The sequence below is a fragment of the Zea mays genome, chromosome 1, assembly GCF_902167145.1.
Source record: "Zea mays cultivar B73 chromosome 1, Zm-B73-REFERENCE-NAM-5.0, whole genome shotgun sequence".
Taxonomy (NCBI): Eukaryota; Viridiplantae; Streptophyta; class Magnoliopsida; order Poales; family Poaceae; genus Zea; species Zea mays.
The window spans coordinates 151,988,035-152,059,207 of record NC_050096.1 but is presented as its reverse complement, the minus strand read 5'-3'; the positions used below and the strand labels follow the sequence as shown (position 1 = coordinate 152,059,207).

At 53.3% G+C, this 71,173-nt stretch overlaps 2 protein-coding genes across 3 annotated transcripts; one reads left to right on the top strand and one right to left on the bottom strand.

The window, feature by feature from the left end:
• Positions 1-41,343: 41,343 nt before the first annotated feature.
• On the bottom strand, positions 41,344-44,677 carry LOC100284947 (uncharacterized). Of its 2 annotated transcripts, none has more exons than NM_001413235.1 (9): positions 44,381-44,677; positions 44,076-44,237; positions 43,877-43,982; positions 43,575-43,776; positions 43,394-43,475; positions 43,199-43,281; positions 42,972-43,104; positions 42,678-42,848; positions 41,344-42,276 (listed from the first exon to the last, which is right to left on the bottom strand). In NM_001413235.1, the coding sequence occupies exons 1-9, from the start codon at positions 44,567-44,569 to the stop codon at positions 42,262-42,264; spliced, it is 1,143 nt and encodes a 380-aa protein (NP_001400164.1). In that variant the 5' UTR covers positions 44,570-44,677; the 3' UTR covers positions 41,344-42,261. The 2 variants fall into 2 exon arrangements, with proteins under 2 accessions (NP_001400164.1, NP_001151314.2); NM_001157842.2 differs by having other exon boundaries at positions 42,683-42,848.
• A 120-nt stretch (positions 44,678-44,797) lies between these two features.
• LOC100280179 (PsbP domain-containing protein 1 chloroplastic) lies at positions 44,798-47,619 on the top strand. The gene is made up of 5 exons (NM_001153111.3): positions 44,798-45,087; positions 45,626-45,680; positions 45,781-45,831; positions 46,587-47,008; positions 47,104-47,619. The coding sequence occupies exons 1-5, from the start codon at positions 44,827-44,829 to the stop codon at positions 47,320-47,322; spliced, it is 1,008 nt and encodes a 335-aa protein (NP_001146583.1). The 5' UTR covers positions 44,798-44,826; the 3' UTR covers positions 47,323-47,619.
• Positions 47,620-71,173: the final 23,554 nt, after the last annotated feature.

The window sequence follows — 71,173 nt, the reverse complement described above, 5'->3', positions numbered from 1 at the left end:
ATAACTTATACACTAGAGCAAACTAGTCAGTCCAATTATTTGTGTTGGGCAATTCAACCACCAAAATCAATTAGGAAATAGGTGTAAGCCTAATTCCCTTTCAATGTTGAATACTTCACCAAGTGGATCGAGGCAAGAGTAGTTTCCATCATAACAACAAAAATGGCACAAAAGTTTTCTGGCAGAACATTGTCTCTCGTTTTAGGGTACCTTCCAAGTTGACAGTGGACAATGGGAAATAGTTTGACAACCAAGACTTCTAGGACTTTTGTGCCTCCATAGGGACAAAGGCAGTATTCGCATCTATCTACCACCCACAGTCCAACGGAGTCGTAGAGCGCGCAAACGGAAAAATCTTCACCAAAATTAAAAAAGCTCCTCGAGGATGGAAGCGTAAATGAGCATATCAACTACCTGGAGTGCTTTGGGACTAAATACAATCGAATCCCATACAACATGCTTTACACCATTTAGACTAATGTACGGAGTCGAAGCAATGACTCCGCAAGAACTCAAATACGAATCACCTCGATCAGACCCTAGCACAGTCCCATACGTCGATGAGCTGGCAACAAAAGACCCGCTTGATGGAGACAAAGTTCAAGCCCTCAACACCCTAAACAAATACCAAGCAGCAACAAAAAGCTGGAGGGACAAAGTTGTCGTCTTCAAAGAATTCCCAGAAGAGATCTCGTCCTTATAAGAACATCACAAACGGAGTCAAAGGGCACACTCGAACCAAAATGGGAAGGCCCATTCTTAGTTAAGAAGAAGACATCCCAAACTCATACATGCTATCAAGCAAGACAGGTGTGGACCTTGAACATTCATGGAATGTAGACAACCTATGGAAATATTATTTATAAGATGTCTAGTAGGGTCTTCGCGCCCTTGTAGGCTTCCACTCTTTTCCTCGCAATGGGGGTGAGGTTTTTAACGAGGCGGAACCATGTAATAATAAAAATAGGAAATCCCCCTATCAGCAGAACATCAAGAAATGTCGAAAAGGTCCTCGTAATAGCCTTCGATATTCGACATCAAATGGTCACCATGACGATACAAAACAAACCATCGTTGACGACAGGCCGTATCTGAGTAAAAGTCGCCTAAGGGTGTAGTCGGATAAGCACGATAAATGTGCAAAGTCAACCTGTATCTGAGCAAAAGTCGCCTAAGGGTGCAGCCGGATAAGCACGATAAATTTGGAAGTCAAACCGTATCTGAGCAAAAGTCGCCTAAGTGTGCAGTTGGACAAGCACGGTAAATGTGCGGAGTTAGACCGTATCCGAGCAAGAGTCGACAAAGGGTTCAGCCGGATAAGGACGATAAATGTGCAAAGGAAAGATGTATCTGAGCAAAAGTCACCAACGGTGCAATCGAATCAGTAGCACAAAAATACGAAGACAACATCTTGAGCCATACCTTCACATTCTTCATCGATCGCCAAAGGGGGCGAGGGCAGCGTTTCATGTAATTTATTGTCGATCGGCGACATGCAAAAAAAGCAAGTGAAGCTCGTTACAACAAAACCACCCACAAGCGGCCCAAACGCATATAAGAAACACGAGTTTATACCTCAGCTATCCCGACACTCCCTTTTCGAAAGCAGACCAAACTCCTTATAATCAAACAAGAGCATTTCAAGTTCTTCACCAAAAAACAAACGCCTAATATCGTCTTCCCGAAGACACGCCTCATCGGTCTGGTTCATCAGGAATTCCTGAACGGCTGACTTCAATCCCACCAGTGCATTGCTCTTCGATGGACTTCTTGTTGCTATCATTGATAAAGCTACCCCGAACCAGGCCTCAGATGCTTTCGAGTAGCTTTTTGTTTCCTTTTCCCACGCCCGAGCGGCACTACATCTTTGAGATAAGGGGAGCCGACGACACTTCGTCTTAAAGCGCAAAAAATCCAAATCGTCTTTGAGATTCGAAGACTCCTTAGAGCCAAAAATCTTGCACAAATGCTTAGAGTCCACCAAAGGACTATGAGTCTGTGACAACCAAGAGGAGAAACAAAGACAACATCTTCACTTTTTGAAGTATCAGAAATAACAATAACCTCCTACAGGCCCAGACTTTAGAACATGTGCAAGCACCTAGGAAGTTTGTCAGTCTCATTCCCTTCACCCTCACAGCAAAAGTCCTCAAAAGAACCCCCAGCCCCAAGTTTCCTAAACTTGCTCCATATTCTTCGAGGTGTCGTCCTGACGCGAGGGCTCATGCGCCTTCAAGCTTGACGCCTGCGCAACAGCAGGTCGAACCCCGTGTCCGAGTCATTGGAGTCACTAGCCTCTGCCACCAAACGCGTCTGTCAAACAAACACAAACTCATCCTACACAAATCTATCCCCAAAAGCAAATCAATGAAAAGCATGAATCAATTTTAATCACCTGTTCGATGTCCCGACCGGACCTCTCCTTCACCATGGATACACCGTGCGGCCCCCACATCCAGTCAAACAATACATCAGTAGTTAACTCCACTGTGCGATTACCCCCAACATTGTATACAATATGATCGAAGTCCTTGTTAATATATCCAAGCGGCTCAAAGTGTCGGCAGCCCTCGCGCGCAAGAGCGTTTAGGGTGCCTTCATGGGTAACCATTGTAGAATACCCCATCAGGCCCTAACCACGATGGTAAGACTACCAAGTTCCTCTTTGATCCAGCCAACGAATCGCTTGCCAACGTCAGCTCCCTCCTCATCAAGCGAAGCTGTGCATGCTCCAAATTCACGATAGGCATCTGCTCACCTTACCGCGTACTTTAGCATCACCCTCCGTTGACTTTGTTTTCAAATCATCTAGTTCAGAAGACAACTTGGCTGACTCCTTGTGGGCAGCATCAGCTTCTGCTCGGCAGTACGATGCAGTTGCCTTCGCTTTGTCAACTTTACCCTCAAGTTGCGCCACCTTTTCAGCAAGTTTATGACTCTTGGCTTCAGACTTCAGTCGTGCATTTCTCCCATTCCCACTCAGTGTTTTTCTGTTCGAAGCCTTTCCACCTTCTGTTGCGGCCCTTTCACCTCATTTTTCAGTGATGTCTTGGAGGCCACGTAGCCCTCGACGCAACATAGTCAGCAAAAGCTAGGGGTTGCACAAGCCAATGACACAAAAATATAACAATATATCAGTCATGGTTTATGCAAGCCGATGACACAAAAGACTAAACCTCACATAGCGAAGCTGCTCCCCCATAGCCTTCGCCACCCCAGCAACCACTAGTGTGTCGTCCATAGCCCTTTGCAGTGTCGCGACTCGCGACAGCCGCGCCAGCGACCGCACTCGATGTAGCACACCTCGGGTCCTCTCCAGTCTCAATAACCGAGCAAAACTTCACCCACGGATGCTCTGTTGCCACGACAACTACTTTGAGGGGCTCGCTGTGTGGTTTTGCCACCAAGCTCATCCCTCCATCTGTGCACAAAAAAAGAGCGCAAAGTTAGAACCAAAACACAATAATAATTTGCCCGTCAACAAAGAAAAAAAAATAAAAAAAATACCAGCGCCAGCTAGCCTGACAGACGAAGGCTCATCGCTAACCAAGACCTTGACCATATAGTCATAAACCGACACGTCATCTACCCCTACGGCAGACACCGCCCCGACTTTGACCTCTAGTAGCACCTTATCAACCACCACCCCTTCAGTAGGCAGTGTCCTGGATGGAGGTGTTGGGGCGAAGGCGAAGACGCCATCCTTCGCTCGATGCCTTCGCCAGACTCGCTGCATCAACGGAGACAAGACGACTGGCAGACTCTACCCTTCGTCCCACGCGTCGTAGGACGAAGGCCTATGACGAGGTTGTCCCATCCCGTGACCTCGTCCAACATGGAGGCCCACGCGTGATCCGGCCCATTGTGGCAGGCCCTGCGTGGCCGCTACGCATTACGGGCCTAATTTGTAAAGGCTTCCCTGTAATTACAGTCTGTAACCCTGCTTTATGGGAATATTCTGGGGATAACCTGGGTGCCTGAGGGCACATGCGTCCTTAACTCAAGATGTTGGGCACTTAGGCACCTATAAATACCCCCGCACAGTGCCCTTGAAAGGCTAGATTAACAGAGCTATTGTCATCTCGAGTTAAAACCTTGTTTGCGTTGCTTTCACTCCCCCGTTGGATCAATTTGCCCAGGAGAGCAAGTTCCAACATTTGGCGCCCACCGTTCGTGCTACGAAAAAACCACCCGCGATGGCACCCAAGAGAGCTAGCTCGAAGGCTGACGAGGTTGCGAAGGCAGCACTACTGGCTGAGAAAAAGGGCAAGGCCCTTGTTGACACCACCCACCAAGAGGCCTGCGAAGACGACGCACTCAGCAAGAGGCAGCGCAACGAACAACCCACTCCCGAAGGCAGTCTCCGCACCTGCAGCTCTGGAGGACAACCGCAACTTCCCCTAGGCTTCGCTCCACCGGAGGGCGCGGACGCCACCGAGGACGGCGAAGTCATCGGCGTTTCAGCAGAAGAGCAGCTACAGCTGCGCGCCTTGCGCATCAAGAACCGCAACCTCCAGAAGCAAAAGGAGATCCTCGAGGCCAAGCGCCAACGTGTGTCTGCACAAGCCAAGGTGCGACAGATGATACGCGACGAAGAGCAGAAGGCTCAGGAGCTCGAACAAGAGATCGCGCTCATGCAGCGCGAAGGCCAACTCGGCCTGCAACACGGCCCACCCCTCCAACAGTGTGCACAAGTCGATAACCTGTACATCCCTCAGCGCGGCCACGCCATCCCACACGCCGCGGCATTCCAAGGTGTCAACTAACTTGACGAACGAAGTCCCTTGGCACCACACCTGCAAGTGTCACCATGGCCCGCCAACTTCAGGGCAGGGACCTATCCCAAGTACAACGGCAGCACTGACCCAGCACAGTATATCATGAGTTATCAGGTCGTCGTTGCCTCATCCGGAGGGGACGACGCCACGATGGCCAAGTCATTCATCATCGCCCTCGAAGGCCCAGCCCTCACCTGGTACACCAGGTTGCCCCCATTGTCCATCGACTCCTGGAGAAGTCTCTGGGACAAATTCTTGCTCAACTTCCAAGGGTACCGCCCAGACACCGACGCCTTGGCTGAACTTTCACTCTGCAAGCAGCTGGAAAGAGAGACTCTGCGGGAGTACTACCGCAAGTTTCTGACCCTCAAGTCACAACTGCCTTTGGTTGATGACCAAATCGCCATCCACTACGCCATCAGTGGCCTTCGGGCCGACGTCCTTTACAGCCACTGCATCAGGGATCCGCCCAAGAACCTCCAGGAGTTGTATCAGCTATTTGAAAAATACGCCAGATCCAAAGAGCTCCACCAGCGCAAAGTCGAGTCTCAGAGGAAACCCAAAGACACTCCACAGTCCAGCTACACGTGGACGAGGCCCTCGCAGGCAGACTCCGGTCGGGACGGCCGCAATCAGCAGCAGGTGCACAACATCGCCAACCAGCACCCCGCTGGCGAGGCCCCTCGCCGCCAGGAGTATCCCCCCCAGGGCCACGAAAACGGAACTCGTGGTCGGGGCCAGGGACGTGCGCAATAGCCGCGCAGATTTTACTGCCTGTTCCACGGCGAAGACTGCGTCCACCCTACAAGAGACTGCCCAAAAACGAAGGCCACCAGAGACAGGATGGCACGGGCGCAACCAGCCGACAACCCTAGAGTTGTCGCTCACACATATCAGCAACCCCTCAGCCATACAACCACGGCCCCGCTCCGCATCCACCGCACCACGCATACCAACACCACCAGGAGGTACAAATCGTACCTCCCCCACCCCACCTCCACACCAGCAACAGCAAAACATCCACCACCCCAACCACCCCCAAGCCCCAAAGCAAGAAGACTTCGCCGATCAGCCGTATCGCGGAGTCATTCATATGATCACTGGGGGGTCCAGTGCCGACTTCGACACAAAGCGGCAGAAGAGGGACCATTACCGTAGCATCAACCACGTCGCCGTCACCGGTCCAGTCGTGCAGACAAAGTGGTCCCATGTGCCATTGACCTTCGACGCCCGAGACGTCGATCTGCGTAGCGCACCACACATCGACGCCATGGTTATCAACTGCAGCGTGGCGGGCTGGGACCTGCACAAAGTCTTAGTCGACAATGGCAGCCAGGCGGATATCATTTTCCTCCACGCCTTCGACCGCATGGGCATAAGCCACAGCCTGCTCAAGCCTTCAGACAACCCACTGTATGGCTTCGGCGGCAAGGGCACCTTTCCTGTCGGCAAAATAGAGTTACCCCTCTCCTTCGGTGTAGCACCCAATGCACGAAGTGAGCAAGTCACATTCGAAATCGTCGACATGGTGTACCCGTACAATGCCATAATGGGTCGCGGCTCCATCAACAAGTTTGAGGCAGCCATTCATGGACTATACCTGTGCATGAAGATCCCAGGTCCGCAAGGCGCCATCACAGTCTACGGTAACCAGCAGGCTGCGAGTAACATAGAAAGAGACTTCGTTCCCGGACAAAGGAACGTACACTGCCTCACGGCCCAGCGCGAGGTCCCCGAGTCTGCCAGCCCAACAGCCAAAGAACATGACAAGGCACAGCTGCAGAGCAACGACGGGACCAAGACTGTTCCCCTCGACCAGGCAACGCCCAAACAAACAGTCACCATCAGCGAAGACCTCACTTCGCATGACGAGGAGAGACTCCTCTGCTGTCTGTCCAAGAATAAAGACGTCTTCGCCTGGTCTGCCCTCGACCTGGTCGGATTCAGTCGCTCCATCATCGAGCACAGTTTGGGAATCGACCCTTCGGTGAGGCCGAAGAAACAGCGGCTGCGCAAGATGTCTGATGAGAAGACAGAAGCCGCCAAGGCCGAGGTGCATCGCCTGCTTGAGGCCAAATTTATCGAGCCAATTGCCTACCCTACATGGCTCGCCAACGTAGTGATGGTACAGAAGAAGAGCGACAGATGGCGAATGTGCATCAATTTCACCAGTCTTAACAAGGCCTGCCCCAAGGACAACTTCCCGCTGCCTCGGATCGACAAAATCGTCGATAGTGCGGCCGGGTGTGAAGTCATGTCACTCCTTGATTGCTTCTCTGGCTACCATCAAATATATATGAAGGAGGAAGACAAGGCAAGCACCAGTTTCATAACACCCTTCGGCACGTATTGCTTCATCAGAATGCCGGAGGGACTTAAGAATGTCGGGTCCACTTTCTCTCGGCTCACCAAAACGGTGCTCGAGAGCCAAGTCGGCAGAAACATATTCACGTATGTGGATGACATCGTCGTCGCCAGCAGAAGCAAGGAAGACCATCTGGCTAACCTCGCCGAAACATTTGCGAACATGCGGGACGCACGACTTCGCCTAAACCCCGAAAAGTGCGTCTTCGGCGTTCGCCAGGGGAAAATATTGGGCTACCTGGTGTCGCACCGCGGGATTGAAGCCAATCCAACCAAAATCCAGGCCATCATCAACATGACGCCCCTGCAGTCAGCCAGAGACGTCCAACGACTGACAGGCAGATTGGCCGCCCTCAACAGATTCATCTCCAAATCCGCAGAGCGAAGCCTCCCTTTCCTCAAAACACTCTGCGGCGCAAAAGACTTCGCATGGGGACCAGAGCAGGCGGCGGCCTTCGCTTCATTGAAGCAGTACCTATCAGAATTGGCGATTCTTACAAGCCTCGACCCCTCGCTACCCCTGTTGCTCTACGTCGCAGCTTCGCCACATGCGGTCAGCGCAGCACTGGTTCAAGAGCAGACTAGAGAGGGCACGATCAGGCAATGTCCAGTTTATTACGTCTCCAAAGTGCTCACAACATCAAAATGCAATATGATGGAACTAGAAAAGATCGCCTATGCAGTTGTTATGGCCTCACGCAAATTGCGCCATTATTTCGAGGCATTCAAGGTCCGGGTCACCTCAGATAGGGGACTCAGCGAATTGTTTAGAAACCCGGAGGCATCAGTCCGGATTGCCAAATGGGCAGCCAAACTCTCTGGCTACCACATCACATTTGAACCCAGGACATCCATCAAGTCACAAGTCCTGGCAGACTTCGTCGTCAACTGGACTGGGCCAATAACACAGCCGGACCCGTCCGCGGAGAAGGTGTGGACAATCCATTGCGACGGCGCATGGTGCCATGCGGGGGCAGGCACCGCTGCGGTCATTACTTCACCCACAGGGGTCAAGCACAGATACGCAGCACGCCTCAGCTTTGCTTTGGAGTCTGACAGATGCACTAACAATATAGCAGAATACGAAGCTGTCATCCTCGGCCTTCGCAAGCTAAGGGCACTTGGTGTCACCACCTGCATCATCAGAACAGACTCCAAGGTAGTCGCCGGCCAAGTCGAGAAAGACTACGCAGCGAAGGATCCCACACTTATGCAGTACCTCGCGGCTATCCGCAGTCTCGAGAGACAATTCAAAGGTTTTACATTGCAACATGTGGACCGAGCCAAGAATGAGGAGGCCGATGCATTGGCCAAGGCAGCCGCTAGAGGCGAGGCCCTGCCCTCCAACGTATTCTACCATGTGATCGGCACGCCAGCCGTCTGCAGCCCAGAGGGGCTCCAAATAACCAATGACAGCGAGGGCCACCGCATAGTCAACCTCATCATGACCGAAGACTGGCGGGCACCAATAACCCTGTTCCTGCAGGGGTACTATCATCCAACCGACATCAATGAGGCCAAGCGCCTCAAACATCGAAGCCGAGACTTCGCACTAATCGAAGGCCAACTTTACAAGAAGGGGGTCAGTCAACCCATGCTTAAATGTGTCACCGAGACCGAAGGCGTCCAAATTCTGCGCGAAGTCCATAGCGGGACTTGCGGCTCTCACGCAGGGCCTAGGGCCCTACCCGCAAAGGTGATCCGTCAAGGTTTCTACTGGCCCGCCATGATCTGCGCCGCAAATCGGGTCACAAAGTCCTGCGAAGCCTGCCAAAAATTTTCTCCACGCTCGGGAAGCCCTTCACAATTCACGAAGCAAATCGCCCACACGTGGTCTCTTCAGCGCTAGGGCCTGGACATTGTTGGGCCCCTGCCCACGGCCCAGGGGAACCTCAAGTTCACCTTCGTCGCTGTCGAGTATTTTACCAAATGGATCGAGGCGAGGGCTGTATCCACGATAACATCGAAGGCTGCCCAGAAATTCTTCTGGCAAAACATTGTTTGCCGCTTCGGAGTCCTGTCCGAACTCACAGTGGACAATGGCAAGCAATTTGACAGCCAAGACTTCAAGGATTTCTGCTTCTCCATCGGCACCAAGCTTGCCTTCGCCTCAGTCTACCACCCGCAATCCAATGGAGTTGTGGAACGTGCCAACGGTAAAATTTTTACAGCCGTCAAGAAAATGCTTCTCGATGACAAAAAAGGCAAGTGGGCCGACCTGTTACCTGAAGCGGTATGGGCACTGAACACGACTGAGTGCAGGGCGACTGGGTTCACCCCTTTTTGCCTTCTATATGGATTGGAGGCCATGACCCCACAAGAAATAAAATATGGGTCACCACGGACAGTCACGTCAGCCGTCCTCGACGTAGACGAGCCTACTTCGAAGGACCTCATCGACGGTGACCGCGTCTTCGCCCTACAGGCTCTAAACAAATACCAAGCCCAAACAACAGCATGGTGCGACCAAACAGTCATCTCGAGGGAATTCAGCGAAGGAGACCTCGTACTCGTCCGGACAGCTCGGACAGAGTCACGTGGCAAGCTAGAACCAAAGTGGGATGGCCCTTTCATCGTCAAGACGAAGGCGTCCCCCAGCGCGTACAGGCTCACAACGCCAACCGGCGAAGACTTAGAGCATTCTTGGAACATTGACAATCTTCGCAAAATTTTTGTTTGACTCCTTAGGGCCAGCTCGCCCTTGTAATTCACAAAACAGTTTTATTCCGGCACGCACTCTTTTCCTCCCAGGGGGTGAGGTTTTAACGAGGCGGAGCCATGTAATATACACGTGAAAAATCCCCCGCAAAAAATACGTCGAAAAAGACCGCATCAACGGTCTTCGGCATTCGACCAATACAAAAGTCACCACGAGGGGCTGCGCTGGCTACCCTCGCGTGCGACACTCCGCGCAAAAGTCGCCTAAGGGTGCAGCCGGACTAGCACAACAAGTGCGTAGAATCGAAGTCTTCATCAAAAGACTATCCGCGCAAAAGTCGCCTAAGGGTGCAGCCGGACTAGCACAACAAGTGCGTAGAATCGAAGTCTTCATCAAAAGACTATCCGCGCAAAAGTCGCCTAAGGGTGCAGCCGGACTAGCACAACAAGTGCGTAGAATCGAAGTCTTCATCAAAAGACTATCCGCGCAAAAGTCGCCTAAGGGTGCAGCCGGACCAGCACAACAAGTGTGTAGAATCAAAGTCTTCATCAAAAGACTATGCGCGCAAAAGTCGCCTAAGGGTGCAGCCGGACTAGCACAACAAGTGCATAAAACCGAAGTCTTCCTCAAAAGATTCCGTGCAAAAGTCGCCTAAAGGTGCAGCCGAACTAGCACAACGAGTGCACAAAATCGAAGGCACATTACATCCGTGCAAAAGTCTTCATCGAGAAACTGTCCGCGCAAAGACCGACTACATGCGCAGCCGGACCGACATAATAAACGTGCTAGACCAAGTGCGCAACGCCCCTATGGACATAGCCGGATGCGCGAAACCACACAGCCTCATCATACAAACTATAGTTACATACGTACAGCGAGGGCATCACACCTTACATTGGTTCAACCTTCGGAATGATACCCATCTCCCTATAGTTAAATAGCATTATCCTCAGCTCCTCACCCTAAAAAGACTTCGCAACTCCCCCTCACCTACACTCGCCCCAACCGGCGAGGACAACAATTCCCGCTTGCCAGCCCTGCCCACACGAAGCCGACCACCATCCACCTCACTCACTCTACGCTTCGCCACCACCCTTCGCCGCCTACGCCCAGCACTCGGACCAGGCAAAACTTCAGCATCCGTAACACACGGAGAAGCCTCCGCCGCAGCCACATCCAAGGCCGCAAAGTAATCCAAGTCCTCATCCAAAGACTCTTCCGTCCACACAACCGAACTCCCAGAGTCATCAAACTCAGAAAACTTAGACGTAGACTCATCCGATTCATTTCCAGCGACCACGGTCGAAGCCGCCACAAAATTAGCAGTAGCGGTTGCGTGCGCAGGCCCAGAATCCTGAACCTGCGCAGCAACCAAGGTTCAGTAACATAGACAAAATTCACTAACTACCCCACACCCACTAAGCCACCTGCGAAGACCCAGCCGCCGCCATGGGATCCTCTGCTGCCAGCTCCATCGCCGCCTTCGGGGGATCCTCCACCATCGGCACAGGGGCTGGCGACGAGCCTCCACCAGACACAGTAGACGCAGGGGAGCGAGGGAGCCTTCACCGGTTTCCGGGGGCGGTGCCGGGTCGACCTCAGCCTCGGGCACCACCGGGTCGACCTTCGCTTCAGGCTGCGCGCTGTTCAGATGTCCGAAGTCCTCCACGTCCTCGGCACGCGGCATCTACAGCAATAGCACACTGACTCAACAAACCCACGTGTACCCACATTCAACGACACGAAACAAAAGACAAACGTTACCTGTTCCCTCGCCCGGTCAGACCGCTCCCTAACCGCCTCCCGACCGTGGGGGCCCCACATCCGATCGAAGAGGGCCCCCACGGAATCCTTCACCACAGGGTCTTCGACCTTAAAAATTTCGCGCCCAAAGTCTTCATCGGATCGGTCGAAGCCCTCATAGTGACTGCACCCCTCGCGGGACAGCGCATTCATGGCCCCTTCGCAGGTGACGAGAGAGGCAAAGGACATGAAGCCCTCCACGATGGTCGGGAGTGCCAGCAATTCCTCTTGCAGCCACTCGAGGAAGCGAAGGCCCGCCTCTCGGTCGGGCACCTCGAAGTCAGCAGTCCGCACACCTAGCTCGCGGTATGAGTCCACGAGCTGTTTGCGCGTCTGCTCAACTTCCGAGCGCAAAGAGGCCTCGGCCCTCTCCATGCGGTCGTGCAGAGCGTTGAACCGCACCTCCCATTCCTCGGCGCGTTGGCTGGCGAGACTCCCCTCCACCCGCGCCAATTTGGCCTCTGCCTGCGCAGCCTGCGCCTCGGCGATGGCCTGGTTGGCCTCCCTCCTTTCCTCCACCAGCTGGCGCCGGAGGTTCGTCCTCTCGCCCTCCAGGGCGGCCACCTTCTCCGCCAGCCTGCGACTCTTGCTCTCCGCAGCCGACTTCTCCCGGACGGCGTCTGCGTGCTGCGCCCAAAGTCTCTCGACTTCGACAGACACATCTGCAGTAAGGGCACCCGACGCCACACGGTCGGCGAAGTCGGCCGCCTAACAGACACACATGAGACCATAATCCCCATGAAATCGGCAAACACCGAAGTCCAGCTCAACTTACTTGACTCAGCTGCTGCGACAACTGCTGCGACGCCTCCCTCACCCGGCGGGACATGGTGCCCGCTTCGTCCTTGCGGTAGTGGCCGCCGCAATCTCGCAGTCAGCACTGAAAGCGCCACCCTTCACCCCAAGCACAGTGGTTGATGCCGTGGTTGCCACCGCAGGCGGGACAACAACCAGTTGCCCCTCGCCCGACCCTGCAACGTATCACCAGTCAAAAAAATGCTTACCAACGAGATAGTCGTCCACGCTAATATTCGTGCCGAAGTCGGCAACGCGTTTCCCCGGCGAAGGCAGCTCCCAGACCTTCGCAACTCCGTCCGGGGCATACTTGGTCCCGCCGGCGCCGACTGCCTTCGTGCTCTCCGACACCTTGCTGGATCCAGGCGCGGCCGGCTTCACAGCCAGCATCGACTGGCCGCCACCGGGGATGGCAGCCTTCGCACTCCCCCGCGATTTCTTTGCTTCACGCCTAGCATCGGGAAGCCTGATGACCGCCCGGCGCTTCTGCGCAGCGTCCTGGTGATCCTTGTTCATCACTGCCGACACAACAGCAGCAATATTCCGTCCGTAAGGAAACACTCTCAAGTCACGAGTCATGCGAGACGTAAAGAAGTCTTCGCCAGCCACGCGGGGGATAGGAACGTTCTTGGGCCATCGACCCCCGGTAACCTCCAGCATCCGCGTCGAAGACTCCCGGAGCTCGGGCGAAGACATCCTTCCCCCGGGGGCCGCGCATGTCCCCATCAACTCCATAACAAAACTATCGGAGACCCCCAGTTCTCCCACCTCAGTACCTAGCTTCCTCTTCTTAGTGGCTGGGGCGGCCTCCGGCGCGGGGTCGTCTTTAGTCACAGCCGCTGGTTTTTTCCTGCGGCGGTCGACAACGTCTTCCCCGGGATAACCGCCATACGGCAAACAATTCAACTCGAAGACCCTATTCAGGCGGTCGTTGGAACCACGTATATCCCAGCTCCGCTGGGCCTCTGTCTTCGGCACGTAGTGCCCAACAATTCGCACCGCCCCATCCTCCGCCTCACGCACAACCGCGGCAGGATCCCGCCCTCGCACATCCAAAGCAAAAAGCGGACTTCGCACTTTCCGCCCACCTAGGGAGGGCATCTCGCGAGGGCATACTTCGCACAGCGCCCATCCATGCGCCAAGGGCCACACCCCATACCCTATGAATTCCTCAACTAGATCACGCCCACTACTCGTACGGGCAGCGATCCGAAGGGCCTTTTCATTCTCATCATCCTCCACCACTTCAAATGGCGGGTACGCCACATAATAATGAGAGCACATAATGGCAGCAGGGAGCCCTGGGTGATCTTCGACTTCAGCCTCTGAAACATAGAACTAGTAGTCCCACCAGTTGCCCCGCTTATTTCGGGCACAGGGTGTGGGGGACGGATATCTCCCGGGTCCACTGGAAGGGTAAAAGACCTCACGAAAGGCCCAAGAGCCCAATAAATCGTGAGGTCACTCCTTCATGGGCCTGGGGAGAAATGACCAGTGAAGCAGATCGACATAAGGCCGGGTGGGCACAAACCCGGACGGCCCCACGGCATGGAGCAAGCGACCGCAACAGAAGATCCGACTTTCCCGCGCTGGAGCCCCGTACGACGGAACCAGGTGAGGATAAGTCGGCAGAATCATAGGAAGATAGACAAAAAATGGTTCACTATCTTTTAGGTGCATATCCACATGTATTGCCTCACGGTCGAATATATAAGGCCTAGGGGCACCCCTTTAGAACGATCGACCCCATTACTATTCAACCATCCACCCCAACTCTCTACGCTTTAGAGAGCTACCTTGTAACCCATACACAAAGCATACTCGCCAGGACGTAGGGTGTTACGCATTTCAAAGCGGCCCGAACCTGTAAACATTGTCCATTGTTCCTCGTGCATCTGGCACGAACCATTTAGCTACAGTCGGCGACACCGTCCTACTCCTAAAACACCTTGAGGGGCAACCCCGGGTGTGCGGTCGGACCCAAAACACCGACAGCTGGCGCGCCAGGTAGGGGGTGTGTCGCCGATCTAAGCTAGCTCAATGGCCGTCACCTTCCACCGCAAGATCACCCTCCGTCCCGGATCCGTGTTCTGCTTTGGAACGATCTCATCCATAGCAGATGAAGAGGGAACTCTACACCGCATCGCCGATCCGCAAAAGAAGAAGTCCACTCCAACGCGCTCCGAGAATTTTGGGGTGAGGAAGGAAAAAGCGCAACCTCCAGCGCTCCGAAAAAAGATCGCCTCCGGCAAGCCAGGGGCCGAGAGTCCGCTGACCCGGAGAACTCCACTGTCTACTTCCTCGATGAAAGAATGGACACAAGTCGCAAGGAAGAAAGAGACCAGGAGGAAGCAAGTTGTTCTTTCCGTTCCTCCGCCCTCAAAGGAGAACGGTAAGAAGATCGCCACGACCGCCGCACCATTCTACCCCGACGTCCTCTTCATCGGGAGAGTGGAGTCGCCCCCCGTCTCCGACGACGAGCCGACCGCGCCCGGAGAAGAACCACCTCAGCGGGAATCCCACCGGCGGAGAAACCGGCGCCGAAATATTCGTCGACATCACGAGGCCGGAGAACGGGATCCGGAGCAACCTATTTCGCGTGATGAGGTCTCGGAGATAGGAGAAACTCCAGAGGAACGCGTCTTCAGAGAACGAAGGAATTCCCGCCGACGTGATCGCCGACGAGCTCAGGAACAAGCCGAGCAAGACGCGAGACAGCGCCGAGAAAATCCACTCTTCGGGCGCAACCTGAATCCCGACTTCGCCCGAGCCATGAACACGCCGAGTGAAGTCGGAGGGGTACTAGCTCGGATAGCCGATGGACTCCCTCGGACTCCCGACGCCGAGGGCTATCGACGACTGTTCACCCAGGCAGCCAACCATCTTCTACCGCTCGCTCACTCGCCGAACGATCTATGACACACCATCAACAGTCGCCGGGACGCGCGAAGCTCCATCAACGCTTTGCATGAACGACGACATGAGAACGAGATCCGCCGCCGGGAAGAGTACGACAGGGATCATGGCATCCCAGCTCGGAGTCAGGCAACCAGAACCGAGTCAGCAACGGCCTCGACTGGCGGTACTACCCGGGGACGGTCGAGGAATCACAAAAACCACTCCCCTCCTCGGGACAGACATCATCCCCGACGACAGGAGGACACGTGTGGAGTGACAGCCCTTACTCCACGCCTTAGGGCCATTCAGTGGCCCCCTAACTTCAAGGTATCCAATGTCGACAAATACGAACCTAAGCAGGATCCAGGAGGCTGGCTGGCCGTCTACACCACTGCCGCCCGAGCCGCCGGAGCATCCGAGGACGTGATGACTGCGTACTTACCCATTGTCCTCGGGCAAGACGCACTACAATGGCTGCGACATCTACCTCGACACTGCATCGACGACTGGAGCGACTTCAGTCGATGCTTCACCGCCAACTTTCAGTCCCTCTCCGACAAACCAGCGCAACCATGGGACCTCAAATCCATCAAGCGCCGGGGGGACGAAACTCTCCGGTCGTACCTCAAAAGGTTCCAGACCATGAGAAATTGTATCCCCGAGGTCACGGAGGCAGCCGTGATCGAAGACTTCTACAGAGGATCCAATGACTCGGCCTTCGTCCGAGCCATACTGCAGAAAGCGCCGACTACCACCGAGCAGCTGTTCCGGGAAGCCGACCTCTACATCACCGCCGACGAACGAGCTCAGGACCTCATCGGGGGAGCGAAGCCCGCACCGGCAGCGCCACGACGCGACGCGAACCAGCAACCCGACAAACGCTGGGAGAAAAGACCTCGCGAAGAGGTGCACGCCGCTGGACCACCTGCCTCTCGTGCCCGGGGAGGACCTCGCGGAGGCGAGCGCACGCTGGACGACATCCTCGACACCCAGTGCCCGTACCACAAGGACATGCGCCACACCCTGCGGAACTGCAGGGACTTCAAGCACTCCATCGGACATGGCCGACCCTTCCAACCTCTACCTCCTCCTCCGCCGCGGGGAGAACCAGAAGAACCACGACAACCCCAGCAGCAGCAGGAGGGGGAAGGAGGAGCCTTCCCACGCGTTGACAGGGAGGTCAACGTCATCTTCGGCGGACACGGATCGCAGGAGAACAGAAGACAACAAAAGCTCAACGATCGCCAGATATTGGTGGCGACCACCGGTCCTCCCGCTCCGTACCGGTGGTCGGAGCACCCGATCACCTTCACTCGGGCAGATCAATGGCTCAACTTCGACCACCCAGGCAAGTACCCGCTCCTCGTCGATCCGGTGATCCGAGAGAGCAGGGTGAAGAAGGTGTTAGTGGACGGGGGAAGCAGCATCAACGTCACCTTCCCCCGGACACTCCAAGGCTTGGGAGTTCACCTCAAAGAACTCCGCGAGTCAGACACTCCTTTCTTCGGCATCGTGCCGACCGAAGGGGAATACCCACTGGGCCACATCTACATGCCCGTCACCTTCGGAACTCCGGAGAATTACAGAACCGAGTTCCTGAGGTTCGAAGTGGCAAACTTCGACTGCGGGTACAACGCCATCATCGGGAGGCCAGGATTGGCAAAATTCATGGCCATCCCGCATTACACGTACATGATACTGAAGATGCCAGGACCACAAGGAATCATAACTATGCGCGCTGACTTCCAAGGCACCGCAGAATGTTTCCGAGTAGCCATCCAAGCGGCCCTGACCACCAAACCGTCGGCGACTTCTTCAGCGCAGGCGAACTCTAAGCCTGAGGAAGACCTTACAGCACCGGCGAACGAAGCTCAAGCCGTGACCTCTATGCGGCCGATCGAAGAAACTAAAAGGATCAACCTAGGGTTTGCTAATGAACGCAAGACTGCCATCATCAGCTCCAGCCTGGACGATAAATAGGAAGGCGCGCTCGTCCGGTTTCTGCAAGACAACCGAGACGTATTCGCATGGCAACCTGCGGATATGCCGGGAGTCCCGAGAGAACTGGTCGAGCACAAACTGAAGGTCTACCCCCAGGCAAGGCCGATCCGGCAAAAACTACGTCGCTTCACGCCCGACAAAAGAGAGGCCATTCGCGCTGAGTTGGCTCACTTGGTCGCGGCTGGGTTTATTAGAGAGGTGTTACATCCCGAGTGGTTAGCCAACCCTGTTCTTGTACTCAAAAAGAATAAAGTGGATTGGCACATGTGCGTCGACTATACAGATCTCAACAAACATTGTCCAAAGGATCCCTTTGGGCTCCCTAGGATAGATCAGGTGGTAGACTCCACCGCTGGATGTTCTGTGTTGTCTTTTCTGGACTGCTATTCCGGATATCATCAAATCAGTTTGGCAAAGGAAGACGAGGAAAAAACAGCGTTCATCACTCCATTCGGTGCTTTCTGCTATACCTCCATGCCGTTTGGCCTCAAAAACGTTGGAGCGACTTATCAGAGGGCCATTCAAACATGCTTAGCCGATCACTGGGGCAAGCGAGTGGAAGCCTACGTGGATGACGTGGTAATCAAAACAGAGAACTCGGAAAACTTCATCGAAGACTTACAGCTAGTTTTCAACAGTCTACGGCGATATCGATGGAAACTTAATCCCGAAAAATGTGTCTTTGGGGTACCAGCAGGGAAGCTACTCGGATTTATTGTCAGCCACCGGGGAATTGAAGCTAATCCGGATAAGATTGAAGCTATCATGAAAATGGAAGCTCCACGATCACAAAAGAAGGTCCAGCGACTTACCGGATGTATGGCAGCCCTGAGCAGATTTATATCCAGGCTGGGAGAAAAAGGTTTACCATTTTACAAGCTACTCAAGAAAGTGGACAAGTTTCAGTGGACTTCAGAAGCACAGGAAGCCCTAGATGCACTGAAGAAATTCTTGACAACCCCACCAGTACTGAAACCACCACGGCGAGCCACATCAACTCAACGAGCTGAAGATCTGCTGCTGTATATCTCTTGCACGACTCATGTGGTAAGCACCGCGTTGGTAGTCGAGCGAGCAGAAGAAGGACATGCCTACCCAGTGTAACATCCTGTTTATTTCATCAGTGAAGTTCTGGGTCCCTCGAAGAAAAAGTATCCTCAAGTTCAGAAGCTATTATACGCAGTACTTCTAACTGCCCGCAAGCTACGTCACTACTTTGATGACCACAAAGTCATAGTAGTCACTGGTTTTCCGATAGGGGACATCCTTCACAACAAGGAAGCCATTGGCCGAATAGCCAAGTGGGCCTGCGAACTGGGATCTCATGACATCGAATTTCGACCTCGCACTGCCATTAAAACCCAAGCATTGGTTGACTTCGTATCAGAATGGACTGAACAACAAGTACCAGAAAACCCAGAAACTGCAGAAGTATGGTGGATGTATTTTGATGGCTCGCTGAAGCTGCAGGGAGCAGGCGCGGGAATTCTCTTCATCGCACCTGGAGGCGAGCACCTCAAATATGCCCTCCAGTTGTTATTTCCAGCCTCTAACAATGCATCCGAGTATGAAGCTCTGATCCATGGACTAAACATCGCTATATCATTAGGCATCAAGAGACTAATGGTATACGAAAATTCTTTGGTAGTCATAAGCCAGATAAACAAAGAATGGGACTGTTCGAATGATTCAATGGGAAAATATTGCACTGCCGTCCGAAAACTGGAAGATAAATTTGAAGGCCTAGAATTTCATCATGTAGAAAGAGATCGAAACACGGCAGCCGATGTATTGTCCAAGCTAGGATCCAGTCGAACTCAGGTCCCACCTGGAATCTTTGTACAAGAAATACCACAGCCAAGCATCTCAATGGATCAGGCAGAAGAGTGTAATATCGTGAATCAACCAGAGTCAAGCTCTGATGACTGGAGAAGGCCGATCATCAGATATATAAAGAATGAAGAGGAGCCAGACGATAAAAGTGCAGCCGAGCGCATCGCCAGACAATCGGCTCACTACACACTCATTGGGGAGACACTATACAGAAGGGGCGCATCAGGCATCTTCATGAAATGCATTCTATCGTCTACTGGGAAGCAACTTCTGGATGAGGTTCATGCTGGACAATGTGGAATACACGCAGCGTCCAAGACGCTAGTCGGGAAGGTCTTCAGGTCGGGATTCTATTGGCCAACAGCGAAAAGTGATGCCGCCGAGTTAGTTCGGAGGTGCGAAGCTTGCCAATACTTGTCAAAGCAACAACAACTACCAGCACAGCAACTGCAGACCATACCGGTGACTTGGCCCTTCGCATGCTGGGGATTAGATATGATTGGACCTTTCAAGAAAGCTCAAGGAGGATACACTCACGTGTTGGTAGCAATCGACAAATTCACTAAATGGATAGAGTTCAAACCCATTGCTTCTTTAACCTCAGCTAAAGCCGTGGAATTCATACAAGACATAATATTCAGGTTTGGAATACCGAACAGTATCATAACCGACTTGGGGTCCAACTTCACAAGTTCAGAGTTCTTCGATTTCTGCGAGCAAAAAAGCATTCAGGTCAAGTATGCTTCGGTAGCACACCCGAGAGCCAACGGGCAGGTTGAACGAGCTAACGGGATGATATTGGAGGCATTTAGAAAAAAAGTCTTCGATAAAAATGAGAAGTTCGCAGGAAAGTGGATAAGGGAATTGCCCTACGTCGTTTGGAGCCTAAGAACCCAACCTAGTCGAGCCCTGCATGGAAACACTCCTTTCTTCATGGTCTATGGGTCAGAAGCAGTACTGCCTGCCGATCTCAAGTTTGGGGCACCAAGGCTGATCTTTGAAAGCATAGCAGAGGCCGAAGCAACTAGGCTGGAAGATGTTGATGTACTCGAAGAAGAGCGGCTGAACGCAGTAATTCAATCGGCTCGGTACCAGCAGACTCTGAGACGCTATCACGACAAGGCCGTGCGACAACGATCCTTTTCAGCAGGAGATCTTGTCCTCCGCCGAATTCTAACGGGGGAGGGACGACACAAGTTATCACCCTTCTGGGAAGGACCATTCATAGTAGCAGAAGTCACCCGGCCGGGATCATATCGTCTCACTCAAACGGACGGCACAGAAATTGGGAATTCCTGGAATATAGAACACCTCAGGAAATTTTATCCCTAGCTGTATTTCAAAAGCTATCGGAACGACGATGTACTCTGTAAAATGGGAAATATGTCATCAATAAAAAAGGCTTCGAGAATACTCAGTTTGTTCATGATTGACTTGCATTCTTACTTAACTCGGGGTGACCACTATGCCCTGCCAACGGAGCAATCGGCTTAAGTCGGCAATGACTTAAGGCGGTGCAACATGCTCGCGCTTACTTAACTCGAGGTGACCACTATGCCCTGCCAACGGAGCAATCGGCTTAAGTCGGCAACGACTTAAGGCGGTGCAACATGCTCGCGCTTACTTAACTCGGGGTGACCACTATACCCTGCTAACGGAGCAATCGGCTTAAGTCGGCAACGACTTAAGGCGGTGCAACATGCTCACGCTTACTTAACTCGGGGTGATCACTATGCCCTGCCAACGGAGCAATCGGCTTAAGTCGGCAACAACTTAAGGCGGTGCAACATGCTCGCGCTTACTTAACTCGGGGTGACCACTATGCCCTGCCAACGGAGCAATCGGCTTAAGTCGGCAACGACTTAAGGCGGTGCAACACGCTCGCGTTTACTTAACTCGGGGTGACCACTATGCCCTACTAACAAAAGCGATCGATTCAAGTCAGCAACGACTTAAGACGATTTCGCATGCTTACGAATACTCATATAGGGGTGACTTCTACATCCCGTAAACAAGTTCCAAAACCATCACATAGCACTTTACTACTGCAAATTTATGTACTGTCGAATTCTAAAACAATAGGAGAGTAACAATATCATTCAAATGCTGAACTGGTGTCCTCTAACAAATATTCGATCATGCTAACCGCGCGCTCAAAGCACGCAAAATATTTCTCTATTTCGCAATATCTTTCTCAGGAGCAACCGACGAAGAAGGGCTACTTGAGGAATCAGGAGCAGCGTTCACGTCAGCCCTTATGTCTTCAGGAACAACCACGCTGGGTCTCCTCATCAAGATTCGCCCCGCACGAATGGCTTTATCCATGGCTCTGTCGCGCTGAGCTCTCAGAGTAATGGAAGTTTCTTCAAGAACTTTGGCAGCCAATTGAGCGGTCTCTAGCTCCTGGGCGATGGATTTCTTGGAAGCACGGAGTTCTTTGATAGCAGCATCCTTAGCCGATATCAACTGCCTGAGACGGATCACATCATCTGTGGATTCCTGCAGCTTACAACGATGATTGTCTAACTCCTCCATGGTAAAGCGACGGCTTCTCTCCAGGATGGTCAACGAGTTGCTAGAATCACGATACAGTCTGTCAAGATTGTCGCGAGAAGCGACAAGGGCACTTTTTTCTTCCTGCAAACAAGAATCAACTCCTTCAAACATCAAGCGAGCAATAAGAACACAGCAATACAAGGCACAGTTTCATAAGTCACCTTTTTAGAATCAAGCTGAGCGCGAAGAGTAGAGTTCAGCGTTTTAGCGTCATTTAGAGCAGCAGAGACCTGGGCCAGTTCAGTCTGGCATTGAGAATACTTTTCCTCAAAATCAGAACACCGCTGGACCAATTCAGCCTGACCTTGAGAATGTTTTTCTTCAAGAATGGAAATCTGCCGAACCATATCTAGCAAGAGACAATCAAGCAAAAAGAGTCAAAATGTAAAGCAGTTCAATAAGGTAGACAAAGAGAAGCAAAAGAGTACTAACCAGCATTCGTCGCCTCCAAATCAGAGACACGATGTTGGAGCAACACCGGATTCCAACGTGCCAGAGATAAAGCTCCTTCTAGAACAGAAGCACCTTGCAACCTCAGTTGACTAGCCATTTCGTCCACCAATGCCTGATATGGAGAACATATGAGCGTGTTGACAGCAGTTTGTATGGTGTAAAAGTCAGGCCAGAATATACCACAGTACCTGGAGATTGGAGAAGAACGAAGGGACTCCCAAATCGTGAGAGATCAATTGACGACCTGGCATAAGGTCGCCACCCGAAGCATCTTGCAATGAACCAGCAGGGACCAACTCGGTACCATCAACAGAGCCCAAAACTTTGTCAGCGGGAACGCTAGCCTCTAAAGCGACTCCCTGGCCCAAAGCTTGGGCTACCACCATGCAACCGGAGCGCGGAGAAGATCCTGCGTGAACGTCCATGGAAGTACAAGAGGGAGACCCCGCTCGGACACCCTCAGGGGCTGGGCTATAGTTTGCGCTACCCACTTGAGCCGGATCATCTCCGGCAGTACCCTCGGGGGCTGGGCAGTGGCTTGCGTTTCCCACCCGAGCCGAGTCATCCCCGGCAACATCCTCGGGGGCTGGGCAAGTGTCAACACCATCCTTGAGGACCAAGTTCTCTGCAGTAGCCACCTCTAAGGCTGAGGGTCCCTCAATTACTTCCATGGGAGCAAGACGATCCAAGTCAGTTTCCCGACCCTCAAGACCGCGCTCTAAGGTCGACGAGGCGCGGGACGCTGCCCGGGATGATCCCAACCCGGCGTCGAGCACATCAACACAAACCTCCATCACACCATCATCCGCTGGCTCTGACAGCAGGTCTTCTGGAACCATATCTTCAAGAGTCTGATCAAAGTTTGCCAGGGACAACTCTTGTAGACCAATGAGGGCAGACAGAGCAGGAGAAGGAACTCCACTACTTTCCCCACTTGCGACATACTGTCGACTGTTCTTCCGAGTCAAAGGGACCTCATCTTCTTCCTCCCCGTCGTTTTCATCAGCAACACAGACAACACACCCATTGGGGTCAGCAGCAGATGGAGCACACCCTTTGGGGTCAGCAGCAGGTGGAGCACCCCCATTGGGGTCAGCAGTAGGTGGAGCACCCCATTGGGGCCAGCGTCAGTAAATTTAGGAACAGGCACTTCTTTAGCAGCAGGAACCGAAGGACCAACATCCCGATCCAAACTAGATACTCGCCAGAGACGTCTCTTTTTCTTTTTCTGCTCATCAGCAGGAGGATCAAGTTGATGGGCTCGGGAAGGGCGTCTTGGGCGAACACTGACATACTTCTGAATATCCAAGGTTGTATCAGTTTCTGGGGGAGGCGCCACCACCAACGTCCTAGCAGGAGCAGCATCAGAAGAGTCCTCAGCCAGCAAATCAAGCATAGCACTTATTTCTGCGTCACTAGGATCCAAAGGTACCTCAAAGTGGACTTGCCGTTCATCATCAGGAATTTCCCTGAGCGAGGCAACCAAGGCGTTAACTTCTTCAGCAGAGGGTCACACTCTAAGGCCCAAACTGCCATCAGCAACAGGTGGATTCGAAACAAAACGAGTGAAGGCTTTGGAAGGAGGCAGGTTCCAGACCGAGTATGCCACTGGGGCACCAACATTTGATACCTTGCCTCTAAGAATCTTCTCAAGTCGGTTCACCAAGTCTACAGAGGGAATTCTTCTGTTGGTAACCCGAGTTGAGTCAGCTAGGCCTCGGTACAGATAAGCCGGGTAAGCACTGTCCTTCAACGGCTGAATGTTCTTGAAAACAAAATCAGCAACCACAGCCTCTGCAGTCAGACCCCTCTCCTTCAGCAGTCCAACTTCAGCTAGCAAAGCCCCAGCCTCAGCCACCTCCTGATCTGTGGGGGACTCGGTCCAACTCGGAGTACGAACGTCCGGCTGTCTCCCCGATCGTGGAGGGAGAGAATTTCCGTGGTTCTCAACGATAAACCACTCCAAGCGCCATCCCTTAATACTGTCCTTGAGAGGGATTTCAAGATAATCGGACTTCCTCCCACGGCGCATCTCTAAACTAGCACCCCCAACCAGCTGATGCTGCCCCCGGCCATTCCAGGGCGACAGTGATACAGATACTTCCACAATCCAAAATGTGGCAAGACGCCAAGAAAAGCTTCGCACAAATGAACGTAAATAGAAATTTGCAGAATAGAATTGGGATTCAGATGGGTCAAGTTAAGGCGATAGAAATCAAGGAGGTCGCGGAAAAAGGGAGAAATGGGGAGAGCAAGACCGTGGAGAAGAAAAGGAACGTAAATCACGGATTCATGGGTATCCTCTGTCGGGACAGTGACCCCATGACAAATCCGCCAAGAACAAAACTCCCTCGAGGGAAGGACCCCGATGGACACGAGGTGGAGAAGGTCAGGCTCGGAGACAACAGACATATGGTTACCTGCGAAAGGCAACTGGCTGTTGGGGTCGATGGGGGGAATCACCGCAGCGGACGAACTCGAGGCCTTTCTCTTGGGCGCTATCTCAACTCTACTGGCAAACAGAGCGGGAGCCGAATTGCAGAGAAGATCTGGAGGCAGGAAAGCAAGAACTAGGGCACGGAAAGCAGAGGCGGCTGAAAGCGCAGTATATGCGGGATATTCCCGAGTCAGATACCGTCTCCAAAAGCGCCCAGTCAGCACCCGGCAGTTACTTCTAAAACACCGGCATGCCACGTCGTCACCCGGTGGCTACTTCTAAAACCCCGGTGTGCCACATCGTCACTCGGCTATTATCCTCAAAGTGGCCGACACGGCCCGTTTTAACTCGGCTGTTATTTCTAAGACGCTGACGTTATCACCAGTCGCTCGGCATTTATCTCTAAAGCGCCGACGATGTCCTCAGTCGCTCGGCGGCTATTTTTAAAACGCCAACGTTATCACCAGTTGCTCGGCATTTATCTCTAAAGTGCTGACGATGTCTTCAGTCGCTCGGCGGTTACCTCTAAAGCGCCGACGATGTCTCCAGTCGCTCGGTGGCTATCTCTAAAGCGTCGACAATGTCTTCAGTCGCTCGGCAGCTATCTCTAAAGCGCCGACGATGTCCTCAGTCGCTCGGCGGCTATTTTTAAAGCGCCAACGTTATCACAGGTCACTCGGCTGTCACATCTAAGAGCGCCGACGCGGTCAACAGTTATTCCAACGCTGACATGGTTTCGTCATCACTCGGACTCTATTTCAAATGCATAAATGTTGACAATAATAGCTCGGCCATCACCCCTAAAGTGGCGATATGATGCCCGAGTTATTTAGATACTATTCCGAATGAATCAACTTCACAAATAAGAGATCAACTTACTATGAAGCAAAGTAATTGGCACAGGAGGAGACGAAGTCATTCTTCATTAAGGGAAGTAACAGTACTTACAAATCAACTCATTATGAGTTGATACTTCCCTACTGCTACTACTACTACTACGCTACACTATACTACTCTACATTACTAGTACTACTACATTATTTTACTACATTATACTAATATTGAGAGCACCTAGAGGGGGAGGGGTGAATAGGTGATCCTGTGAAACTTAAACTTATAGCCACAAAAACTTGTTGAGTGTTAGCACAATAATCGCCAAGTGGCTAGAGAGGAGTCTTAACAAAACACAATACCACACGAGATCAAACACAGAGATGACACAGTGGTTTATCCCATGGTTCGGCCAAGACCAATGCTTGCCTACTCCACGTTGTGGCGTCCCAACGGACGAGGGTTGCAATCAACCCCTCTCAAGTGATCCAATGATCAACTTGAATACCACAGTGTTATGCTTTTCTTTTCTTATCGCGTTCGCGAGGAATCTCCACAACTTGGAGTCTCTCGCCCTTACACTTGAAGTTCACAAAGAAGCACGGAGTAAGGGAGGGAAGCAACACACACAAATCCACAGCAAAATGCGCACACACACGGCCAAGAATCGAGCTCAAAAGACTATCTCAAAGTTCTCACTAGAACGGAGCTCGAATCACTGAGAATGACAACCGAATGCGCAAAGACTGAGTGTGGATGATCAAGAATGCTCTAAGGTTGCTTGGTATCTTCCTCCATGCGCCTAGGGGTCCCTTTTATAGCCCCAAGGCAGCTAGGAGCCGTTGAGAGCAAATCTGGAAGGCCAATCTTGCCTTCTGTCGTCGGGTGCACCGGACAGTCCGGTGCACACCGGACACTGTCCGGTGCCCGATTTCCTTCCTTAAACGGCGCAGCCGACCGTTGCAGATCTGGGAGCCGTTGGCGCACCGGACATGTCCGGTGCACACCGGACAGTCCGGTGCCCCCTTCCGACCGTTGGCTCGGCCACGTGTCCCGCGCAGATCGCGCGGCCGACCGTTGGCCCGGCCGACCGTTGGCTCACCGGACAGTCCGGTGCACACCGGACAGTCCGGTGAATTTTAGCCGTATGCCGTCGGCGAATTCCCGAGAGCGGCCACTTCATGTCGAGTCAGCCTGGCGCACCGGACACTGTCCGGTGCACCACCGGACAGTCCGGTGTGCCAGACTGAGCTGAGTCTTGGCTGTACACAGCCAAGCCTTTTTCACCTCTTTTCTTTTCTTCTTCTTTCTGTTTCTAACACTTAGATAAGTATATTAGTACACAAAACCAATGTACTAAGGCTTAGAAACATACCTTTACTCTTGATTTGTACTTTGTCCATCCATGTGCATAAATTCACATTTTAAGCATTTGCGTTGGCACTCAATCACCAAAATACTTAGAAATGGCCCAAGGGCACATTTCCCTTTCAATCTCCCCCTTTTTGGTGATTTATGCCAACACAACATAAAGCAACTAGAACAAGTGCAAAATCACTTCAAATAAAACTCAAATTTATTTTGATTCAATTTTGGCATATATGGATCATCCTTTGCCACCACTTGGTTTGTTTTTGCAAATTAAACTCAAATCTCTATCTCTAAGTCAAACACACATGTTGAAGCATAAAGAGAGTCATTCCAAAAGAGATTGATCAAAGATTTCAAAAACTCCCCCTATTTCCCATAATCAACACTTCTCCCCACAGGAGGCCAACTTTTGACAAAAGAGACAGTGCAAGAGTTTTGACAAACCAAAAGCTCTATTCTACTATTTCAAAGTTTCTCAAGTGGTAGCTGATCCATCTATTGCTTTGCCCTTTATTTTCTCCCCCTTTGGCATCAAGCACCAAAATGGGATCAATCTTGGCCTTAGAACCCCATTGCCTCACCAAAATCTTCAATAAGAATACAACGGCAATAAGAGTACATGAGATGAACTTGGAATAAGTTACCCTCTCATCGGAGTGCAGTGGAAGTCTTTCATGGTCCAAGTCCACCTTTTCCCTTTCAAACCTCCTTTGAGACTAAAACAAGCAAACTCAAGCATATGGTTAGTCTCAAAGGGTCAAGTTGTAACACATCTCCCCCTAAAACTGTGCATCACTTTGCAACGGACTTGTGAGGTCCAGGGAGTGTTTGTACAACTTGAGCACCACAATAAGCAACAAAATGCAGAATGAACATGAACAAAGGCATAAACACATGTATGCTACAATTCAATCCAAGTTCCGCGAATCTAAGACATTTAGCTCACTATGCAGCCTGCAAAAGGTCTTCTCATCTAGAGGCTTGGTAAAGATATCGGCTAGCTGGTTCTCGGTGCTAACATGAAACACTTCGATATCTCCCTTTTGCTGGTGGTCTCTCAAAAAGTGATGCCGGATGTCAATGTGCTTTGTGCGGTTGTGTTCAACAGGATTTTCCGCCATGCGGATAGCACTCTCATTGTCACATAGGAGTGGGACTTTGCTTAGATTGTAGCCAAAGTCCCTGAGGGTTTGCCTCATCCAAAGTAGTTGTGCGCAACACTGTCCTGCGGCAACATACTCGGCCTCAGCGGTGGATAGGGCAACGGAAGTTTGTTTCTTAGAGTTCCATGACACCAGGGACCTTCCTAAGAATTGGCACGTCCCCGATGTACTCTTCCTATCGACCTTACATCCAGCATAGTCGGAATCTGAGTATCCGATTAAGTCAAAGGTAGACCCCTTTGGATACCAGATCCCGAAGCAAGGCGTAGCAACTAAATATCTAAGAATTCGCTTCACCGCCACTAAGTGACACTCCTTAGGATCGGATTGAAATCTAGCACACATGCATACGCTAAGCATAATATCCGGTCTACTAGCACATAAGTAAAGTAACGATCCTATCATTGACCGGTATGCTTTTTGATCAACGGACTTACCTCCTTTGTTGAGGTCGGTGTGTCCGTCGGTTCCCATCGGAGTCTTTGCGGGCTTGGCGTCCTTCATCCCAAACCGCTTTAGCAAGTCTTGCGTGTACTTCGTTTGAGAGATGAAGGTGCCATCCTTGAGTTGCTTCACTTGGAACCCAAGGAAGTAGTTCAACTCGCCCATCATTGACATCTCGAATTTCTGTGTCATCACCCTGCTAAACTCTTCACACGACTTTTTATTAGTAGAGCCAAATATTATGTCATCGACATAAATTTGGCACACAAACAAATCTCCATCACAAGTCTTAGTAAAAAGAGTTGGATCGGCTTTCCCAACCTTGAAAGCATTAGCAATTAAGAAATCTCTAAGGCATTCATACCATGCTCTTGGGGCTTGCTTAAGTCCATAGAGCGCCTTAGAGAGCTTACACACGTGGTCGGGGTACCGTTCATCCTCGAAGCCAGGGGGTTGCTCCACGTACACCTCCTCCTTTATTGGCCCATTGAGGAAAGCGCTCTTCACATCCATTTGGTACAACCTGAAAGAATGGTGAGCGGCATATGCTAGCAAGATACGAATTGATTCTAGCCTAGCCACAGGAGCAAAAGTCTCCTCAAAGTCCAAACCTGCGACTTGGGCATAACCTTTTGCCACAAGTCGAGCCTTGTTCCTTGTCACCACTCCGTGCTCGTCTTGTTTGTTGCGGAACACCCACTTGGTTCCCACAACATTTTGCTTAGGATGAGGCACCAGCGTCCAAACTTCATTCCTCTTGAAGTTGTTGAGCTCCTCTTGCATGGCCAACACCCAGTCCGGATCTTGCAAGGCCTCCTCTACCCTGAAAGGCTCAATAGAGGAGACAAAGGAGTAATGCTCACAAAAATTAACTAATCGAGATCGAGTAGTTACTCCCTTGCTAATATCACCCAGAATTTGGTCGACGGGATGATCCCTTTGAATCATCGCTCGAACTTGGGTTGGAGGTGCCGGTTGCGCTTCTTCCTCCATCACGTGATCATCTTGTGCTCCCCCTTGATCACACGCCTCCTTTTGATGAACCTGTTCATCGTCTTGAGTTGGGGGATGCATCGTTGTTGAGGAAGAAGGTTGATCTCGTTCATCTTGTTCCTGTGGCCGCACTTCTCCAATCGCCATGGTTCGTATAGCGGCCGTCGGAACATCTTCTTCATCTACATCATCAAGATCAACAGCTTGCTCTCTCGGAGAGCCATTAGTCTCATCAAATACAACGTCGCTAGAGACTTCAACCAAACCTGATGATTTGTTGAAGACCCTATACGCCTTTGTATTTGAGTCATAACCTAACAAAAACCCTTCTACTGCTTTGGGAGCAAACTTAGAATTTCTACCCTTCTTTACTAGAATGTAGCATTTGCTCCCAAATACACGAAAGTAAGATACATTGGGTTTGTTACCGGTTAGAAGCTCATACGACGTCTTCTTGAGGAGGCGGTGAAGGTAGACCCTGTTGATGGCGTGGCAGGCCGTGTTCACGGCTTCCGACCAAAAACGCTCGGGGGTCTTGAATTCTCCAAGCATCGTCCTCGCCATATCGATTAGTGTCCTGTTCTTCCTTTCTACCACACCATTTTGCTGTGGTGTGTAGGGAGCAGAGAACTCGTGCTTGATCCCTTCCTCCTCAAGGAACTCCTCCACTTGAAGGTTCTTGAACTCGGACCCGTTGTCGCTCCTTATCTTCTTCACCTTGAGCTCAAACTCATTTTGAGCTCTCCTGAGGAAGCGTTTGAGGGTCCCTTGGGTTTCAGACTTATCCTGCAAAAAGAATACCCAAGTGAAGCGGGAAAAGTCATCAACAATAACTAGACCATACTTACTTCCTCCTATGCTCAGATAGGCGACGGGTCCGAAGAGGTCCATATGCAGCAGCTCCAGAGGTCTTGAAGTGGTCATCACATTCTTGCTGTGATGTGCTCCTCCCACTTGTTTACTTGCTTGACAAGCTGCACAAGGTCTATCTTTTTCGAATTGCACGTTAGTCAAACCTATCACGTGTTCTCCCTTTAGAAGCTTGTGAAGGTTCTTCATCCCCACATGTGCTAGTCGGCGATGCCACAGCCAGCCCATGCTAGTCTTAGCTATTAAGCATGCATCTAGACCGGCCTCTTCTTTTGCAAAATCAACTAAGTAAAGCTTGCCATCTAATACACCCTTAAAGGCTAGTGAACCATCACTTCTTCTAAAGACAGACACATCTACATTTGTAAAAAGACAATTATATCCCATATTGCATAGTTGACTAACAGATAGCAAATTGTAACCAAGAGACTCAACTAAAAACACATTGGAGATAGAGTGCTCATTAGAAATTGCAATTTTACCTAACCCTTTTACCTTGCCTTGATTCCCATCACCGAATATAATTGAATCTTGGGAATCCTTATTCTTGACGTAGGAGGTGAACATCTTCTTCTCCCCCGTCATATGGTTTGTGCATCCGCTGTCGATAATCCAGCTTGAACCCCCGGATGCATAAACCTGCAAGGCAAATTTAGGCTTGGGTTTTAGGTACCCAACTCATGTTGGGTCCTACAAGGTTAGCACAAATATCCTTAGGGACCCAAATGCAAGTTTTGTCTCCCTTGCATCTTGCCCCTAATTTTCTAGCAACTATCTTCCTATCTTTTCTACAAATAGCGAATGAAGCATTTAAAACATGATATATTGTAGAAGGTTCATTAACTTTCCTAGGAACATTAACAACATTTCTCCTAGGCATATTATGAACAACATTTCTCCTACCATCATTTCTATCATGCACATAAGAAGAACTAGAAGCAAACATGGCATGAGAATCAAAATCATCATATGCATTACAACTCCTATAAGCATTTCTAGATTGTCTCCTATCATGGTACATAAAGGCATGGTTCTTTTGCACATTATTAGCCATAGGGGCCTTCCCTTTCTCCTTGGCGGAGATGGGAGCCTTATGGCTTGTCAAATTTTTGGCTTCCCTCTTGAAGCCAAGACCATCCTTAATTAAGGGATGTCTTCCAATTGTGTAGGCATCCCTTGCAAATTTTAACTTATCAAATTCACTTTTGCTAGCCTTAAGTTGAGCATTAAGACTCGTCAATTCATCATTCAGTTTGGCAATTGTAACTAAGTGTTCATTGCAAGCATCAATGTCAAAATCTTTACACCTAGTGCAAATCACAACATGTTCTACACAAGATGTTAATTTACTAGATTTTTCTAGCTCAGCTTTTAAATCATCATTCATGCTTTTTAAACTAGAAATTGAATCATGACATGTAGACAACTCACAAGAAAGCATTTCATTTCTCTTAATCTCTAAAGCAAGTGATTTTTGTGCTTCTACAACCTTATCATGTTCTTCATATAAAAGATCCTCTTGTTTTTCTAATAGCCTATTCTTATCATTCAAGGCATCAATGAGTTCATTTATCTTATCTATCTTAGATCTATCTAAGCCCTTGAATAAGCATGAATAGTCTATGTCATCATCATCACTAGACTCATTATCACTAGAAGAAGCATAAGTGGAGTCTCGAGTACTCACCTTCTTCTCCCTTGCCATGAGGCATGTGTGACGCTCGTTGGGGAAGAGGGATGACTTGTTGAAGGCGGTGCCGGCGAGTCCTTCATTGTCGGAGTCGGAAGAGGAGCAGTCTGAGTCCCACTCCTTGCCTAGATGCGCCTCGCCCTTTGCCTTCTTATAGTTCTTCTTCTTCTCCCTCTTGTGCCCTTGATCCTGATCACTATCATTGTCGGGACAGTTAGCAATAAAATGACCAAGCTTACCACACTTGAAGCATGAGCGCTTCCCCTTTGTCTTGGTCTTGCTTGGCTGCCCCTTGCGGCCTTTTAGTGCCGTCTTGAATCTCTTGATGATGAGAGCCATCCCTTCATCATTAAGTCCGGCCGCCTCAATTTGTGCCACCTTGCTAGGTAGCATCTCCTTGCTTCTTGTTGCCTTGAGAGCAAGAGGTTGAGGCTCATTGATTGGACCGTTTAGAGCGTCATCGACGTATCTCGCCTCCTTGATCATCATCCGCCCGCTTACAAATTTTCCGAGTACCTCCTCGGGCGTCATCATCGTGTACCTGGGATTCTCACGAATATTGTTTACGAGATGAGGATCAAGAACGGTAAAGGACCTTAGCATTAGGCGGACGACGTCGTGGTCCGTCCATCGCGTGTTTCCGTAGTTCCTTATTTTGTTGATAAGGGTCTTGAGCCGGTTGTAAGTTTGGGTTGGCTCCTCTCCCCTTATCATTGCGAATCGTCCAAGCTCGCCCTCCACCAACTCCATTTTAGTGAGCATGGTGATGTCGTTCCCCTCGTGAGAGATCTTGAGGGTGTCCCATATCTGCTTGGCGTTGTCCAAGCCACTCACCTTATTGTACTCTTCCCTGCACAAAGATGCTAATAGAACAGTAGTAGCTTGTGCATTTCTATGGATTTGTTCATTTATAAGCATAGGGCTATCCGAGCTATCAAATTTCATTCCATTCTCTACAATCTCCCATATGCTTGGATGGAGAGAGAATAAGTGACTACGCATTTTGTGACTCCAAAATCCGTAGTCTTCCCCATCGAAGTGTGGAGGTTTGCCAAGAGGAATGGAAAGCAAATGCGAATTCGAACTATGTGAAATACGAGAATAATCAAATGAAAAGTTCGAATTGACCGTCTTCCTGTAGTCGTTGTCGTCGTCCTTTTGGGAAGAAGTAGACTCATCGCTATCGTCGTAGTAGACGATCTCCTTGATGCGCCTTGTCTTCTTCTTCTTCCCATCTTTGCGCTTGTGGCCCGAGCCCGAGTCAGTAGGCTTGTCATCCTTCGGCTCGTTGACGAAGGACTCCTTCTCCTTGTCGTTGATCACGATTCCCTTCCCCTTAGGATCCATCTCTTCGGGCGATTAGTCCCTTCTTGAAGAGAACGGCTCTGATACCAATTGAGAGCACCTAGAGGGGGGGTGAATAGGTGATCCTGTGAAACTTAAACTTATAGCCACAAAAACTTGTTGAGTGTTAGCACAATAATCGCCAAGTGGCTAGAGAGGAGTCTTAACAAAACACAATACCACACAAGATCAAACATAGAGATGACACAGTGGTTTATCCCGTGGTTCGGCCAAGACCAATGCTTGCCTACTCCACGTTGTGGCGTCCCAACGGACGAGGGTTGCAATCAACCCCTCTCAAGTGATCCAATGATCAACTTGAATACCACAGTGTTATGCTTTTCTTTTCTTATCGCGTTCGCGAGGAATCTCCACAACTTGGAGTCTCTCGCCCTTACACTTGAAGTTCACAAAGAAGCACGGAGTAAGGGAGGGAAGCAACACACACAAATCCACAGCAAAATGCGCACACACACGGCCAAGAATCGAGCTCAAAAGACTATCTCAAAGTTCTCATTAGAACGGAGCTCGAATCACTGAGAATGACAACCGAATGCGCAAAGACTGAGTGTGGATGATCAAGAATGCTCTAAGGTTGCTTGGTATCTTCCTCCATGCGCCTAGGGGTCCCTTTTATAGCCCCAAGGCAGCTAGGAGCCGTTGAGAGCAAATCTGGAAGGCCAATCTTGCCTTCTGTCGTCGGGTGCACCGGACAATCCGGTGCACACCGGACACTGTCCGGTGCCCGATTTCCTTCCTTAAACGGCGCAGCCGACCGTTGCAGATCTGGGAGCCGTTGGCGCACCGGACATGTCCGGTGCACACCGGACAGTCCGGTGCCCCCTTCCGACCGTTGGCTCGGCCACGTGTCCCGCGCAGATCGCGCGACCGACCGTTGGCTCACCGGACAGTCCGGTGCACACCGGACAGTCCGGTGAATTTTAGCCGTACGCCGTCGGCGAATTCCCGAGAGCGGCCACTTCATGTCGAGTCAGCCTGGCGCACCGGACACTGTCCGGTGCACCACCGGACAGTCCGGTGTGCCAGACTGAGCTGAGTCTTGGCTGTACACAGCCAAGCCTTTTTCACCTCTTTTCTTTTCTTCTTCTTTCTGTTTCTAACACTTAGATAAGTATATTAGTACACAAAACCAATGTACTAAGGCTTAGAAACATACCTTTACTCTTGATTTGTACTTTGTCCATCCATGTGCATAAATTCACATTTTAAGCACTTGCGTTGGCACTCAATCACCAAAATACTTAGAAATGGCCCAAGGGCACATTTCCCTTTCAAATATCTAAAGACCAGTGGCATCTAGCCACTGGCCTTGTTGCTGCCCTTGCTGCTACCGCCGCCGCCGCTGCCTCTGCTGCTGCCGCCATCGTCGCCCCTGCTGCCGCCGTTGCCGCCCCTGCTGCCGCCGCTGCCGCCGCCGTCGCCGTCGCCTCCGTCGTCGTCGTCGTCGTCGTTGTCGTCACCTTCGCCGTCCTCCTCGGGCGAGTCCTCCTCGTCCGAGGAGTACTCTGACTCATCCGAGCCCTCGAGCCCGGAGCGCTCGACGGCCCGGATGTAAGTCCAGACCTCCGCGGCAATCCCCTGAGAGTCGTCCGAGTCATCGGACGACGCTGGGGGAGAGACGGGAGCTGGAGACCCCTCGGACTCAGAGGAGAACTCCTCCTCTGAGTATTCCGAGTCGCCAAAGTCCTCTGATGGAGGAGTCGGCTCACGCTTGCGTTTGTTGTTCTTGCCCATGGCGGAAATGCAAGGAGAGGAAGAAAGCAAGCAGCGGAGAACAGCAAGAGATGTGAAAAAACCAGAGAGGCAAAGGCACTATTTATAGAAGAAGAAGGCAACCGCTCACCTCCAACCACGGTCACTGAACAGTCGCGAAGCATTCAATACACACTTCAACTCGTCTGAAGACACGTCAGGCGGCTGACGCCGTTTCACGCAACGCAACACCCATTGGGACTCCAGTCAACAGCGCGGATGATATGATTACGCCCGCCGTCACATCACATTACTACTCAGAAGCAGCCGGCTAAAACACTCAGCGTACCAAGCCGTCCCTTGCCAACACCCATTGGGGGGGACGCTCAGGAATTATCAGTATATTTTTCAAAACTGTCATATCCGTGCAGGGCATGCAATGAATACCTTAAGACAAAAATGAGATATCAGTAAGGATCAAAGGAAAGCCAAATATAGCCGGTGAAGTACAAAATCTGACCGACAGAAGCGACGTGAAGACTAGCCAGGGAACGTCCATCAAATGTCCAATCAGTCGCAGAGCAAATAAATTGCACCACCTAGCAAGATATGGGCGGATCACGAACTCGGCTGCAAAAGACAAAATACATGCTGACCTCTGAAGCATAATATTGATGACATAATGCTGACCTCTAAAGCATAATATGGATGACATAATGCCGACTTCTAAGGCACCCGAAAAAAGGAAAAGATGACCCTCAGCAAAAAGACACGAAATGAAGACCTTCGAATGGATTATCTTCAAAAATCCACTCGAAGCTCGGGGGCTACACCCATTGGGTGCACCTCCGGTGCACCCAATGAATCACCATTTCAAGAGAAGACAACACCAATTTCTAAGGCATAAGGCAAGATTGAAGGCAAGATTGACCCTCAACCAAAGTGCAAGTGGAAAATAAAAATAATCTCTGATGAAGACCTTCGAGAGGATTATTTTCCAAAATCCACTCGATGCTCAGGGGCTACACCCAATGAAGTTCAGGGTCCTACAATGAAATGTCGACCTCTAAGGCGCAAGCATGAAACGAGGCTCCAGTTTACGAGTGATCAAAGCAGAAGGAGACAGTAAAAAATCATTTTTACCAGACTGCTGGGAAAGCATTTCTTATCATAAACAAAGACCGCAAGCTGGACCTAGGATCTTTGGGCTCATTATCTTAAAATCAGCCCGAAGATCGAGGGCTTGTGGGGGACGGATATCCCCCAAGTCCACTGGAAGGGTAAAAGACCTCACGAAAGGCCCAAGAGCCCAATAAATCGTGAGGTCACTCCTTCATGGGCCTGGGGAGAAATGACCAGTGAAGCAGATCGACATAAGGCTGGGTGGGCACAAACCCGGACGGCCCCACAGCATGGAGCAAGCGACCGCAACAGAAGATCCGACTTTCCCGCGCTGGAGCCCCGTACGACGGAACCAGGCGAGGATAAGTCGGCAGAATCATAGGAAGATAGACAAAAAACGGTTCACTATCTTTTAGGTGCATATCCACATGTATTGCCTCACGGTCGAATATATAAGGCCTAGGGGGCACCCCTTTAGAACGATCGACCCCATTACTATTCAACCATCCACCCCAACTCTCTACGCTTTAGAGAGCTACCTTGTAACCCATACACAAAGCATACTCGCCAGGACGTAGGGTGTTACGCATTTCAAAGCGGCCCGAACCTGTAAACATTGTCCATTGTTCCTCGTGCATCTGGCACGAACCATTTAGCTACAGTCGGCGACACCGTCCTACTCCTAAAACACCTTGAGGGGCAACCCCGGGTGTGCGGTCGGACCCAAAACACCGACACAGGGGACCAGCTCCACAACTTCCATCGAAGTCTTCCCGGACTTTGGCGTGAAAGTGCACGATCCGAATTGCGCAATCTTATGTCCAATTTTTCTCTTCTGCCAGTGCAGACAGTATTGCTTGGCGAAGACTTCCACCGAAGGCTGACCGCCATACGACGTCGTTGCCCAGACATACTTCGCCAACGCCACCACGACGTTTGGTGTCAGCTGATGAACCTGGACTTCAAACTTCTGTAGAACCTCCGACACAAAACGACGCGCAGGCAAACGAAGGCCGGCGATGAAAAATGCCTCAAAAACAACCAATTCGCCCTCGGGCTCGGGAACCTCCTCTACCCCCAGGACACGCCCAACCCCGCCGCCAAAATACCCCAACCGTTGCATATCTTGCACGCGGACCAACGACATCCGCGAAACACCGAATTCCACCATATCACTCGGTCGTAACTCCGCCGCCGCCACAGTGCTCGAGAGATCCTCGGAAGACGCCTCGGTCGTCGGCGTGGTCGCAGCAGACGAGGAGGAAGACGGCATGGCTACGTACCGTCGACGGCGGCGCGCGGTCTGCTTCACGTGGGCCAGTTCTCCGGCGAACAGGAGCAAGGAGGGCAGACGAGCAAGCGAGCAGTTTGAAAAAGGGAGGTTAGGGTTTTCGCGGCGCGCAGAAAGGTAAATTTCAATCCGCGCCGCCCCCACCCCCTTTTTATACACAGGGCACGACGCTTCGGGAAACCCGCAATCCAACAGTGCGGCGTCAATCAACGGTCATGTCAAAAACCCCCGCGGAACCACTTCAAGCGAGGGCAGCATCTCCACCATCTAGCAACGCCTTCGGCACCAGATGACCTAGTCGAACTGGTCCCTCGGAGGGCAAATGTTGGGGCGAAGGCGAAGACGCCACCCTTCGCTCGATGCCTTCGCCAGACTCGCTGCACCAACAGAGACAAGACGACTGGCAGACTCTACCCTTCGTCCCACGCGTCGCAGGACGAAGGCCTATGACGAGGTCGTCCCATCCCGCGGCCTCGTCCAACATGGAGGCCCACGCGTGATCCGGCCCATTGTGGCAGGCCCTGCGTGGCTGCTACGCATTACGGGCCTAATTTGTAAAGGCTTCCCTGTAATTACAGTCTATAACCCTGCTTTATGGGAATATTTCAAGAATAACCTGGGCGCCTGAGGGCACATGCGTCCTTAACTCAAGATGCTGGGCACTCAGGCACCTATAAATACCCCCGCACTGTGCCCTTGAGAGGCTAGATTAACAGAGCTATTGCCATCTCGAGTTAAAACCTTGTTTGCGTTGCTTTCACTCCCCCGTTGGATCAATTTGCCCAGGAGAGCAAGTTCCAACAGGAGGCTCCTGCACCTCAACCCTGGCAGCCTCCGCTATAGTGGTCTCTGTCGCACCACCCTTCGCCCCTGCCGCCTTCGGAGCCCAAGCCTTTGTAGATCCTCTTGGGTCCACGATGCGGATGACTTCTTTTCATTTCTTGGATTTCAACCACTGATATTTCTCCAAGAGCGCTGACAAAAAAACCCAATGTTATAATCATAGGGAAAATATCAAAAGATCTAGCTAGTCTATTCAGTTCGCAATCCTCGTCAACAGCATCAGGAATATATTTCCCCCAGTGACTGTGGCTGCCCTTGCATGCGCCGCCACGAGAGAGACGGGCGACATGGCTTCCCTCACAGTCTCCGCTAGATCCTCATCAAATTCAGTCAGTTCAGCATTCAAGCCCACCAAGTCTTCAGACACGGTCTCTGCCTCGTCCAGAGACCCAGAACCCTTTGCCCATTTCCTCACTTTACCCTCAGCAGACAAAGCCTTCCACTTCAAACCAAACCTCTCTTCACTGCCTTCGACAACCTCCTTCCCCTTTGCAGTAGTACCCAAATCTTCTTCATCCCCTTCTTCTGTGTCTTCGGGATATGGCCCATACTCTAGCTCGTTCATTTTGAAAACCCTATTGGGATGAATATTATCATCTCAAATTTCTAGGCTCCTTATTAATTCCTTCTTCGCAGAGTACTTTCCAACAAATTTAACAACCTCCGCCTCAACCTCACTAATGAAGGATGCCCCATCTCACCCACCAAGCTCAACAGCAAAGGCAGGACTCACAACAATGACATCTTCCCAAAAAGGCACTGTTTAGCGGCATCCTCCGCCACACGATTTCACCAACGGTCCAGCCTCCGCTCAATGGCTACACTTGATACACAATATACTCTTCGACCAAATCTCTATCGTTGCTCATCACCCTCGCATGACACACACGCCCATTCATCGGAATCATTCTCCTTGACTTCGAAGTTAGGGAAATCAATGATGTCATGAGCCACCATAGCACTCGCCGCCAGTTGAGCCACACATGGTACGATTTCTCCAAGATCAACATAAAACCAAGACTTGAACCAATTGCCCCACCTGTTCTTGGCACATGGAACAAGTTCATACACTTCACCACCCATCTTACCAGTCTTTGGTGTGAAAGTGCAGCTCCTGAACTGCATTACCCTTCCACCCATAGTCTTTTTCTGCCAGTGGAGGGAGTAATGTTTCACAAATACTTCGATTGAAGGCTCCCCGCCATATGTAGTCATCGCCCAAACATATTTAGACAATGCAACAATGGCATTTGTCGTTAGTTGATGCAGTTGAACGTTAAAACGTTTTAGTACTTCGACCACAAATGGGTGACATGGGAAGCGAAGACCAGCCTCAAAAGAACGCCTCGAATACTACCACCTCCCCTTGTGGGTTTGGAGTCTTCTCAGTACCAGGCACACGCCTGGCCCTTGCTCTAAAATAACCCAACTGATCGAATTCATGCACACGGTTCGAGAAAACCGCAAACCGATCGAATTCTAAGGTTTCCAGGCCAACGGCGCGCTGAGCGCCGGAATCACCTGCCGGAGGCGACATCCCAGTAGGGGACTCCGCACTCGATGACAAGGAAGAAGAGGACAGCGACACGTACCGGCATCGACGACGAGCAGTTTGTTTAATTCGTGCCAGAGCAATCCCCATCGGTAGTCAGTCACTGATAAAGCACAGAGAAATTCCAGGCGAGACCGCGAGAGCAAAAAGTAAAGAGGAAGAGTGTGGCTGCGCGCGGAAAAAGGAAAGACCCTGCCCTGCCTCGCCCTTAGACTATCTTCAGCGGTTCCCCTAAATTTCTCCCCCTATATTCCACCCACGTGCCACGTCAGCGTTCTCTTTCCCCCTATATCTCCATCCTGTATAGCGGTTCCCCCTAAATCCTTCCCATGTAGCCCACTACAAACATAAAATATTATTTTACATATCTTTTCATCATCTATTATCATTTTTCTCTCCTCTAACAAACACTGACGCGCAGGCATAGCGAGGAAAGGAGGCTGCCACAACGCCCTCTTAATCTGGCGGAGTACCGACCTCTCCCCTTGCACTGTTGCCGGTAGAGGCTCATATAGCGTCATGCGTTGAACACGGAGGGGGATGCCTGTAGCCGTCACAGGTAGCGGAGAGGGAGGCTGGCGGGATGCGTTGAACACGGTCTTATATACAATGGCTGAGCGGTGCTTCGTAAAATGTGAAACCGCCCTTCATCAAAAGGCGCGCCAACCCACGTCAGCCGAACACGTTAGTGATCGAGGGCAACGTTCATCCATCGCACTTACAAGACTTTAGGATTGACTCAACAAGTTAAACTATTCCCTTGGAGGGCTCGTGTTGGAGCGAAGACAGAACGTCCCCCTCGACCACAGCATATGATCAAAGCTACAGAAGACGAAGGCTGGGGGTAATACCGAAGGCATGCAATCACAACCCTTCCGTTGACGACGAAGTCAGTCATGCGAACTGGCCTGCGAAGGAGAGTGATTGCCAGCGAAAGCACAAAGACTTGACAGGATTGGAAGCTAGCTTACAACGACGACAAACGTACTTCAAAGAGCAATCCCCATGTAAACGGCGCCTGCCTTCTATGGGCCCACTTGTAAATGACTCAGGAGGGTATTAAGTATGGTGTAATCAGGAGACCTGTAAACTATCCTGTAATTACCCTATTGTACAGCGCTTGACAATACAATTTGAACTCTCGTTCTGTTGTTTTGCGGTGCATCACTTTTCCTTGCTTCCAAGTGTTTGGTTTACATTTCTTACATCTGAAAAATCGACTCTTATATCTAGAAAATCGATCCAAATGCTCTGCGTTGTGTATGCAGTCACAATCTTTCGCGTCCAGTTTTCAAGGCTCTCGTATTGAGAACGTTATGGACAAATTTAATTTCCAGACTCATTTCATCCTATAAAATTTTTATTCTCTCATCGTCTATAGTGCACAACGTCTCAAGACTCAAGAAGATGGATAATTTTCGAGAATTCAAATATCAAGCTGAACTGAATTCAAAGAAAGTGGTATTGACATGTATTTGTTCGAAGAATCACAAATTGGAACAATTAAAGGGTGGGTGACTTGGACGGTTCGTCGACTTGTAATAATACCAATACCAAAAATATATTATTTCAAAACATTCTGATGTCGTGGCACAAGTAGTCCTCTCAGAGTCGGCGAGAGAGGAGAATCCCAATTTGTTTAGCACAATCAGATGGAAAATACTAATGACCAACAAACACAGTCAATGCCATTCAGAACCCAACTTGTGTATACCAACTTACAACGCAATAGTCAGTTCAAAACATTTCACAGGAAACTGGAAAGAAAATCCTTTATCCGATCGATGTAGGGCGACCGGGTGGGGATTATGTGGCCCATATCATGCTCAACAACGGAGCAGCAATCCTGCTCGAACAAACCAGCAAGTTCAGCGCTTGCCCTGTTCGCTATCTGCCTATCATGACCATCCCCATTGCCGAAACAATGGAGCGAGGGGAGCTTGATTGGTTCGTTGCCAAAATCGCCCACAGGTGCTGGATATCCAGAGCAGAACATCCCAAACCTGAACTTTGGAAAGCCGCACATCTTCTGCTGCTGCCTGCAGAATAAGGCAGCCATGGCAGCGCCCTGAGAGAAGCCCAGGATTCCATCAAATTTCCCCATGTGAGAGATTGCATTTTCAAGATAGGTGTATGATTCCTCGAAGCCTTCGGTTTGTTGCTGGTACTGAAGAGGGTCAAACGGCACATCTGCAGCCCTCCAGTTTTGTTCAGGGTTGCAGTGGGAGTTTGGAGCAATGAGCCATGCGAATTTCCGTTTCGGTGTAACAGACAGAGGTGAGGGTTTGTCGGAGCAGTGTCCCCGGATTGGTTGATATACAAAGGAAAGCTCATGAGGCGCGTCGACAAAGACAAGCTCAGTGATATGCTTCAGCTTCTTGGAAAGTGCTGACGTTCTTCCCTTAAAACTGGATGCGTTCTGGCGGAAACCATGCAAGCAGAGGATCCTCAACCTTTTCAGTTGCTCGCTACCTGTGTAACAATTCATTTACTTAGAGCAAGGTCAACCCTAAAAAATACAAGTAAATATAGCTAATTCAGATAATTGCATGCTTAACAATAGTTCGGACTGAATGCATTAGAGAACATCAGAATAAACTGGTTAGCTGATTCAGTGGGCCAAAAATGCAAAGCGGCTCAAACCACATGCAGTTGAGCTACCATTACTTCAGAACTATTGAACATTTTTAATGAAGTTTCAATACTGATTTAAGGTTACTATTCCCGCTATGCACTTATCTATCTTGTTCAAGCCCAGTGCCCCAACACATGGATTTGTTCTCTACTTCTGTAGCACAAAGCCCCATATGCATATCTGAGTAAGAACATAAATAATTATCATTCAGAGATTGCAATGAAAAACTGATACAGACCTTACCATCACTCCAGGAAACTTTGGAGGTCACATTGTGATAGCTTATGGATGGCTTTTCAAAGCTTTCAGATAGTCCTCTCTGTATTTTGCAGTCTTGTCCTGTTGATAGTTGGCACGGTTCTTTTCCATTCTTTTGGCACAGCTCGCATGCATATTCCTCAGTAGAATCCTAGAGATTTAAAAGACAACTTTAACTTTTTAAATCAATTATACAAATTAGCGTAAAATCAATGTGACAATCAGCAAAATTTTCATGAAAAGTACATTAAAAAAGTGTCGCATTTGACTCAACCTGACATGTTGGGCACACTAAGACCAACATTCTGCAATGGCTACACCGACAGCGTGACGAATAGTCATCAAAAGAAGAATCACATATCAAACATGCACCGAGTATGTTTTCCTTAAGGCTTCCCACTGATATTCTATGAAATGACATTGTGACAGATTAGTGAGAAGAAAAACAAATGAAATCCTTAAAAGGAAGAGTTTCACATTTGCAATATTATGTACTCCAACCTGTGGTCAAATACAAAATTCTTTCCTTCAAAATAGCCACCATCTGGGAATTGCTCCAGATACCGCTGAATGCCTCCATATAGCTAAAATAAACATAATAATAAACAGTCATGACTCATGAACAATACAAATTACTCAAGCATGGACAAGTATACTCAAGACTAAAGACAAGCCAAACAGAGTATAGCACATTACCTGAAAAACGTTCTCAAATCCTTCACCTTTTGAGCGAATATAAGCTGATGCCATTTCACAGCGTATACCTCCTGTGCAGTACCTGTAATAAATACCAAACCTTAGTTAAGGCTTCTTGCTTGGTGCTTGTAAAATACATTAGTCTAATTCAAGGTTAATTCAAAGATCCAGCCTAACGTACATAAGAATTGATTTCCCATGCAGCTGCTCAGCATGCTTGTCTATCCAAGAAGGCAGGTCACTGTATTGCCTAATTTCAGGATCTAAGGTCTTCGCATTTGGCACATTGAACTTGCCGATCCGAGTCTCATATACATTCCTTGCATCCAAGACAACCACTTCCTTCTTCTCCGCAGATGCCACAGCATTCAAACTAGTCCCAGCTAAAAGCACAGTCCAAATTGGAGGTTATAATTCAATCCTAAACCAGAAATCGGCAGCCCAAACAAAATTAGACAAGCCTCAGTCCGAGAATCCACTCACCAACATTCTGGAGCACCGAATGGAACTCGGCCGCAGACAAGTGTCTCCCAGCACTCGAAATCTCTGGGGGTGCCAATGCGGGGTTGCAGCACAGGGTAACTAGCTCCTGCCGATGCAGCAACGATTCAAAACCCAGTGATGGATGACACTACCAACTGGTCAAAGGTGAAACCATTCTGCTGGAATCAGTGGCAAGAACCTTGACGACCCGAACGGAGAGTGAGGTGAAGCCGCACTCCCGGGCGACCCTCTCGTCGACAGGGTCGTCGCAGGACGCCAGCTTGAAATCTGTGCCCACGAACAAGTCGTTGGAGCTCATCTCCGCGATATGCTTCTCCAGCGCGTTCATCTGCCCTCCGAGCTATCAACAACAAAATGCAGTGCCAGTGAGATCGTGATGAATTCATTTATGGACACTGCAAATCCACAAAGGTCGACCTTCCCTGCCCCGAAGGCGCCGCCTACGATGTCGAAATGATAGAGCAAGCGGAGGCATGTTCTCACCGTCGCGTTTACTCCGTCGGGGCCGACGCGGACGCGGCCGACGAGCGCAAGGCTGCGGCAGTGCGCCTCGTAGAACGCGGCGAGCGCGGCGGCGTCAGGCACCTCGGCGTACTTGTAGTAAAGAAGCACTCCGTAGAGATCTCCGCCTGCACTTCCTGTATGCTGCTCCTGCTGTCCCGTCGCGTCCATAGCCAAAAAGGCAAAACCCCTAGCTGCGGCGACGGCGACGGCGGCTGCGGCGGAAGAAGGACGAAACGAAGAAGATGACGAGAAGAGGAGGACAGGTCGGGCCTTCAGCTAGTCTTAAAACGCCATGAGCCGGCCCATCATGCATAGTCGAAAGCCAAAATTTAAGATGGAGGCCCAAAACTTAGCTCGGCCCATCTACCATCTTATCCTTCTCCTCACCCGCATTTCATTTTGCTCCGCGTCGGCATCGCATACCCATGGAGGCCACCGCGGTGCCGCGGGCTCTGTCCCTCCTTGGGCCATCTCTGTCGACGGCGCCGCTGCTGCCTTGGATGCGTATGAACTGCTTGCGCGTAGCCGTTGGAGGAGGTGTCAGGCGGCAGGGGGGCGTAGTCTGGGCGAAGAAGACGAGAAGGGGCCGGGACGACGTGGCGGAGGAGCGGGTGGACACGCACAGCTTTGCGCGAAAGGCGGGCGAGTCTGCCGAGCTGTTCCCCGAGGCCGTCCTGTTTAGAAAGGTTCGGTCTGTTCATTCATTCCCTGCTAGGCTGCTGGCTGCCTCTAGATGCTTCTGTCTAGCGGTTCAGCCTGGGAGATGACGAACAGAACATGGCTGCTTTTGTGTTTCTGCTTCTAGACTAGATTCTTCCCTGAATGCAATGGTTTTGGTAAATGACTTGGTAGCAGCCAATAATCTGTGTAAGTAGTCCTTAATGTTGCGAATAGTGTGGATATGAGATTTTTTAGGGATAATCTAGTATTATATGCTTGCGTCTGTGTGTAAAATTCTACATTCTACGATGCTTTAGTTTTTCTTGTACAGTAACCATTGCCAATGAATACAATAGAAATGAAATTTGTGAACGAACAGTTAGTAGTACTCCAAAAAAGAAAATAAATTATGAAGTTTGCCTGAGGCATACAAAACATTATGGATTTGGTCATTTGCGGTAGAAACAGGAGATGCTCTTAAGTTTTGCATGCGGAAGATTGAAAGATATTGCAATAGGCTAAACAACTAATCTACATGGTTTTCTTATTTCTTTTATTTTGTAGAAAATGGTGAGAGAGGATGGCCAAGTGTCACCAGAATTTGCTGATGCAAATGAAGGTTCACTTTAAAGTTTTTTTAGATGTCCGTTTTGGTACTGTAAAGATCCTTTTTATAGTTCATGTGGATATTTTATCATTCTAATCTTTTTTTTTTGCAGAAAAGCTGTATGATTTTCTTAATATCCAGCTAAAAAGCGATATGAAAAGAAGTAAGATCTCTCTGCTTTGCTCTTCCGTCAAACTATTTTTTTCCTATTTCTTCATGCTGGCATTACTTGCTGTTCATTTGTGCTGGATTTCTGAGTTCAGCTTGAAATTCGTTCTTTTACACTATGAAGTAGTTTATCTAATTCACGAGGACCGTGTTGAAGAAGTTGAAAATGTTGTATCAAAAGTACAAGGTGTGTTCTCTCAACACTGTCACTCGGACATCGCTTGTGTATTGGCGAAATTGTTTTAGCATAGTGGAGTCCTTTCTCTCTCTAAACGTACCGCGGGGGTGTTAGCGTATTGTGTATTAATTGTGTATCTATCTCGGTAATGGGCCTTAGCCCATGTACCTGGGTATATTAATATATCCTATGCCCTCTAATTAGGGTTAGGGTTTTCCCTCTCCTAACAAAATGGGTTAGGAGATATGTTGAAAATATGGTGATTTGTAACCAAGTGAAAGAACACTTTTTATCACTAGTCCATATAAAAATCTGCAGTAATGCTGGCTGCTGCAGTTTTGACATTCCAAGTAAAGAAAAAATGATGCAAGTCTGCTAGTGTGGAAGAGAACCTTAATTGTACTGGTCCATTTTGGATAGTTCTCTTTTTTTCTTATTAATTTAATGGTGTGCAATTCTCGTGCGCGTTCGAGGAAAAAAATACAGGAGTAATGTGCTTATAGTTGCTTCATTATTACCTGTTATACACACTATGGCATGTTCACAAACTACAGCAACTAATATTTCTGCAGTTCAAAGGAGGAATGTGCTGTCGACAATGCTCTCCGCTTGGACGATCCTGCTCTTGGGTCCGGGTCAGGTCAGCTTAGCAGAGACAACCGGTGGCGCATTCAGGGAGTATATCGACACGTTTGACGGCTACACCTTCCTGTACCCGAAGAATTGGATCCAGGTCCGTGGAGCTGGCGCGGACATATTCTTCAGAGACCCCATGGTCCTCGACGAGAACATGTCGGTGGAGATATCGTCGCCTTCGTCGTCCAGGTACACGAGCGTCGAGGACCTCGGCCCACCGGAGAAGGCTGCAGAGAAGGTCCTCGGTCAGTACCTGACGGAGTTCATGTCCACCAGGCTGGGCGTTCGGCGTGAATCCAACGTCCTATCGGCGTCATCCAAGGTCGCTGACGATGGCAAGCTCTACTACGAGGTTGAGGTGAGACCAAACTGGCCGAGATTTTTGTTTGAAATCCAGAGAATTGAGCAAATCAGGCTCTGAATTCGATGTGTGCGCTGGTGGTTTCACTGCAGGTGAACATAAAATCCTATGCGAGCAACAACGAGCTGGCGGTGATGCCACAGGACAGGGTGCAGAGCTTGGAGTGGGACCGCCGATACCTGTCAGTGCTCGGCGTCGAGAACAAGCGGCTCTACGAGCTCCGGCTGCAGACGCCCGAGCAGGTGTTCATGCAGGAAGAGGAGGACCTCAGAAGAGTCATGGACTCCTTCAGGGTCATCAAGGCGGCGTAGTTTGTCGATAGTAGAGTGCACATGTTTTGTTTTTGTTTGCTTGTTTGTTTCTTTTGTACCCGCAGAAATGTTCATATCACTTGTTTCTTCTGTAGAGCGCACATGTTTCCATTCATGTCTCCAAAGGGATGTTTACACTTTAAAATAAGTAAGCCAACTATCAGAAGGTTGGTCAACAGAACACTGGCAAAATCGGTATTGTGCAGAATAGGAAGAACAAAAGGCAGTAATCACTATCCACGCAAGGAGCTACTGCATATCACAAATAGAAGCCTTAAAATGAGAGGAAAATGTCGGAGTGCCAGCTGGTTTTGATTCTTTAGGGCTAGTTTGGGAACTCAATTTTTTCAAGAGATTTTTATTTTTCTGGGGAAAAATGAATTAATTTTCCTTGTAAAAATAGAACTCTTGGGAAATAGGGTTCCCAAATTAGCCCTTAATAGAAGTTTCTTCTCCATCTTGTGAAGGTTTGTCCTTCCACAATGCTTTCCCAGATGCCTTGTGTCGGAGAGTAGATCTCCGGCCGGGTGGCGGAGTGCACCTGCCTTAAGTCCTGAGATGAGGAGGGGCTTAGGCGTTTCGCTTGATCGATGGAGAGAGAGAGTGGTGGACAAGAACACACGGGGATTTAGAGTGGTTCGGGCCGCCGGAGCGTAGCACCCTACTCCACTGTGAGATGTATTGCTTGAGGGCTTGTATGAGCTAGCGAGTCTGAGATTGCGTGTGTGTAACGTCGCATGCCTCTCCTTTTATAGCTGAAGGGGGGCATGCACAAAAGGACTGGGCCCCGACATGTGGGCCCAAGGACATAAACAATATAGTGCTTGGTTCCTTTAATATCTGTTGTCGAGTCCATCTTCTTGCGCCCTGTCGCCCAAGATCTGCGTATCCTTGGTGTACAGGGGAAGCTTCTGGCGGAAGAGTAGTTGAGTATAGCGCGCCGCTCAGCACAGGCAAATTGTTCACCATCAGACCCAGCAGGCGGGCTGTCTGCTGGATGACCTTGACGTCGCCTGCCAGCGGATGGGACGGGACGCATTTAATGCTGAGAGGGCACGTCGCCCGTCAGCGCAGTGGCAGGCGGCGTGTCTTTTCCTTAATAAATGCAGGGGCTGCGCGACTCTTCGTCAGGGTCGGCCCGGTAGCTTATGTCATGGGCCATGAGCAACGGGTTTCCGCCTGAGCGGGAGGCGGAAGCGAGGCCCGCACACGTGTCAGCGCCGGACCCCTGCACACACCAGGGTCCTCCTCGCTCCGGGACCTGTTGGAGTTCGAACTTACCCGGAGGCTCCGGACTCGTACATAGGGGTCCGGTGTTCTTTCGTGGGGGTCCGGCCTTACTGGGGTGTGGTGTCTTTTCCTGTCACGTGGCGTCCTTTGGCCTGCCCATCCGGCGGGGCCAGGCGCGGTCCTCCGCGTGGCTAGGGGACGTCGCATGGGAGTGATGCCTTCATGCTGCAGGAGAGGGTACCCCTGATTTAGGGTACCGACAGTGGCCCCCGGTCCCGCCTCAGGGGAGAATGCGAGCTTGCAGGTGGGACCAGAGTCTGATTGGTGGTTAGACCGCTGCTTCCGTGCGTCTGCTGCTTCAATTACTGTCGGCCCGCCTATGACCACGCCAACTGCCGTGAATATTCCCACGGCTGACTGACCCGTGACCGTTGTACTTAACGGTACTGTTTGGCCATGCGCGGGGCTGCCTCGAGTCGCTGCACTGGTTCTGAAAAATTTACCTTTTCAGAATCCATGACAGTCCCGAGAAGACAAGGCATTGGCGCAGGCGGCGGTGCGGCTTCTTTGCACACGGTAACCAGCGCGCCGGTTACATGACGTGTGGGCCTGGGCCCCTGAGTTGGACCGCCAGTTGTGGCGGAGCTGAGGGGGCGCTCAGTCGTGGGGCGTTCGCACGCTTCTCGCGCGGCGGTTCGCCTCTTTGACTGCTGGTTACGGCGAAGATGGAGGGGCGCTTGATCGTGGGGCGGTTGCATGCCCCTCGCGCGGCAGTTCGCCTTCCTAACCGTTGGTTGCCCGAAAGTGGAGGGGCGCGTAACCGCGGGGCAGTCGCACGCTCCTCCTTTGGGTTGGTTTTTATGACATGCGGGGCCTGGCCCCCGTGTCATAAGGTGAGATCCCTGGTGCACACCGGGGGGAGACTTCACTCATGACGCTTCAGGGGCGCGAGTGGGGGGGATCTGCCTTTAAAAAGGGGTCGATCCCCCGGGCAGTAGGCATGCCTCGCTCCTCTTGCGACCACCGCGCCCTTCCGCCTTCCGGGCCTCCAGATGGGGTGCGCCGGTGTTCTCTAGAAGGATCCGTGTCAAGGTCGTCTCTTCCGACGACTTTACCGTCGGAGGGCGTGCGCTTGTGGTGGTGTCGCCGATCTTGTCTTCTTCCTGCTGCCATTGGAGGAGTGCAACCCCATGGGGGTTGACATCCTTTCGCCACTATTCGGCTTCAAGGATTTTCATCATGCAACCCGGCTGCAGTCCCCCACCGGCGGCCACCCAGGAGGATGACCACCAGCCTTATGGTGGGGAGAAGCAAGTCGGGCTGCGGCCTCTCTCCCACCCTCAACTTCAAGGATGCTCATCATCCTTACTGTGGTGGGAGGCAGGTTGAGCCGGGGCCCTACCCTTCGTTTGGGTTGGTGACCCGCTTCTTCCTCCAGCATTCGGAGGGGAAGGGTGTTCACCAACCCTGCGGGAGGGGCGGTCCTTGGCTATACGGGGCCGGCCGACTGCAGGCTGTCAGCTGCAGCGTGTCTGGCCCTTTGGGGCTGGATGGCTCTGGTGTCGCTTCTGACGCTGCCTCCTGCTGTCTGGTCGGCGTGTGGTTGCCCATCCACCGCACGGGCGACAGTCGCGCCGTGCGCGGGTTTGCCACATTCATGGCTTCCTCGGCCGGCCGGGCGCACTGGGGGACCGTACAACATGTCGTACGTCGCGGCAGTGGTGGCGGCATTCTTGGATGGTCTTGTCCTCACTCCTGTTGGTCGAAACAGGGGCGAGGACCCCTTTGTGCAGGGGTGGTCGCCTCCGCTGGTGAGGGCATCAGAGCCATCTGCCGCTGAGTCCCCAACTCCTTGGCTTTTAGTGGCCTTGTTGTCACCCCCTATAGGAGGACAGGGGTGATGGCCTACCCGCAGTGGCGCACATGCTGGGATGATTGCCACTGCTGTCGAGTCGTCGGTGCAGAGGCGGTCGTCGCCGTCGGTGCTGGTGCGGTTGCCTCTGCTGGTGAACCGCTCGGGGCTTGTTGTCCCGCGGCCCTTGCTGGTGTGGAGGTAGTTCATTCCTGCAGAAATGAAGCTGGGGTCCCGCTTGTAAGGGAATGTAATGACATCTGCTTGAAAGCAAAATGTAATAACGTGTGTACACAGTATTTTAGCCTGGGAGGCCCAGTTATGTGCCCGGACCCCCTAGATGGTGGCTTCAAGTACTAAGACACCCGCCGCAGGGCGGTGGAGTATGTAGGCCCACGGTACAGGACCTGGCTGAGCGGCTACATGGTTTCCGGACCCCCCTAGGAGACAAGTGCTTGTTCTTCAAAGCCGGACCTCTAGGTTGTTGGGTGCATAGGACTTTAGTTTTAAATACTAGGACACTCACTACAGGGTGGTGGAGTGTGCAGGATTTTGGGTACGGAACCAGGCTAACCGGCCACACATGCTCCGGACCACCCTATGGAGCGGACGTCCGTTCTTTAGAACTGGCCCCCAGGCCTTCCCCTGTTTTTGTAAATAAATAAATATCGTCTTTTGAGCTGCTTTTAGGACTTATCTGTGTAACGCCCGTTCCTGTTGTGTGCGATGTTGTTGACTCCTCCTTAGTACCTGGCTCCCCGCCTGGGATGCAGGCTTGATGTGTTGAGGTTGAATGCCAGGGTTCCTGAAAAGGTCGTCAACAATCCTCGGGAGGCAGACTCGCTGGGATCTGGATCTGTACACAACTTTTAGCTAGGAAGCATTAGTAGTACACCTCATAGGGTTCTCCGCCTGACATTAGTCGCCCTTTGATACATGCTCGGGACCTGCAGGTTTTAGTCCGGGTGGCCAAGTTGCGTGTCCGGACCCCCTTGGGTCGCGGTTCCAGATACTAGGACACTTGTCGCAGGGCGGTGGAGCGTGTAGGCCCACAGTACGGGACTAGGCTGAGCGGCTGCACGGGCTCCGGACCACCCCAGGAGACTAGTGTCCATTCTCTAGCTCCGGTCCCGAGGTTGTCGGACCCGCAGGACTTATAACTCTAGATACTAAGTCCTTGTCACGGGGTGGCGGAGCATGCAGGCCCACGGTACAGGACCTGGCTGAGCGGCTACATGGGCTCCAGACCACCCTATGGAACGGGGTCCCATTCTCCAGAGTTGGCCCCCAGGCTGTCGGACCTCCCTACTTTCGCATCAGGGGTCCTAAACTGTAAGCCTGGCTGTTCAATTCGGATGCCGCCATGTCAGACAGATGGAAACCGTACGGGTGGGTTAGCTAAAAGTATTATCTGGAAAACTGCGAGGTAGGACCATGGAGCAGCAAGATGGAACTATCGCAAGAGTGCAGCTGAGGGGGTAGTTTCTCTTTATAACTTGTCGCGCATGTGTGCAGACCAATAGTCCGGGTTTATGGGGGCAGGCCCCACCGGGTCATCGTACACGTATGCATTATCTAGTTACAAGAAAAGGAAACAGGCTCGACCCCTTAGTCTTGCTCTATGGATAGAACTTACAGAGATACTTGGTCTCGGGGTAAGGTGCTCCTCCATCTGTAGCTAGATGGTTCCCCTTAGGTCGGTGCACTCCCATTACCTTGAAGGGTCCTTCCCAGCTGGGGGAGAGTTGCGGAACCCCTCTTGATACGGTATCTGCCGTGGGGCTAAGCCCCGACCCAGGGTTCTCATCTGCCTTCGGCGCGGGAGCCCTTGCCTCTGGTAGTGATCACTTCTGCATATACATGTCTGCAGCTCGGACCCGTGGGGGGTCCGGAAGGGCCTCCGGAGGAAAGGCGTGCTCCAGCTCCATAGACCGGGGAACACGGGGTCCCTTTGGGGTCCGTCTAGTTGTCTTCACCGGAGTAGGAGCCTCTGGTGAAGATATCTTTCAGGTCCCCCTCGGGCAACTGGTACCCGAGGTCCCGCTCAGCCGCGGCTACCTCGCCGTCGTCCTCCTTCTTTTTGCCGGGCCGATGGCGAGGCGGGGAGCCATCTTTGGGAGACTGCTCGCGCCGATCGCTGACGCGTTTTGCGAGGTCAATGATCTCGCGACACTCTGCTGCACTGTGGCGACCATACGGGTGCACAGGGCATGGACCGCTGCCACTCTTCTGCGGTCGCGGGCGCTTGTTGCGGTCGCCCTGGCCTCTGGTCACTGCTGTGGCCACCAGAGCAGTGGACCGTGGCATCTGGTAGTCGCGGTCCTTCTTCTTTTTCTTCTTTCCGTCCCGGAGGGCGGCCCCCGAGCCTCCTGACTGGACAGCCCCAGTTTGCGGGGCTGAGTGCCATGCACGGCCCTCGGCGGCTCTGACACATTTGTCGGCTAGGGCGAAGAGCGTAGGGACAGTTTCCACGTCATGCGTGGCCAACTTCTCCAACATTTTCTCATCGCATACTCCCTATCGGAAAGCCGTGATGATAGAAGCATCAGAAATACGAGGTATCGTACCTCGTACTTTGGTGAAGCGGGAGATGAACTTCCGGAGGGTTTCCCCTGGCTCCTGCCTCACTGCATGGAAGTGGTCCTCCACACCGTGCTGCTGGAAAGCACTGGCAAAGTTCGCTACAAACCGCGCACAGAGTTCTTCCCAGGAATAGACTGATCCCGGGGTGAGATTCATGAGCCAGGTCCGGGCAGGTCCAGACAAGGCCACATGAAAGTATGTTGCCATCACCGTGGTGTTTCCACCTGCCACTGTGATGGCGGTAACATACACCTGCAGGAACTCCGACGGGTTTGATGTTCCGTCGTATTTTTCCGGCAGGTGTGGCCAGAACTTGGGTGGCCAGGATGTCGCGCGGAGGTGATCCGCCAGAGCGGCTCAGCCTACTCCGGCCAAGGGGACACCCGTTTGGGATCGGGTGCCCATTGGCGTCTATGGCGCAACCGCGACGAAGTCTTGATCGAGGTCGCGCCCGTTGATGTTTTGGCGGCGCTCGCGCGCCCTTTCCAAAGATACCCGGGCATCCTCTCCCGCACGCCTGCGGTTGAGCTCTGCCCGGAGATCATTGGCCTGCGTGCCCCTCACTGAGGGCGAGCGCACCGATGCTGATGCCTCGTGTTGGCGCCGTGATGACCGCGCCTTCGACCGGGTCGAGGTAGAATGTGCCATACTGAGCAGCCGGTCGACGTCGTCCCGCCACTGCTTCATGGCTCCTGGTGACGCCGTGGAGCTTGGAGGGTGTCACAATAACTCCCTGGCTGCTGACAATGCCCCCGGAGACGCCTTTGATGGAGTCCGGGATGTTTGCACCACCGTGTGCTGCCGTGCGGCGTGCACGGCAGGAGTGACTGGTGCTGGGCGACTGGGAGCCTGCGGTGTGGAGGAAGCAGCTTCTCCCTCCACCGCGAAATCTACCGAAGTCTCGGCACGGTGCTCTACGATCTGCACCATCATGATTGGGCAACAAATCAAGCGAAAACCTAATGCCCAGGCCCCTACCTGGCGCGCCAAATGTCGGAGAGTAGATCTCCGGTCGGGTGGCGGAGTGCACCCGCCCTAGGTCCTGAGATGAGGAGGGGCTTAGGCGTTTCGCTTGATCGATGGAGAGAGAGAGAGAGCGGTGGACAAGAACACACGGGGATTTAGAGTGGTTCGGGCCGCCGGAGCGTAACACCCTACTCTACTGTGAGATGTATTGCTTGAGGGCTTGTATGAGCTAGCGAGTCTGAAATTGCGTGTGTGTGTGTAACTTCGCATGCCTCTCCTTTTATAGCTGAAGGGGGGCATGCACAAAAGGACTGGACCCCGACATGTGGGCCTAGGGACATAAAGAATATAGTGCTTGGTTCCTTTAATATCTGTTGTCGAGTCCATTCTCATGCGCCTTGACGCCCAAGATCTACGTATCCTTGGTGTACAGGGGAAGCTTCTGGCGGAAGAGTAGTTGAGTATGGCGCGCCGCTCAGCACAGGCAAACTGTTCACCAGCAGACCCAGTAGGCGGGCTGTCTGCTAGATGACCTTGACGTCGCCTGCCAGCGGATGGAATGGGACGCATTTAATGCTGAGAGGGCACGTCGCCCGTCAGCGCAGTGGCAGGCGGCACGTCTTTTCCTTAATAAATGCAGGGGCTGCGCGGCTCTTCGTTAGGGTCGGCCCGGTAGCTTATGTCATGGGCCATAAGCAGCGGGTTTCCGCCTAAGCGGGAGGCGAAGGCGAGGCCCGCACACGTGTCAGCGCCGAACCCCTGCACACACTAGGGTCCTCCTCGCTCCGGGACCTTGTTGGAGTTCGGACTTACCCAGAGGCTCCAGACTCGTACATAGGGGTTCGTTGTTCTTTCGTGGGGGTCCGACCTTACTGGGGTGTGGTGTCTTTTCCTGTCACGTGGTGTCCTTTGGCCTGCCCATCCGGCGAGGCCAGGCGCGGTCCTCCGTGCGGCTAGGGGACGTCGCATAGGTGCGATGCCTTCATGCTGCAGGAGAGGGTACCCCTGATTTAGGGTACCGACACCTTGCATGAGTGATACGAGGGATGATGTTAAAATTAGCAGTGTGGAAGGGAAAGGACAATAAAACATGAAAGATAAATGATGTTATTACTACAAGAAATGCCATACGGATCTCTTTATTTTTCTAATCTATTAAGAATCTAAAGTGGGCACCTGGTGCTACCATGACTTCACCCTCCGTCCCACCCCACGCGACCCACCTCGGCGCCGTGCCATGTGAGCTCCACGCTCAGCGCTTTCTCACCTACTGTGTGGACCCAAGCACCTGCCTAGCACCTGACCTCCGCCCGCGCAGCTACCATCTGACCACATGTAACTTAGTGTTTAGAAATAAACAATAGTTATATAAAAAAATAGTGCAGAGCGAGCACTTAAACCCACATCTCCCTACTCTAGAAATTTGAAGCTAATCACCAGACCACACATATATTAGTGTTTAAAAATAAACAATAATTATATGTAAATAAATATCTCAGTACCTATTTATATAATATATAAAAACATAGCAAAACTCGAGCAACTAGCTAATTTCTCTTTAATCTTCTTCAGCTTCCCTTCCTGTCCATGGCTTACTTTAGGATTAGCAGCCTAAGTGCTTCCCCTACCCTTTTCTTGCTCTGAATTACCTAGCTGGCTTTACAACATGTAGCCTTTGTGTCTGCCTTTCCTTGTTCTTGCTGTGAAGTACCTGGCTGACTTGCTTTGGAATCAGTAGCCTTTGTGTCTACCTTTCCCTTTTCTTGCTTTGAAGTGCCTAATGTTTCTACAGCTTCACCATTTTGACAATCGCTAGCAGTTTCACCATTAACTTGGTCCTTCTTTGATTTTCTTCTTCTGCTTTCCGATTTGTATGGTTGGTCTCTTATAGTTGGCCTTTTCATTTCAAGATCATCGTCATCTTCTGCTAAACTTGAAGGATGCTGGTGAGCAAAGAGCTTTTACTTGACGCCTTTGCAGGGCCAAGGCGAAGAGTCTTATCTAGCAGACCATCAAGTCGAGATGAAGCAAATCCTATGCTTGTTAATTTCTTCCTTAGAAATGAAACTTCCATTGTCCAAGATTTTTTCAGCTTAGATTTCAGGAAGAAGTTCACGTGAGTTGGCTGTGCCAACATTGCTAGACAGATCAGGAAGCTCAAGATCATTATTTTGTTGAAAGTTAGTAATTTGCCCGCTTGAATCTTCTTCATGAGTTTCCTTGTTTGCACCTTCTGTTGGAACTTGACCCACTTGTGTGTGACACAATTGAATAAGAAAGCTAAGGTGGTGTGTAGAGATGGTATAAGACTTTAGTCTCATATTGCTCATCTAGGTAGATGAACACTATCTTATATGTGGAGTGTTTACTACTTGTCGGGGACCATAATTAGGGGTACCCCCAAGACTCCTAATCTCAGCTGGTAACCCCCATCAGCACAAAGCTGCAAAGGCCTGATGGGCGCGATTAAGGTCAAGGCTCAGTCCACTCAAGGGACACGATCTCGCCTCGCCCGAGCCCAGCCTCGGGCAAAGGCAGCCGACCTCGGAGGATTCACGTCTCGCCCGAGGGCCCCCTCAAGCAACGGACACACCTTCGGCTCGCCCGAGGCCCAGTCTTCGCAGAGAAGCAACCTTGGCCAGATCGCCACACCAACCGACCGTATCGCAGGAGCATTTAATGCAAGGATCGCCTGACACCTTATCCTGACGCGCGCTCTTCAGTCGACAGAGCCGAAGTGACCGCAGTCACTTCGCCGCTCCACTGACCGACCTGACAAGAATACAGTGCCGCCTGCCCTGCTCCGACTGCCGTGCCACTCGCCAGAGTGAGGTTGACAGCGGCTAAGTCCAGCCTCGGGCGACATAGGAAGCTCCGCCTTGCCCGACCCCAGGGTTCGGCCCCCGTCTCGGCCTCGGAAGATGGACTTCGCCTCGCCCGACCCTAGGGCTCGGACTCAACCACGACTTAGAAGACGACAAACTCTGCCTCGCCCGACCCCAGGGCTCGGACTCAGCCTCAGCTCCGGAAGACGACGAACTCCGCCTCGCCCGACCCTAGGGCTCGGACTCAGCCTCGGCTCCGGAAGACGATGGACTCCGCCTCGCCCGACCTTAGGGCTCGGACTCAACCTCGACCTCGGAGGAATCGCCACCTCGCCCAAACTTGGGTCCGGACCGGCCACGTCGCCAGGGGGGCCATCATTACCCTGCCCCTAGCTAGCTCAGGCTACGGGGAACAAGACCAGCGTCCCATCTGGCTCGCCCCAGTAAACAAGTAATGATGACACCCCGCACGCTCCATGACGACGGCAGCTCCCAGCCCCTTACGTCAGCAAGGAGACGTCAGCAAGGAGACGTCAGCCCCGACAGCTGTACTTCCGCAGGGCTCCAGCTCTCCTCCGACGGCCACGACATCACATGAACAGGGCAGCAACACCTCTCCGACAGCCACGACGGCATGTACATAGGGCACTAGCTCCTCTCTGCTAGACACGTTAGCACATTGCTACACCCCCCATTGTACACCTAGACCCTCTCCTTACGCCTATAAAAGGAAGGTCCAGGGCTCTCGTACGAGAAGGTTGGCCGTGCGGGAGAACGGGCCGGCGCATAAGGCTCTCGCTCTCGCTCTCGCTCTCTCCCACGCGAACGCTTGTAACCCCCTACTGCAAGCGCATCCATCTGCCCTGGGCGCAGGACAACACGAAGGCCACGGTTTCCCCTTACTGTTCTCCCCCCTTTGTGTCCCGTCTCGCGCCGACCCATCTGGGCTGGGACACGCAGCGACAATTTACTCGTCGGTCCAGGGACCCCCTGGGGTCGAAACGCCGACAGTTGACGCGCCAGGTAGGGGCCTGCTGCGTGTTGACGAACAGCTTCCCGTCAAGCTCCAGATGGGTAGTCTCCAGCAACCTTTTCAACCCGGGACGATGCTCTATTTCGGGAGTCTTGAGTTCATGTCCCTCGACGGCAGCTACGACATGATACTCCTTCCTCCGCCGCGCGACAGCGACAATGGCGGCCGTCAGCCCGCCCGCTGGCGGCGGAATCAACGACGTCTTCCCCACATGGCGGAAGAACAACATCTGGGTTTGTCCCGTCACCTCCCCCACCGACGGAGGAGGAGGCGGGGCAACCATGGCCAAGCAGGAGGCGGCACCTCGTCGGCTGTCGAGCAAGTCGACGACGCCGGCGCCCCAGCGGGGGACACGTCGGGCTTCGACCTTGCGTCTGAGACGAAGACGAGCGCCGTTTCCCCGCAACACGCCAACCCCAAGCAGACGAACGACGCCAGCACGCTCGTGAAGGACTTGCTGGGCGTCGCCCTCGTACCTGAGGCAACGATGTAGTCCGCCCCTGACGCGGCTTCGTCACCGCTCGTCGACCGAGAGGTACCGACCGATTCCCATCTCATGCCTTTTGGATTTAGCTTCGACCCACCAAGCGACCTCGCTTCGGTGGAAGCCTTCGTAGAGGCATGTACCAACCCTCCGGGGTACCATATGCGGTCGCCCTGGGACAGACTGACGGCCGTCTCGACCTACGGACCCTCGGGTTCCGAGGAAGATGACGAGCCCGACTTTTGTTGGGATTTCTTCGGGCTCGGTAACCCCAGTGCCATGCGGGACTTCATGACCGCATGCGACTACTGCCTCTCCGATTGTTCCGATGGTAGCCACAGCTTCGGCGACGAGGACTGCAGCCCAAGTCGTGAATGTTTCCACGTCGATCTAGGGGGTCCCGGCGAAGGCAACCATCTTGGTATGCCGGAGAGCGGCGATCCCCCTAGGCCTGCGCCTCGCGTTGACATCCTTCGGGAGCTAGTTGTGGTCCTAGTCCCTGCGGGGGGTCAGGACGCACAGCTCGAGCAAATCCGCGAGATGCAGGCCAGGCTCGACGAGGGAGCAGGAACACTTGAGCAGTTCCGGCGGAACATCGGGCAGGAATGGGCAGACCAAGCTCTGGCCGGAGAAGCGCGTCATCTACCCCAGGGAATCCAGCACCGCATTGCCGACGACGTCAGGGCAAGGCCACCACCGACTTCCAGTGGGGTCGGCCAGAACCTGGCTGCAGCAGCAATACTACTCCGCGCGATGCCGGAACCATCGACCACCGAAGGGCGGCGTATCCAGGGAGAGCTCAAGAATCTCCTAGAGGATGTCGCGGTCCGACGGGCCGAAAGCTCTGCCTCCCAAAGGCAGGGGCACCCCTCGAAGCATCGCGTCGCGACTTCCCGATTCGTGCGGGAAGCCTCGGTCCACACCGGGCGCATGCGCAACACGGCGCCTGCGGCCCCGGGTCGCCTCGGCAACGAGCACCACCACCGCAACTGTCGAGCCCACCTCGACGAGAGGGTGCGCCGAGGCTACCACCCCAGGCGTGGGGGACGCTACGATAGCGGGGAGGATCGGAGCCCCTCGCCCGAACCACCCGGTCCGCAGGCTTTCAGCCAGGCCATACGACGGGCGCCATTCCCGACCCGGTTCCGAACCTCGACTACCATCACAAAGTACTCGGGGGAGACGAGGCCGGAACTGTGGCTCGTGGACTACCGACTGGCCTGCCAGCTGGGAGGAACGGACGATGACAACCTCATCATCCGCAACCTCCCCCTGTTCCTCTCCGACACCGCTCGAGCCTGGCTGGAGCATCTGCCTCCGGGGCAGATCTCCAACTGGGACGACTTGGTCCAAGCCTTCGCCGGCAACTTCCCGGGCACGTACGTACGCCCTGGGAACTCCTGGGATCTCCGAAGCTGCCGCCAGCAGCCGGGAGAGTCTCTCTGGGACTACATCCGGCGATTCTCGAAGCAGCGCACCGAGCTGCCCAACGTCACCGACTCGGACGTCATCGGCGCATTCCTCGCCAGCACCACCTGCCGCGACCTGGTGAGCAAGCTGGGTCGCAAGACCCCCACCAGGGCGAGCGAGCTGATGGACATCGCCACCAAGTTCGCCTCTGGCCAGGAGGCGGTTGAGGCCATCTTCCGGAAGGACAAGCAGCCCCAGGGCCGTCAGCCAGAAGACGTCCCCGAGGCGTCCACTTAGCGCGACACCAAGAAGAAGAACAAGAAGAAGTAGCAAGCGAAATGCGACGCCACTGACGCGGACCTTGTCACCGCCGCTGAGTACAAGAACCCTCGGAAACCTCCCGGAGGTGCCAATCCCTTTGATAAGATGCTCAAGGAGCCGTGCCCCTATCATCAGGGGCCCGTCAAGCACACCCTTGAGGAGTGCGTCATGCTTCGGCGCCACTTTCACAAGGCCAGGCCACCGGCGGAAGGTGGCAGGGCCCACAACAACGACAACAAGGAGGACCACAAGGCAGAGGAGTTCCCCGAGGTCCATGACTGCTTCATGATCTACGGTGGGCAAGTGGCGAACGCCTCGGCTCGGCACCGCAAGCAAGAGCGTCGGGAGGTCTGCTCAGTAAAGGTGGCGGCGCCAGTCTACCTAGACTGGTCCAACAAGCCCATCACCTTCGACCAGGGCGACCACCCCGACCGTGTGCCGAGCCCGGGGAAATATCCGCTCGTTGTCGACCCCGTCATCGGCAACGTCAGGCTCACCAAGGTCCTCATGGACGGAGGCAGCAGCCTCAACATCATCTACGCCGAGACCCTCGGGCTCCTGCAGATCGATCTGTCCTCGATCCGAACAGGCACGACGTCTTTTCACAGGATCATCCCCGGGAAACGCGTCCAACCCCTCGGACAACTCGATCTGTCCGTCTGCTTCGGGACTCCCTCCAATTTCCAAAGGGAAACCCTCACGTTCTAGGTGGTCGGGTTCCGAGGAACCTACCACGCAGTACTGGGGAGGCCATGCTACGCCAAGTTCATGGCCGTCCCCAACTACACCTACCTCAAACTCAAAATGTCAGGCACCAACGGGGTCATCACCGTCGGCCCCACGTACCGACACGTGTACGAATGAGATGTGGAGTGCGTGGAGTACGCTGAGGCCCTCATCGCCGACCTGGAGAGCCTCTCCAAGAAGGCGCCAGATGCGAAGCGCCACGCCGGCAACTTCGAGCCAGCAGAGACGGTCAAATCCGTCCCTCTCGACCCCAGCAACGACGCCTCCAAGCAGATACGGATCGACTCCGAGCTCGACCCCAAATAGGAAGCAGTGCTCGTTGACTTTCTCCGCGCGAACGCCAAAGTCTTTGCGTGGAGTCCCTCGGACATGCTTGGCATACTGAGGGATGTCGCCGAGCACTCGCTGGATATCCGAGCTGGAGCCCGACCCGTGAAGCAGCCTCTGCACCGATTCGACGAAGAAAAGCGCAGAGCCATAGGCGAGGAGATCCACAAGCTGATGGCCACAGGGTTCATCAAAGAGGTATTCCATCCCGAATGGCTTGCCAACCCTGTGCTTGTGAGAAAGAAAGGAGGGAAATGACGGATGTGTGTAGACTACACTGGTCTAAACAAAGCATGTCCGAAGTAGTGGAAATCGTGGATTCCACTGTTGGGTGCGAAACCCTGTCAGTCCTCGACGCCTACTCAGGGTATCACCAAATCAAGATGAAAGAGTCCGACCAGCTCGCGACTTCTTTCATCACACCTTTTGGCATGTACTGCTACGTTACTATGCCATTTGGTTTGAGGAATGCGGGTGCGACATACCAAAGGTGCATGAACCACGTGTTTGGCGAACACATTGGTCGGACCGTCGAGGCTTACGTCGATGACATCGTAGTCAAGACGAGGAAAGCCTCCGACCACCTCTCTGACCTTGAAGCGACATTCAAGTGTCTCAAGGCGAAAGGCGTAAAACTCAATCCCGAGAAGTGCGTCTTCGGAGTCCCTCGAGGCATGCTCTTGGGGTTCATCGTCTCCGAGCGGGGCATCGAGGCCAACCCGGATAAAATCGCGGCCATCACCAACATGGGGCCCATCAAGGACTTGAAAGGCGTACAGAGGGTCATGGGATGCCTTGCGGCTCTGAGTCGCTTCATCTCGCACCTCGGCGAAAGAGGCCTACCTCTGTACCGCCTCTTAAGAAAGACCGAGTGCTTCACTTGGACCCCCGAGGCCGAGGAAGCCCTCGGGAACCTGAAGGCGCTCCTTACAAACGCACCCATCCTGGTGCCTCCCGCTGCCGGAGAAGCCCTCTTGATCTACGTCACCGCTACCACTCAGGTGGTCAGCGCCGCGATCATGGTCGAAAGACGAGAAGAAGGGCATGCATTGCCCGTCTAGAGGCCGGTATACTTCATCAGTGAGGTACTGTCCGAGACCAAGACCCGCTACCCACAAATTCAGAAGCTGCTGTACACGGTGATTCTGACGCGGCGGAAGTTGCGACACTACTTCGAGTCTCATCCGGTGACTGTGGTGTCATCCTTCCCCCTGGGGGAGATCATCTAGTCCCGAGAGGCCTCGGGTAGGATTGCGAAATGGGCGGTGGAGATCATGGGCGAGACAATCTCGTTCGCCCCTCGGAAGGCCATCAAGTCCCAAGTCTTGGCGGATTTTGTGGCTGAATGGGTCGACACCCAGCTTCCAGCAGCTCCGATCCAACCGGAACTCTGGACCATGTTTTTCGACGGGTCGTTGATGAAAACAAGGGCAGGCGCGGGCCTGCTCTTCATCTCGCCCCTCGGGAAGCACCTCCGCTACGTGCTGCGCCTCCATTTCCCGGCGTCCAACAACGTGGCTGAGTACGAGGCTCTGGTCAACGGGTTGCGCATCGCCATCGAGCTAGGGGTCCGACACCTCGACGCTCGCGGTGACTCGCAGCTTGTCATCGACCAAGTCATGAAGAACTCCCACTGTCGCGACCCGAAGATGGAAGCCTACTGCGACGAGGTTCGGCGCCTGGAGGACAAGTTCTACGGGCTCGAGGTCAACCACGTCGCCCGGCGGTACAACGAGACTGCAGACGAGCTAGCAAAGATAGCTTCAGCGCGAACAACGGTTCCCCCGAACGTCTTCTCCCGGGACCTACATCAACCCTCAGTCAAGACAAACGACACGCCCGAGCCCGAGAAGGCCTCGGCCCGGCCTGAGACACCCTCGGCCCCGCCCGAGGCACCCTCGGCTACCGAGGGTGAGGCTCTGCGCATCGAGGAAGAGCGGAATGGGGTCACGCCTAATCGAAACTGGCAGACCCCGTACCTGCAATATTTCCACCGAGGAGAGCTACCCCTCGACAGAGCCGAAGCTTGGCGACTGGCGTGGCGCGCCAAGTCATTCGTCTTGCTGGGTGACGGGAAGGAGCTCTACCACCGCAGCCCCTCCGGCATCCTCCAGCGATGCATATCCATCGCCGAAGGCCAGGAGCTCTTACAAGAAATACACTCAGGGGCTTGCGGTCATCACACAGCGCCTCGAGCCCTTGTTGGGAATGCCTTCCGACAGGGTTTCTACTGGCCAACCGCGGTGGCCGATGCCACTAGGATTGTACACACCTGCCAAGGGTGTCAATTCTACGCAAGGCAGACGCACCTACCCGCTCAGGCTCTGCAAACAATACCCATCACCTGAACGTTTGCTGTGTGGGGTCTGAACCTCATCGGTCCCTTGCACAAGGCACCCGGGGGCTACACGCACCTACTGGTTGCCATCGACAAATTCTCCAAGTGGATCGAAGTCCAACCCCTAAACAGCATCAGGTCCGAACAGGCGGTGGCATTCTTCACCAACATCATCCATCGCTTTAGGGTCCCGAACTCCATCATCACCGACAACGGCACCCAGTTCACCGGCAGAAAGTTCCTGGACTTCTGCGAGGATCACCACATCCGGGTGGACTGGGCCGCCGTGGCTCACCCCATGACGAATGGGCAAGTAGAGCGTGCTAACGGCATGATTCTGCAAGGACTCAAGCCACGGATCTACAACGACCTCAACAAGTTCGGCAAGCGATGGATGAAGGAACTCCCCTCGGTGGTCTGGAGTCTGAGGACAACACCGAGTCGAGCCATGGGCTTCACACCGTTCTTTCTAGTCTATGGGGCCGAGGCCATCTTGCCCACAGACTTAGAATACGGTTCCCCGAGGACGAGGGCGTGCGACGACCAAAGCAATCGAACCAACCGAGAAGACTCACTGGACTAGCTGGAAGAGGCTCGGGACATGGCCTTACTACACTCGGCGCGGTATCAGTAGTCCCTGCGACGCTACCACGCCCGAGGGGTTCGGTCCCGAGACCTCCAGGTGGGCGACTTGGTGCTTCGGCTGCGACAAGACGCCCGAGGGCGCCACAAGCTCACGCCTCCCTGGGAAGGGCCATTCATCATCGCCAAGATTTTGAAGCCCGGAACATACAAGCTGGCCAACAGTCAAGGCGAGGTCTACAGCAACGCTTGGAACATCCGACAGCTACGTCGCTTCTACCCTTAAGATGTTTTCAAGTCGTTCAAACACCTCGTTTACATACGCCAATAAAGTCTAACCATCAAGGAAGGGTCAGCCTTGCCTCGGCAAAGCCCGACCCTCCCTCGGGGGCTAGAAGGGGCGAACCCCCTCTGCGTCAAAATTTTCCTCGAAAAAAGTCTTCCATCAAAACGACTTTCGCGTCTCCCGGCTATATCAGTAAGAGGACCCCAAGAAACGAATAAGAGTGCATGTAAGTGGCAAGGCCGACCGAGCCAAGGGACTCCTACGCCTCTGGGATTCGGATACCTCACTCGTCGCCTACCGCGAAAAATAAATCTTACTTGGGTGAGCAATCCTGCTACTGACGAACGAGTCTGGATACGCAAAACAGGAGGAAAAGAGACACAACCTTATATTACGATGATAAAGTGTTCGGGCCTCAGCGGCCGCAAAAGACACATATGCATTCAAAATAAACTGCTCCGGCAGAATCAGGCGTCGCCCGGAGAAGGAGCCGCGCCCTCGGCTTCGTCTCCACCCTCGGCGAGATCCACCCCGGCCTCGGACGACGGCGCAAGTGGGAGGATCTCTGCTTCGAAGGTGGTCGCCAGCACTGCGCTTGGGCCCACGGCGGCCGCGTTGAGCCTCTGGACTTCGGCCAGGGCAACTTCATCTTCATCGGGAAGGCAATACCCCTCGCTGACCCGCTCCAGATCCACGTCGTTGTGGGAAGCAAGCACGGCGAAGGCCCGCCTGACGCCGTGATGCAGCGCCTCGCGGAGTCTGCCGCGCACGTGGTCACCCAAGGCCTGCAGGCGACTCTGAGGGGAGCTTCCCGAGGGGACGTCGTCGAAACCAAAGACCCGGCAGAAGGCCGAGATGCCCTCGGACATGGCCACGTGGTCGGCCTCCTTCTGCTCGGCCGCCTGGGCAAGTGCCTTGGTGGACTCATCGAGGGCAGACTCGAGCTCTGCAAACAGCCAAAGCAGAAGACTTCAAACACAAGTTGAGGAACGAAGCTGAATCAAAATCTTAAAACAGCCAAGACATACCTTCGGCTCGGGCACGCTGCTCCGAGGATGCGGCTTGGGCCACGGCTAGGTCTGCCGCAAGGGCTCTGGCCCGAGCAGACGCCTCGGCTAACTGGACTCCAAGAGCCTCAGCCCGGCTTTCAGCCTCGGCGGCCTGGCCCCGAGATTGGTCCCGCTCGCCGATGACCTGGCCAAGCTCCAACTGCTGCCGCTGCGCCTCTGCGCGTGCCGCCGCTGCCTCTGCTCCCAGATCAACACAGAGCAACTGAAGGTCCGCCACCTCGGCGCTCCGTTGGGAGAGGCGCTCGGTAGCCCCGGCAAGCGTGGTCCTCAGGGACCGCAGCGAACCCCAGACATCGGCCTCGCGGCGGATGAACGACGACTTGGCGGCGCTCAGATCCGTCAGATCCTGATGAAAGGAAGCGGGGCGTCACAAAGAATGCCTTGATCACGTGAAAGGTATGCTTGAAGTCATTACTTGGCGGATCTTGTGAACGTCCCTGCAAAGGACCTCCAAGGTCGACCGAAGCGACCCCACCATTGCCTCGGCACACTCACGAAGCTCGTCCCAAGACTGCTCCTCTCGCTCATCGTCAAGAACGAAGAGGGGATCCGAAGCCCCACTGGTCCAGAACCGGAGCGACTGACGCCGCCTGTCGGGACTGCGCCGCGCGGGGACGAGGTTGCCGCTCCCCAGGATGGGTCGCGGTTCCGCGCCCCCCTCCTCCGAGGCACCAAGTAGCGACGCCTCGGCCATCTCAGCGTCGGCGGCGACGGGTGGCTCCACGGCCAGGACGGCAACCACCTCGGCAGAAGCCAGTGCCAGCGCCGGCAACGCGTCTGGTGGGCTCGAGGCCACAACCGCGCCAGCAGTCTCCCTCGGCACGATGGCCGCCTCGACGGAGGAGTCGGCCTCGGGAGCTCGCCCCACGGCAACTTGTGCCGCCTGGGCCCCCCGCTTTGGGGCATCTTGTAAGAAGGTCAGCTGGCCGGCGAGGCCCGGTGCGGCACTGGCTGCAGAAGCCAGCGCCGTCTTGAGGGACTTCCGGGGATCCAGACCGGTCGAACCATGCCTCCGTTTGCTGGGAAGAAAAGGAAGAGCAGGATCAGGACACACGAAGAAGGAGCCAGGACGAAGATATCCTAAGATACTTACCCACTCCGGGCCACGATCAATCGTGCCTGTGGGGAGGTCTCTCGAGCCTCGATCCCCGAAGGTACCACCGAGGTTAGCCCCGCTGCCGGCTTCGGCATCATCCTTGCCTCGGGCGCCCGAGGCACCAGAGGGACGGATTGCCCAGGTGCAGCCCCGACGACCCGAGGATCACCCTCCTGCGCAGTCGGCACGGGCAATGGTTCTTGGGGAACAGGCGGCTTGGCCTGACTCCCTGGGGTCACCTCAACTACCTCAGCCAAGGGGTCAAGTACCCCCTCAGCCTGCCCTCGTTCTTCGGACCGGGACCCCGACGTCCCGGCCCCGGATACCGACGACGCCAGCCCGCTCGGGGGCTGGCTCGACGACCCCTGGCCCAGCCTCAGATCCGGGCTAAGGCCGAGGCGGGCAGCCATGTCGTCGTCTTCATCATCATCTTCGTCGTCGTCGTCATCGTCAGGCGTCTCCGGCGACGGCTCCCTCGGGAGCCCGTCCCTCTCCTGCCGACGACGAAGCCTTTCCAAGGCGTCCCGAGCCCGCATCCGCTCGCGGGCCTGAGCCTTCTCCGCGTCCTTCTTCTCCTTCCTCTTCTCCGCGGCGACCCTCCTCGCGGCTCGGTCCACCGCGTCCTCCGGGACCGGTGGCAGGGAAGGCTTGTGAAACCCCACCTCCTGGAGACGGACGAAAAGTCTCGGCTATGAGAACCAAGGGCAATCCGACACAAGAAGAAGGAAGGAGCGGACACTCACCAGGGACACACACCCGCGATCGGGACGCATCGAGAGCTGGGAAAAGGCGCCGGCGTCTAGTTTCCCTACCGTGCCGGCTACCCGCCTGTGGAGGTCGTCGACGGGAAGGGGGTCCGAGGACATTTGCAAACCCTCCAAGTCGACCCCCGGCGTCATCTCCCAAAGCGGCAGCCGCCGCATTGTCAAGGGGAGCACCCTCCGGCGATGAATGGCGGCAACCACCCCCGCAGCGGTGAGCCCTCCTTCTCGCAGCTCCTCCAAGGCCTTCAAAAGGGGTTGGAGATTCTTCTGTCTCTCGCGCGGGCCCCCGTAGCGCTAGTTACCACCGGCGGCGGTCACCACTCGTTGAGAAAACGACGGGAGCCTCCCGTTGTCATTCCGGAGATAAAACCACCGGCGCTGCCACCCTTTGTTCGAAGATGCGAGGATGGCAGGGATGTACTGCTGCATCCGTGCCTGCCTCAACTGGAGGATGCAGCCACCGGCCCACACCGCCGTGCGAACTCTTTTTCCCCCGTCGTCGAGGCAAAAAGCTCCACGGAGAAGAGATGGGTCCACAGGTCCCAGTGGGGGGCAATCCCCAAAAATCCTTCGCAAACCGCCGCGAAGATGGCTGCTTGCGCGATGGAGTTGGGACTGAGATTGTGCAGCTCCACCCCGTAGACGTGCAGAATCGCCCGCATAAAATGACTTGCCGGCACTCCGAACCCCCGCTCGTGAAAAGAGACGAAGCTCAGCACATACCCCGGCGCCGGGGACGGGGCGGCTCCGCTCGGAGGGGCCATCCACTCTGGTTGCGAGTCACCGGAGAGAGGACGAAGCAAACCATCAGCAACAAGGGCCTCCAGATCATCCGCCGTGACGGTGGAGAAAGGCCACGGGTCGCGCGGTGAAACAACGGTCACCCGATCGGCCATCACCAAGCAGAAGAGGTGGCAGCGGAGAGGACAAGGTGCGCGGTTTCCTTTCTCTGGCTATTCCCTCGGGTTGCGAAAACCTAAGTGAGAGGCAAGCAGTAGAGTAAAGAACCGTCACCGGTCCCTCTCCCGAATATATAAAGGCCCAGGCAAGACCCGTTCAACACTTCGCCCGAACCCGCCGCGAGATTCAAAACTCAAAAGCGAGACGCCCGTTCCTTGAACGGCTCGCGCACGCACAACGGCTGCCCCGCAAACCACTCGTCCCGTCGCATTAACTCTGCGGCAGGACAGGCGGCACCTTTGGCAGGCGAAGCAGGCGACGCTTCACCTCCGCTATAATGACCGCGTCAAAAAAGGTGTGCCACGTCGTTTGATTTCGTATCCTTTTCCTCTTCCTCTCTCTCTCTTGCCACAGGGACTGGGAAAGGGGACACTCCGAAAGGGATCCTTCTCCGCGAAGGAAGCGGGCCCCGAGCCCTCCTACTGATCAGAGGTTCGAAGGCTGGCCCCTCGGGAGGGTTCAACAGCCGCCTCAGAGCACTCAGGCTTCGCGCCTACTACTGATCAGAGGTTCGAAGGCTGGCCCCTCGAAAGGGTTCGACAGCCGCCTCAGAGCACTCAGGCTCCGCGCCCACTACTGGTCAGAGGTTCGAAGGCTGGCCCCTCGGAGGGGTTCGACAGCCGCCTCAAGCCACTCGGGCTCCGCGCCCACTACTGATCAGGGGTTCGTAGGCTGGCCCCCGAAGGGTTCGACAGCCGCCTCAGAGCACGCAGAGCGAGGGATGACCCTGGGTACGTTTGATACATAACCAAGGCTCAGGCTATGCTCCCGAGGTACCCTAGGACATTTCCGAGACCGACAGGAACGATTTTGTAACGGAATCCCACCAGAGGGAGGCATCGAGCCCTCGGACCCCGTCAAAAGGGGACCGGATCCGGCGAATCACCCGCAGGTACTTTTGGAGCGCGCCTTCGGGCCACTAGCCGACCCCTAACGAATGGAGCACGGGCGTCCACTCGGATCACCCGCTAGCAACTCACTAGAGACACCATGTTCGGTGCCCTCCGAGGGCAACATGGCGCTTTCCCCCTCCTCCTTGCGGAAAGGCGACGCAGGGGCGTATGAAAAAAGCCGAATTTGTCCTTGACCGTCCTCTCGCTTTGTGCAGAGGCTCGGGGGCTGCTCTCGCAAAACCGGCTCCGGCCAAACCGTTGACAGCGTCAACATACCAGCCCGAGAACTTGGGACTCGACTATACACCCGGGCTACGGCCAGTTCGCATGAGGGAACAACCAGACCGGCCGAAGCATCACGAAACGCGCTAAGACCTCGAAGGAGTCAAACCACTCCTCCGAGGCCTCGGGGGCTACACCCGGCGGGTGCGCTCGTGCGCACCCACCGGAACGAAACGCAACCGAGAAAGGCCGGCCCCCTTGCAAAAAAGTGCGACAAAAGCCTCCAAGCGAGTATCAACACTCCCTTCGAGGCTCGGGGGCTACTATCGGGGACCATAATTAGGGGTACCCCCAAGACTCCTAATCTCAGCTGGTAACCCCCATCAGCACAAAGCTGCAAAGGCCTGATGGGCGCGATTAAGGTCAAGGCTCAGTCCACTCAAGGGACACGATCTCGCCTCGCTCGAGCCCAGCCTCGGGCAAAGTCAGCCGACCCCGGAGGATTCACGTCTCGCCCGAGGGCCCCCTCAAGCAACGAACACACCTTCGGCTCGCCCGAGGCCCAGTCTTCGCAGAGAAGCAACCTTGGCCAGATCGCCACGCCAACCGACCGTATCGCAGGAGCATTTAATGCAAGGATCGCCTGACACCTTATCCTGACGCGCACTCTTCAGTCGACAGAGCCGAAGTGACCGCAGTCACTTCGCCGCTCCACTGACCGACCTGACAAGAATACAGCGTCGCCTGCCTTGCTCTGACTGCCGTGCCACTCGCCAGAGTGAGGTTGACAACGGCTAAGTCCAGCCTCGGGCGACATAGGAAGCTCCGCCTCGCCCGACCCCAGGGTTCGGCCCCCGTCTCGGCCTCGGAAGATGGACTTTGCCTCGCCCGACCCCAGGGCTCGGACTCAACCACGACTTAGAAGATGACGAAATCCGCCTCGCCCGACCCCAGGGCTCGGACTCAACCTCGGCTCTGGAAGACGACGAACTCCGCCTCGCCCGACCCCAGGGCTCGGACTCAGCCTCGGTTCCGGAAGACGATGGACTCCGCCTCGCCCGACCCCAGGGCTCGGACTCAACCTCGACCTCGGAGGAATCGCCACCTCGCCCAAACTTGGGTCCGAACCGGCCACGTCGCCAGGGGGGCCATTATTACCCTGCCCCTAGCTAGCTCAGGCTACGGGGAACAAGACCGGCGTCCCATCTGGCTCGCCCCAGTAAACAAGTAATGATGACACCCCACACGCTCCATGACGACGACAGCTCCCAGCCCCTTACGTCAGCAAGGAGACGTCAGCAAGGATCCGACAGCCCCGACAGCTGTACTTCCGCAGGGCTCCAGCTCTCCTCCGACGGCCACAACATCACATGAACAGGGCAGCAACACCTCTCCGACAGCCACGACGACATGTACATAGGGCACTAGCTCCTCTCTGCTAGACACGTTAGCACATTGCTACACCCCCCATTGTACACCTGGACCCTCTCCTTACGCCTATAAAAGGAAGGTCCAGGGCTCTCGTACGAGAAGGTTGGCCGTGCGGGAGAACGGGCCGGCGCATAAGGCTCTCGCTCTCGCTCTCTCCCACGCGAACGCTTGTAACCCCCTACTACAAGCGCATCCATCCGCCCTGGGCGCAGGACAACACGAAGGCCGCGGTTTCCCCTTACTGTTCTCCCCCCTTTGTGTCCCGTCTCGCGCCGACCCATTTGGGCTGGGACACGCAGCGACAATTTACTCGTCGGTCCAGGGACCCCCCGGGGTCGAAACGCCGACACTACTCTTTACATGAGGCAAACAAAGGGCTATGCAGGCTGCCACACGCGCGCTCGCTCGCGTTTGTTCGCGTTATTTATCGC

Coding starts and splice junctions, on each gene's coding strand:
- LOC100284947 (NM_001157842.2), bottom strand. CDS start 44,569: ATGGACGCGACGGGACAGCAGGAGCAGCATACAGGAAGTGCAGGCGGA. Junction 43,983..44,075: donor TCTCCGTTCGGGTCGTCAAG/GTTCTTGCCACT, acceptor CTGCATCGGCAG/GAGCTAGTTACCCTGTGCTG. Junction 42,277..42,682: donor CAAAGTTTCCTGGAGTGATG/GTAAGGTCTGTA, acceptor ATTGTTACACAG/GTAGCGAGCAACTGAAAAGG.
- LOC100280179 (NM_001153111.3), top strand. CDS start 44,827: ATGGAGGCCACCGCGGTGCCGCGGGCTCTGTCCCTCCTTGGGCCATCT. Junction 45,088..45,625: donor AGGCCGTCCTGTTTAGAAAG/GTTCGGTCTGTT, acceptor TTTATTTTGTAG/AAAATGGTGAGAGAGGATGG. Junction 45,681..45,780: donor ATTTGCTGATGCAAATGAAG/GTTCACTTTAAA, acceptor TTTTTTTTGCAG/AAAAGCTGTATGATTTTCTT.